Source organism: Gadus macrocephalus, chromosome 4 (assembly GCF_031168955.1).
Source record: "Gadus macrocephalus chromosome 4, ASM3116895v1".
Lineage (NCBI taxonomy): Eukaryota > Metazoa > Chordata > Actinopteri > Gadiformes > Gadidae > Gadus > Gadus macrocephalus.
The window spans coordinates 10759347-10823398 of NC_082385.1; the positions used below are offsets into that span (position 1 = coordinate 10759347).

Below are 64052 nucleotides of genomic sequence, written 5' to 3' on the forward strand. Positions count from 1 at the left end.
GGAAAGTGACCTGGTCCAAGTCCAGGGTGAGGTGGACGACAGTATCCAGGAAGCTAGAAATGCTGAAGAGAAGGCCAAGAAAGCCATCACTGATGTAGGCCTATAATTGTTTGTTAATTATGAGTTATGAGAACTTAATGGAACTCTTGATGAATATATTACTTGTGCTTGTAGGCTGCCATGATGGCTGAGGAGCTGAAGAAAGAGCAGGATACTAGTTCTCACCTTGAGAGGATGAAGAAGAACCTGGAGATCACAGTGAAAGACCTGCAGCATCGCCTGGATGAGGCTGAGAACCTGGCCATGAAGGGTGGCAAGAAGCAGCTGCAGAAACTGGAGGCCAGAGTAAGACAATAATCAGCCAACATTTAAAAATGTATAAGTCCAGTGTAAGGACAAGATTCAGTCATTCACTTTTACTCTCAAGGTTCGTGATCTGGAGTCAGAGGTTGATAACGAACAGAGACGTGGAGCAGAAGCTATCAAAGGTGTCCGCAAATATGAGAGGAGAGTCAAGGAACTCACCTACCAGGTGTGTCCAATTGACATCTCCAAATATGTTTCTACTTTTTTAGCATTTTGATCATATCTAAAGGCCACATGATGTGGATTTTTTCACTTTCAAATGTGCATCAGACTGAGGAGGATAAGAAGAATGGCTGCAGACTTCAGGATCTTGTTGATAAGCTGCAACTGAAGGTGAAGGCTTACAAGAGACAGTCTGAGGAAGCGGTAAGTTACAAGGAATTACAAGGGATACTCAGGTCAACTTTTGCCGCTTTTCCACTGCATGGTACCAGCTTGACACGACTCGACTCAGCTCGCATTTTTTGCGTTTCCACCTCGAAAACATGGTATCTGGTACCTGCAGTGGCGGTTTTAGACACGGGCCACCCGGGCGGTGGCCCGGGGCGGCACTTTTTCAAGCCACGTGGGGGGCGGAACGACCAAGTAAATAAATCAATAATAATCTGGGCTGCGAAGCGGTTTTCTATTATCTATCATATCACTGTGGGGAATTGACGAATTGGTGCCCCCTGCTCCTGCTCGTTGAGAAGGTGCCGTGCACAGACGGAATGAAAGCAGACGGAATAATGAAACCCCCACTGAAGCCCGTAGGTTCACGATACCTTAGATTAGCAAGTGAAAAAATGGTTTGGATTACTGGAAGACAAAATAAGTTGTTTTAAACCAAAACAACATGATATTGGGTTCACTGGCACTTAACCAATGGCAACACTACAAGTACTGGAGTTAATATTTAAGATTAACGCCATGTCATTTTTAATGCCATTCGTCAAGCTATTACCAAATTGAATGCACTGTAATGATATTATCACAATATCAAAAGCTATGGCTTATGGTTAGCGATGGTAGACAGGGAAACTGTTGACTTATTGAGGTACTCTAATGACTTACATGTACGATTTATCAAACTAAATGTGTAGAAATAAATGTATATTATAGAACAGAGTAGTCAATGGTTTAATGAAATGGTGGATGACACCTTGATGGTTATGCCCGAAACTGAACGGTACATACCCATCATGTAGATAGGAACATGATTGGTGCACCGATTCGATTTTTTCTCATATTCAAGATTTGTGAATATAAAATACAAAGACAGCTGCGATGAAGCCCCGCTGGCCTCACGGAGGAACATTTCTGATTCTTGGTATAGCATATTTTACATGAACTTTTTTTTTCTTCTAGAACACACAATGTCCGTTGGTTCTTTTTCTTATTGTGAAAGTTTCAGGAAAACATAAAAGATCTAGATCTTAATAACCACAGGCTGCAAATTACACCAAATTTTGTCAACATGCTCTATGGAAAACGATGAGTCCCTAAAAGATGGCTGACATTTGTTTTTGCGATATTCCATAAATCAATTTCATTCTCAATAATGCTCAAAATCCTGTATAAACAGTTTTTTTTGCTCAAGACCCCTGACTCGGATTCACTCTGAATAACATAACCACACATCTCTTACTGCCCCAAGTGACGTGCCCCCTACGAATCGCTGGAAAAGGTTTGCGATCTGCAGGCAGAGGTTGCTAATGAACAGAGATGTGGAGCAGATGCTGTAAAAGCTGTCCGCAAATATGAGAGGAGAGTCAAAGAACTCACCTACCAGGTGAGTTCTTTGACCTTCATAAGTTTTATTCTTTCTTTCTTTATTATTCTCTACAAACTTTGGGACCTATCTCCTTCCTCAATGTTTCACGTAGAGACTTCTTTTCAGATTTTTTTAATATTTTATTTAATATATTATTATTATTTATCTTTTTTTAACATGGGAGTCAATGATAGGCCTCAGGCACTTCAACTGTTTAAGAAGTAACTGAATCAATTTTCAACCTAACCCTAACCCTAACCCTGAATTTCGATATCATTTAAACTTTCTTCAGAATCACAGTTTTAGTTTCAAACCTTGATATTCTACAGTTGGTCCCATTGAAGCCGTCTGCCCATTCTGACACTTAAATTAGGCTACTTAAGACATCATAACTCGGTCAAATTTCAACCGTTTACCATCGTTCAAACCGTTAAGCAAATCTACACACTTGTATCTTCAATAATAGCCAAATGGCATTTCGATATAATTTAAACTTTATTCCGAATAACAGTTTTAGTTACCTACCGGCTTCGTTTTCAGTTTGTCTCATTGATTTACGTTGACACTGGAGCTTGGCAACCTGGTCTCACAGGAATCCGTGAAATGACCCTGGACGCTTAACTCAAAATCCGTCGAATCCTCACGGAAACCCGCCAATTTCCGTGATATGGCCACAGATTTTGCTCCAATGCAAATTGATGACACTTATATTCCGTGGCACACACACAGATGCCCGTTTCAATGAACGAGTCGACCACGGGCGCTTAACTCAAAATCTGTGGTGGCCTCACGGAATCACTTAGATTGTCCGTGATATGCCAACGGTATTTTCTCCAATGCAAGTTAATGACACTCCTATTCCGTGGCACACACACAGATCCCCGTATCAACCACCGAGTCGACAACGGGCGCTTAATTTATAATCCGTGTTTGCCTCACGGAATCACTTAAATTGTCAGTGATATGCCAACGGAATTTACTCCAATGCAAGTTAATGACGCTCATATTCCGTGGCACACACACACAGATCCCCGTCTCAACGACGAGTCAACCTGGTCCTCACAGGGATCCGTGAAATGACCATAGCCTATATATATGTATGAATGAAAGTCTTATTGACAGTATGGCACTATATCCCTGTTCTCCCCCATGCACCCATCTTGAATTCAATAGACTTTTGAACTTAAATCCCTTCACTTGATTTCAGCCATTTAATGTTTCTTTATGTCTTAATCTATGTGGCTTTATTAAAACATATTTTCGACCTCACTTTGTAGGCCTACTGTCATGGTCTGTGTCGTGTTTTGGTGTATTTCCCTGTGTTTCACTCCTGTGTTGATTACGGCTCCCTCCCCTAATGTGTCTCAGCTGTTCCTCGTTGCGTGTCTTGTGTTTGTTACTTAAGCCCTTGTTCTTCCTTGTTCTTCCTTTTTCTTCCTTTGCATTTTCTAATTTAATTATATATTTATAAAAAGAAAAATGCCTTTTAGTACCCTTAAATGAAATGATAAGATTTAATGTGTGTAATTCTGTTTAAAAGCCCAATAATTGTAGGTAAAGTATATTCGTATTAAACTAGGTTAATGAAATAAAATGCATCTTACTAAATGAGATGCAATAAAAAGATTCCATGGCATAAGGTTATTAAAGTTGATATACTCCAATAACAAGAACCATGCCAAATAAAGGTATGTGGTCACAGTTGCAATGTCAACCTAATTATTTATAGATAGATGCCCCAGCATCTTTCAGTCTGTGAAAAAGAAGATACATTTTAATGCAGCAGGTTTTTAGCATATATGAATAGTATATTAAAATTGTAAAATGGTAAGTGGACAGGAATGATGCCCTTGTGTATCTGTGTGTGTGCAGACTGCAGTTAAGATGATAACAAAAGGGGAGATATGAAAAGTATCACTTTCAGCCCACATTTCCAACACAATATTTAACTGGTATAAATACAATCATGGAAATTGTGTTTTTTAGGAAAGATTATTGCTTTAGAAGGGGAATCGTGCGTCCTTCATTAAGGTTATTAGAATTAAGAGTGAGGTTGACAGGAAGATAGCTGAGAAGGATGAAGAGATGGAGCAGATTAAGAGGAACCGCCAGAGGGTCATTGACTCCATGCAGACCATTCTTGACTCTGAGGTCAGGATAGGAATGATGCCCTGAAAATCAAGAAGAAGATGGAAGGAGGCTTGAATGAGAAAGGTAAATGTACAGTGTAGAATGTTCCACAAAAATGCGTCCTTATCATTTCCTTATATTATTTTATCCAAATGTTTTTTTTTGCTTTTCTCTTTAGGTGAAGGACTGTGCTGAATAATTCCGTTCCATGTGAAACATTGCACATACAAGTCATATAATATGACTCAATTGATAATAGAATTCAATAAACTATACAGCAACTATTCATCTTGTCTTTTGTATTAATTTGTTTGCCCTAACTTTCTTTCCTCACTCCTGTAATCAGAGTATCTCTTCATTAGAGCTGGATCCTTCTATTTAGGTCATTGGATGTGGTAATCAATAAAGTCAAACTGCCAGAGTTGCAATCCTTCTGCTGGGCTTTTCTTTGTTTTTTCATAGGCTTTAGTAGTAAGTTAATTTATTAGTTTAATTATTCTAGGGAGAAGGGGTTGCAAGAGAAAGGGAATGCCTTATCTCAGAAAAGGCTTGTACCAATCAAACCTAGTTCTCCATTAAGCGTAGGCTATAGTCATGTATAGCTCAATAGCAGGCTGAGCCTCAGAGCAAGTCTTCAACACAGTCAATTTCAGTAAATGTAAACAAACATAATTCAAGAAGCTCATGTGTCCTCACTCCACACATTGCTTAGTTTTGTTTAACTCAATAATTTCCATTGACAATTTCAAACTTGAACCTAAAAATATATTTTTAACCCTTTTACTTAATAGTGAAGTATAAAGTAGTGCCTTTGATTTTGAATAAAGTTTTAAATTTACAATGTGTACATTCAAGTAAAATATATTAAAAGTTTGCTGGACAGCACTTGACTTCATCCCTTGTGGTAAGCAAAAGACATTGGGGCTCAAATTCCTAGAAGCAATCTTGCAAAAGTATTCATTAGCTTGTAAATATGTGGATGATAACTCTACAAACATACCAACCAGCATAATTTCCCAATGTACGTTGTGGTACGGCCCCAGGGTTGGCAATGGTACCGCCCCAGGCTAAATCGTGGTATGGCCCCAGGCTTAGTTATGGTATGGCCCAAGGCTTAGTTGTGGTATGGTCCCAAGCTTGGCCCCAACCCACTTCTGCCAAATGGGAAGGCTAAGCTAAAGAGGCCGCAAAACTACAACAAATACCCAATTCATATACATTGTTATTAAAACTGCTGAACAGTATTATCTTTGCTATAAAGCTTCTCTCTCTCCCCTCAAAGAGAGAGAGAGTCATGAATCAGGCTGTATGTATTTACAACTGGTGTGTAGCAGGGCAGGGGGCAAGTGCCTGGAGTTCATTGGCTGCTCACCATGGATTCTGGCCTGCTTTAGAGGGGCACTTACAGATAAGCCAAGCTGACCCATGTTCAGGCATGAGGTGGATGTGCTCTGGGCCAGAGCTGTAGCTCTGTTATGGGTAGCTGTGGTAGACATGCAAACTGTTGGCTTATATATAGGGGGTGGTACCCACTGACGCTACGGACCTATTAGAGCAGTGCCAGTGGGTGGGACTTCATCAGCAGAAACTAACATCCACAGCGTCTGAAGCTAAGCTAACAGAGGCTGTTGATAAAACTGAAGTATTCACTGAGTTCACCAACTAATACTCTTCACTAGAAATGTTGTGTGAAATGATTTTCGAGCAGTCTTGCAGTATCAGCTTGGTAGATGGAACAGCGAGGTGTCCGATAGGCGGAGATCTAGATTAGCGGGAGTGGCAAGCGAAGCTGTGCATCGTGGTGCATGGTGGAGTTGTTGTCTTCAATCCACAAGCGCCAAAAAGTCACTTTCTGCCTTTTCTTGGTCAAGACGGCACCAAATTAGAATTTTATTTTATTATTCGACTACATATAGGACCCAATTTCAATACATATTCATGCCTCCCCCGGTGAAATGCTCCTTTAAACAGGAAGTGTTGGAGATCGATGCGGATCTCTCCAGAAAATAAGGGAATGATGCACGACCATTCAAAAATATGAGTGGGTTTCTAACGATACAAAGCTTAATGGCAATGGGTGAAGTTTTCCTTTAAGATGACGCAATATGACGATTTTTGCATAGAAGTAAATAGGAAGTGTAAGAGGCGAGGATTCTCGTAAGACTAGAAGCACTAGTCCCACCCTCCTATAGGGGGTGGGACCCACTGACGCTACAGACCTGTTAGAGCAGTGCCAGTGGGTGGGACTTCATCAGCAGAAACTAACATCCACAGCGTCTGAAGCTAAGCTAACAGAGGCTGTTGATAAAACTGAATTACAACCCACAAGCGCCAAAAAGTCACTTTCTGCCTTTTCTTGTTCAAGACGGCACCAAATTAGAATTTTATTTATTATTCGACTACATATAGGACCCAATTTCAATACATATTCATGCCTCCACCGGTGAAATGCTCCTTTAAAAGCAGTAACGGTTGGATTAATGCATCATATTTTCTCTTAGCTTATTATTATTTGTATTATTTTACATTAGTTTATTATTACTATTATTATTATCATTATTATTATTATTACTGTGGAGTAAATGGGAAGCAACAATTATAATTAACTTTTTACACATGCCAATAAAGTCTCTTCAATCTTCTTTCTTTCGACAAAGCTTTTGATAAAAGGTTTTGCCAATTGCCCTCAATGTAAATGTTAATGTCATCTCTGCAAGCCAAATAGGAAGCAATGTGTCATTGGTGCATGGTTCATTGAGGTCAAGCACTCAGAAATCAAGCTAACAGATTCAGATTTTATCAAGCTTTATGCCTTTAAACATCACATGATACTCTCTTAAATGTCGTATTATGTTTCAAAGCCCAATAAACGCAAGTAAATGGAATTGTGTTCTGTAACAATTGACTTGGATAGTCCACCGTTTATTATCAATTGAGTAAAAGTTGAGTATCAACATTGTTTTCCATTTAGTGTCTTATGACAATCACTTAACAAGTCACATTTCAATGTCCATTGAGTATAAGTTGAGTATCAACATCGTCTCAGTTAAATTTCTGTTGACTTTCACTTGACATTTCAACATTAAGTAAGCAGACATTCAATAAGGTTATCAAGAACCTTTCAACATACATTTAATGTTATCTGAAAATTAAATGTTTCATTATATAATCAACAACATGTCAAATGAATAGCAACTATCCTTCTTCAGGCATGTTTCAGTTGAACATCATGTTACGTGTCTCATTTGTGTCAGGTGAGATTACATTTTGCTTGCTATCAACTCATATTGGAATTGAGGGTATATTTCTAAACAAAAAACAAGGTCCATGATAAAAATATGAGCTTAAACTTTTATTAGTAAAATAGAACAAAAAAGTACAGCAGAGATAAACAAGGGGCTGTCTATATATATATTTATATACATATGTTTAAATATAATAAATAGGGAGAGTGATACTTTATGGTGTGACTTTATTATACTACTATATGCACAGCCAGTAGTAACCTTGATGATTAGTCGTTGTTGGATACCCCCAGCATCATATGAGTCAGGGAACACCAGGTTCCCACGTGGACAATTAAAAAACAAAGAAAGGTGATCGATAAATCAGCGACTTTCTTAGCTTTACGGAACGCAATGCATGTATTCGTTATATTCTTTGCATCCAAAGGATGAACAGATTTTTGCTATACTCCTGCTCCTTGGTATTTTTCTGGTCAGACTTATGAACCCTATTCCGCGTGGAGTGTGTTTGGCAGCTGCCATAGTGATTTGGTACACATTGCATCAAAGATCATGGTCCTGATTTATTTATTTTTATATTGAAATCAATGTACATTGGCACACACAGACACATACCTACATACAAACAAAGCATTTGTGTTAAAACACTTTATGCATCCTTAAGGATATATAGCCTTTCTTGCACACAGTATATGAGATAGTAAGACAACTAGGTAGATAGATGCTGTGTGGAGCCACTATGCCTTTATATCATAATTCAACTGATGTTTAATTGATACGTAGCTGATTAGTTTATTCTAAGTACAAGATTAGTTAAATATTACAATACGTTGATTAAATAATAATAAAAAACTTAGTAGCAATGGAAACACTGATGGTAGTGCAACCATAGGGTATAAATACATGAAACACTATACCCTCCAGCATCAGGCCTCTATACAATCTTATTCCCTGGCATCATCCACGTCTTTAAAGGCCAACAATGGAATCCTGGCTGCAGTTGCAACTGCCATCAAACATTGTTGCAACTTATTTATAGAGTCGACAGATTTACAGCTTGTGAAACAAAGTAAATGTTCACACACACATTCTATTTGGTATTCTCTTTGAAGAACATTATGAATTGGATTCCAGCAGCGACACTATTCTGATACAACTACATGAACTATATATATTGTTATCATGTATAGCATTCAAGGTATGAGCCAATGGACAAATCATTCCAAAGCAAAATAAAAAAGCCATTTGAAGATCTGCCCTTATATAGTTCTGCCTGGACTTCAGGACCACCTATATATAAGGGGACAGAAGATGAGACAGATAGTCTGCAGGGAAGTTCAGGATATTACATCTGGTGGTAAGTAAGACTGATGCTTCAGCTCCTGTCTAGGGAAGACCATTGTATTAGAGTGGACAATCTTTCATGATTTATTTCATTGAGATTATTTCCCTTTACTTCAATTACTCTTACTTACCTTCTTCTTTACCTTATTTATGTTTTACTTGAAAGATAGTTACTTATATTTAAGTTTAAGAAACCATTAGAGTGTACATTTGCATGGAGTTGTTTTCTGTAAGGTTATGTTTTTTAAAGCTTGAGACTTAATTACCTAACTGCTTTTTTTTAATTGATTTTTAATTATTTCATCATTTTATATATTATTTTTAATTTGGCTATTTGATTACCAGTATAGGTGTTCTTAGATAAATTAAATGTTAATAGAAGAGATAAATCAAGTGCCGTTTCATCTGCAAATTTCAACGCATAATACAGAAATAATAGTTTTAATTTAATTCAGTGAAATTTGATTGCTAGTCATTGTAACTTGTACATGTCGTGGCTCATTAACATCATAAATCACTTTTATTTTAAGGACCAATTCATTATACGGTTGAAGTAAAGAAGACGGTAAGAATAATTAAACATCATCTCCTTACCAAAAATCTCCAAACCTTCTTCAAGCCATGTGTATGTTTCAGTTAAACTAAATTGATTTCTTCTTTTTGCTTTCATAAAACAAGGCTCCAGCATGAGTACGGACGCAGAGATGGCCGCTTATGGCGAGGCTGCTATTTACCTCCGTAAGCCAGAAAGGGAGAGGATTGCGGCCCAGAGCGCGCCATTCGATGCAAAGGCTGCTGCATATGTGACTGATGTTAAGGAACTGTACGTCAAGTGTACCATCACTAAGAGGGAAGGTGGCAAAGTCACCGTCACAGTTTTGGCTACAAAAGAGGTGAGCAGAGGTTGCTCATCAACTGGTGTCAACAGAAAGTTTAAGTCTCAATAGCTGCACTGGTAAGAAAACTAAAAATGGGCTTCCATTTTTTAGGAGAAGACAGTCAAGGAGGACGATGTCACACCAATGAACCCTCCCAAGTACGACAAAATTGAGGACATGGCCATGATGACCCATCTCAATGAAGCCTCTGTGTTGTATAACCTCGCAGAACGTTATTCAGCATGGATGATCTATGTAAGATATTTTGCCTCAATGAAAGTATAAGAAACATTAAGTACTATGCATCGTTAATAGGTAACATTAATGTGAATCTCTTTGATCTCCTTCAGACCTACTCTGGGCTGTTCTGTGCCACTGTAAACCCCTACAAGTGGCTCCCAGTGTACGATCAGACGGTTGTCAATGCCTACAGAGGCAAGAAGCGTATGGAGGCTCCACCCCACATCTTCTCTGTTTCTGACAACGCCTTCCAGTTCATGCTCACTGGTATGTAAATTAAAGTTTCAAATCCCTAATCTTATCTTATTTTTATGAATTAAAACCATGATCATAGTTTTGAATACATTTGTCTCACAGATAGAGAAAACCAGTCAGTCCTGATCACGTAAGTTTGATTCTGTCAACATGATATAAATATGATGCAATGATTCCTACAATGGAAAACATGTCAAAAATGTATGTACTCGTCTTTTCATACCAAGTGGAGAATCCGGTGCTGGAAAGACTGTGAACACCAAGCGTGTCATCCAATACTTTGCTACAATCTCAGTGGGTGGAGCAGAAAAAAAGAAGGATGATGGCGGTGGAAAGATAAAGGTATGTTAAAAAATAAACATTAAATCAATGAATCAATACATAAAGAAATAACATAAGAACATGAAAAATATAAATAAGATTCAATAAAAAGTTATTAACATTTTATATTTGATTATAGGGGTCACTGGAGGACCAGATTATTGCAGCCAATCCCCTGCTGGAGGCCTATGGTAATGCCAAGACTGTGAGAAATGACAACTCCTCCCGTTTTGTAAGTATGATTTGAATTCCTCGCTGAGATGCTCCTTAGTATTTGAGTATTTTTTTGAGGATGTTAAAACAAATTGTTTTGCAAACAGGGCAAATTCATCAGAATTCATTTCCACGCAAACGGTAAACTGTCCAGTGCTGACATTGAGACGTGTAAGTATCTAGTTCTACATGTGGATTAATTAACCAAGATTATTCGTGGTATAGGTTTTTATCAATGAATGGGCCTTATAGATCTGCTGGAGAAGTCAAGAGTGACATTCCAGCTTCCCGATGAGAGAGGCTATCACATCTTCTACCAGATGATGACCAACCACAAACCTGAGATCATTGGTGAGATTTTATAATAGTAAGAGTGTGAAGAATGTACTTAATATTAAGATTAACATTTTTCCTGAATTGCCTTTATCTATTCGAATATGACTTAATATGTACAAATGACATCTGAAGTTCAAATATTTAAAGGGCTAATTTTCTCTCTAGAATAAATCGTTTTTGGTAAAGATTATATCTTCAATTGCATATTGTGGAAATGCATTTGGAAAACATGCATTGCATGTAAGTGCTAAGAAAGATTAATTTGTTGTTTATTCAGAAGTTATCTGTTAGGTAGCAGCATATCAAGCAGAAAAAATACATTTGTTTAATCCCTCAGAAATTACACAAGAAACAATTTAGAAAAATATAAATTGGAAACGATACTGACAAAATCTAAACAGAGAAATTACATATATTTAATCCCTCAGAAATGACCCTCATCACCAGCAACCCCTATGACTTCCCCATGTGCAGTCAGGGTCAGATCACTGTGGCCAGCATTGATGACAAAGAGGAGCTGGATGCTACTGATGTCAGTGGTTGATTGGAAAACTCTTCATGTATTTTCCACATGGCATAAATGTTACGAAATGTGTTCTAAATGTTCATTGTTTTCAACACAGGCTGCTATTGATATTTTGGGCTTCACTAATGAGGACAAGGTGGGCATCTTTAAGTTCACTGGTGCTGTGCTTCACCACGGTAACATGAAGTTCAAGGAGAAGCAGCGTGAGGAGCAGGCTGAGCCAGATGGCAATGAAGGTAATGATGAACTTGTATTCATCAGTGCACTAGAAGGCAAATTGTTGCATATTTGCTTGCATTGCATTGGTAGTCGTTATTATACAGGATAATAATCCATTCATTTTTCATGTTAACTTTGTAGAGGCTGACAAGATTTCCTATCTACTGGGTCTGAATTCTGCTGATATGCTCAAGGCTCTTTGCTACCCAAGAGTGAAGGTCGGAAATGAGTATGTCACCAAGGGACAGACTGTACCTCAGGTAAGAAAAAAGTGATGTGTTGTGGTACAATTTCTTTTAACATGATGTATTGTCTATTATGAGACTAATATTTTTGATGATTTTAAATGAAAATACATTTCAGGTCAAAAACTCAGTGAGTGCCCTGGCCAAGTCTATCTATGAGAGGATGTTCTTGTGGATGGTCATCCGTATCAACACGATGCTGGACACCAAGCAAGCAAGACAATTCTACATTGGCGTGCTGGACATTGCTGGTTTTGAGATATTTAATGTAAGATGCGTAAATACGTGGCAGCATTTCTGATTTAATTAATTTGGACCCAAAACTCTTTAGCATTCAATTGTTGAAACCTCGTAAAAGTCGGTTAATTAAATGTCCCCTACTAGTACAACAGCATGGAGCAGCTGTGCATCAACTTCACCAATGAGAAACTGCAACAGTTCTTCAACCACCACATGTTCGTCCTGGAGCAAGAGGAGTACAAGAAGGAGGGTATCATCTGGGAGTTCATTGACTTCGGCATGGACCTGGCTGCCTGCATTGAGCTTATTGAGAAGGTACAACAGAATATTATAACTATATTTTATTATTCTTTGTGTGTCTTACAAATACTTTTGATAATGTTTCACCAATCCTTTTTCCTCTTAAGCCAATGGGCATCTTCTCCATCCTTGAAGAGGAGTGCATGTTCCCCAAGGCTTCCGACACTACTTTCAAAAACAAGCTGTATGACCAGCATCTTGGCAAGACCAAAGCATTTGAGAAGCCCAAGCCTGCAAAGGGCAAGGCTGAGGCCCACTTCGCCATGGTGCACTATGCTGGTACTGTGGACTACAATGTCACTGGCTGGCTGGACAAGAACAAGGATCCCCTGAATGACTCTGTCGTACAGCTGTATCAGAAATCCTCAAACAAACTTCTGCCTGTTCTGTACCCTCCTGTAGTAGAAGGTACATATTCATAGAGTTTAATCATAGTATATAACTTTTAATACATTATATAATAATGCCTATTTAATTTTAAGCCATTGCCTCTGTTTTAAATATACAAGTGTGGAAAATGAACTGTGACTTGTTACCAAAAATTTAAAACAGAGGTCGGGGGTGCAAAGAAGGGAGGCAAGAAGAAGGGTGGCTCCATGCAGACTGTGTCTTCACAGTTCAGGGTAAGGGTTAACACACAAACAAATGTAAAAAATGAACCTAATTTCATTATTTTTTCTGAATTGGTTCTTTAGCAGTAAATTTGTACATATTTCTTGTTTTATGCTTTGACGTGTCTTTAGGAGAACTTGGGTAAACTTATGACCAACTTAAGAAGCACCCATCCTCACTTTGTGCGTTGCCTGATTCCCAACGAGTCAAAGACTCCAGGTACAGTGAGCAAAGGATATACCATTTCGTCATTAGTCACCCAACTAATATTATTGACTACGTATTTATCAACCATGTCACAGGTCTCATGGAAAACTTCCTGGTTATCCACCAGCTGAGGTGTAACGGTGTACTGGAGGGCATCAGAATCTGCAGAAAGGGCTTCCCCAGCAGAATCCTCTATGCTGACTTCAAGCAGAGGTATTAACTCAAAAGATTTTTCAAGGACAACTTTACAAATGCCTTGAATGCAAAAAACATTTCAATGGTCTGCTTCAGGTACAAAGTACTGAATGCCAGTGTCATTCCTGAGGGCCAGTTTATTGACAACAAGAAGGCTTCTGAGAAACTGCTTGGATCCATTGATGTGCCTCACGATGAGTACAAATTTGGACACACAAAGGTCTGTTTATTGTTGTAAAAAAATATATGTTTATACTTCATTGAAAGTTACTAGCTGACAAAAATATTTTCTTACATTAAGGTGTTCTTCAAAGCTGGCCTTCTGGGTACTCTTGAGGAATTGCGAGATGAGAAGCTTGCAGCTCTGGTCGGAATGATTCAGGCTGCATGCAGAGGTTATGTCATGAGAAAGGAGTTTTTGAAAATGATGGAGAGGAGGTATGTAAGAAGACTTCCTGTCAAAACTCTAAAAGGTTTTTAGCTACTAGGTGCAACCCCAATAATGGTTGGTCATATATGATGGTTGTTTTATTTTATAGGGAAGCAGTCTTCACTATTCAGTACAACATCCGCTCATTCATGAATGTCAAACACTGGCCATGGATGAAGGTGTACTATAAGATCAAGCCTCTTCTGAAGAGTGCTGAAACTGAGAAGGAGCTTGCCAATATGAAGGATAACTATGAAAAGATGAAGACAGACCTGGCAGCTGCCCTGGCCAAGAAGAAGGAACTTGAGCAAAAGATGGTTTCTCTCCTGCAGGAGAAGAATGATCTTTCGCTGCAAGTGGCTTCTGTAAGCAAATATTATTTTTGTATCCCTGTCTGTACACAGTGAGGTAAATGTGATGTTACATGCTCTAAATCTCTAAATATCACACAGGAAGGGGAGAATCTGAATGATGCTGAAGAAAGGTGTGAAGGACTCATCAAGAGTAAGATCCAGCTGGAGGCAAAAGTCAAAGAGACAACTGAGAGGTTGGAGGATGAGGAGGAAATGAATGCTGAGCTGACTGCCAAGAAGAGGAAACTTGAGGATGAATGCTCTGAGCTCAAGAAGGACATTGATGACCTGGAGCTTACCTTGGCCAAAGTGGAGAAGGAGAAACATGCCACTGAGAATAAGGTTTGTAAAGTTGTCAGCTAAATACTACCGCCAACTTTCTCCAAACAGTAATTAATTGAGTACAAAGGAAGTTTATACTTGACTAATTAGCATGGATGACACTTGATTCTCCTTTAGGTGAAGAACCTGACTGAGGAGATGGCCTCTCAGGATGAGAGCGTTGCTAAGCTGACAAAGGAGAAGAAAGCCCTCCAAGAGGCACACCAGCAGACTCTTGATGACCTGCAGGCAGAGGAAGACAAAGTCAACACTCTGACCAAGGCAAAGACCAAGCTTGAACAGCAAGTGGATGATGTGAGTAAAATAGAACCTCATGGAAACTTAGAATTAATATCAGTAATGGAGTTCATGAATATTCAAGCATTATCAATAATTATTTACAATTATTAGAGTAAATATTAAACAATACAAGAGATTGTTCTTAATTATATTAAAATATTTCCATCCAGCTTGAAGGTTCACTGGAGCAAGAGAAGAAGCTCCGTATGGACCTTGAGAGATCCAAGAGAAAGCTTGAGGGTGATCTGAAACTGTCTCAGGAATCTGTCATGGATCTTGAGAATGACAAACAGCAATCTGATGAGAAAATCAAGAAGTGAGACATTTGTTTTTTCTGAACCACAATAGGATGAACTCCATATGCTTTCTCATTAAATTAAATTTAAAATTGTTACATTTTTTTATTATTATTATTTTATTTTAATCATTCACAGGAAGGACTTTGAGACCAGCCAGCTTCTGAGCAAAATTGAGGATGAGCAGTCCCTGGGTGCTCAGCTTCAGAAAAAGATCAAGGAGCTTCAGGTGGGAAAATAATACAAAAGGAATATACATTTTCTGAAATGAATAATTGGTTATTTGGCTCAATATTTTCATTATTTAGGCCCGGATTGAAGAGCTGGAGGAAGAGATTGAGGCTGAGCGTGCTGCTCGTGCCAAGGTTGAGAAGCAGAGAGCTGATCTCTCCAGAGAACTTGAAGAGATCAGTGAGAGGCTTGAGGAGGCTGGTGGAGCCACTTCTGCTCAGATTGAGATGAATAAGAAGCGTGAAGCTGAGTTCCAGAAGCTGCGTCGTGACCTTGAGGAGTCCACCCTGCAGCATGAAGCCACTGCTGCTGCTCTGCGTAAGAAGCAGGCTGACAGTGTAGCAGAGCTGGGAGAGCAGATTGACAACCTCCAGCGTGTCAAGCAGAAGCTTGAGAAGGAGAAGAGTGAGTTCAAAATGGAGATTGATGACCTCTCCAGCAACATGGAAGCTGTTTCCAAAGCCAAGGTAAGTTATTCTTAAATGCCTTCATTGAATTAAGAAGTAATATATTAAATAAATATGTCAATACTAATAAATTAACAGGATTTGAAAATTATAAAATCGTACTCATCAGGGAAATCTGGAGAAGATCTGCCGTACCCTTGAGGACCAACTGAGTGAAATCAAGGCTAAGAGTGATGAGAATGCTCGCCAGATCAATGACATCAGTGCCCAGAGAGCAAGACTGCTGACAGAAAATGGTACATACTTAAGAAGACGGTCATTTGGATTGATCATTAATTCATGTTAATTGAAGGAGTGAGATAGAATTGCATCTATATTTTTGGTTTTGCAGCTTAAGCATGTATTCAATATTTAACGTTCAATCTCCAACTAGGGGAGTTTGGCCGTCAGCTTGAGGAGAAGGAAGCTCTTGTCTCCCAGCTGACCAGAACCAAGCAGGCCTTTACTCAGCAGATTGAGGAGCTGAAGAGGCTAAATGAGGAGGAAGTTAAGGTAAGGTAGAATTATTAATAAAAATTGCAGGGTACAAAGATAAAAAAATATCTTTGATTGACATGTTCTGTTTCACCTTTTGTAGGCCAAGAATGCTCTTGCTCATGGTGTGCAATCAGCCCGCCATGACTGTGACCTTCTGAGGGAGCAGTTTGAGGAGGAGCAGGAGGCCAAGGCTGAGCTGCAGCGTGGAATGTCCAAGGCCAATGGTGAGGTGGCTCAGTGGAGGAGCAAGTATGAAACTGATGCTATCCAGCGCACTGAAGAGCTAGAGGAGTCCAAGTGAGTCACACATTTAAAACATAGTTGTTTTAGTAGACATTATATTTGATGAATGTACACAATTTAAGCCAAGTTATTCATTAACAGGAAAAAGCTGGCCCAGCGCCTTCAGGAGGCTGAGGAACATATTGAGGCTGTGAACTCCAAGTGTGCCTCTCTGGAGAAGACCAAACAGAGACTCCAGGGTGAGGTGGAGGACCTCATGGTTGATGTGGAGAGGGCCAATGGACTGGCTGCCAACCTCGACAAGAAACAGAGGAACTTTGACAAGGTGTGTTGTTATTCATCTAAATACATTTTTCTATTTTCATTCTATGATTCTTCCTCAGGGGCTAAACATGCACCCCTCTATTAATAATAATAAACAGGTATTGGCTGACTGGAAGCAGAAATATGAGGAGGGTCAGGCAGAGCTTGAAGGAAGTCTTAAAGAGGCTCGTTCTCTCAGCACTGAGCTTTTCAAGATGAAGAACTCCTATGAAGAAACTCTAGATCATCTGGAGACCATGAAGCGTGAAAACAAGAACCTCCAACGTGAGTTTTTGTCAATAACATCAGTATCACTATTTTGCTTTTCCGACTAATAACAAATACAAAATTGCTTTGCAGAGGAGATTTGTGATCTGACTGAACAAATTGGTGAGACCGGAAAGAACATACATGAGCTGGAGAAATCCAAGAAGCAGGTGGAGACAGAGAAGACTGAGATCCAGTCAGCCCTTGAGGAAGCTGAGGTGAGGATGATTAAATCAGCAAACAACATCTAAATAAATGTAGATCTAATTTTAATAAATGTGCATAATTTAATTTTATACATTAGGGAACTCTGGAGCATGAGGAATCCAAGATTCTGCGTGTCCAGCTGGAGCTCAACCAGATTAAGGGTGAGGTTGACAGGAAGCTGGCTGAGAAGGATGAGGAGATGGAGCAGATCAAGAGGAACAGCCTGAGGGTCATTGACTCCATGCAGACCACTCTTGATTCTGAGGTCAGGAGCAGGAATGACGCTCTGAGAATTAAGAAGAAGATGGAAGGAGATCTGAATGAGATGGAGATCCAGCTGAGTCATGCCAACCGCCAGGCTGCTGAGGCACAGAAGCAGCTGAGAAATGTTCAGGGACAACTGAAGGTATGACACCAAGGATGAACAGCGCATATAAAATGTAGTGCAAGATATCCTTTTCTGATGTTTTCTGTTCCTGGTAATATAAGGATGCACAACTGCACCTTGATGATGCCATCAGAGCTGCAGAAGACCTGAAGGAGCAGGCCGCCATGGTGGAACGTAGGAACGGTCTCATGGTGGCTGAAATTGAGGAGCTGAGGGCAGCTCTGGAACAGACAGAGAGAGGCCGCAAAGTGGCTGAGCAAGAGCTTGTGGACGCCAGCGAGCGTGTTGGACTGCTGCACTCTCAGGTAACCATACAATATAATCCTATCATTTGAATACAAGAACACAAATATTTTGACTGTAATTGCATTGTAATATGTTTCAGAACACAAGCTTGTTGAACACAAAGAAGAAACTGGAAAGCGACCTGGTCCAAGTCCAGGGTGAGGTGGACGATAGTGTACAGGAAGCCAGGAATGCTGAAGAGAAGGCCAAGAAGGCCATCACTGATGTAGGTTTATTTTTATTTCTTAAATCATCGACAAATCAAAATACCTCTTCATAAAAAAATTCTCTCATTTTTTCTACGTCCAGGCAGCCATGATGGCTGAGGAGCTGAAGAAAGAGCAGGACACTAGCTCTCACTTAGAGAGGATGAAGAAGAACCTTGAGGTCACAGTGAAAGACCTGCAGCATCGCCTGGATGAGGCTGAGAACCTGGCCATGAAGGGTGGCAAGAAGCAACTTCAGAAACTGGAGGCCAGAGTAAGAAATTAATCATCAAGCATTTAAGAATAGATTTAAGTCCAATATAAGGAGATTTATTAATTCACTTTAATTCGAAAGGTTCGTGATCTGGAGGCTGAGGTTGATAATGAACAGAGACGTGGAGCAGATGCTGTAAAAGGCGTCCGCAAATATGAGAGACGGGTCAAGGAACTCACCTACCAGGTATGTCAAACTTACATCTCTAAATATGTTTCTACGGCATTAGCATTTTGATGACATTTTGATATCTAAAGGCCACATGATGTTGATTTTTCAATTTAAAATGTGCATCAGACTGAGGAGGATAAGAAGAATGGTTGCAGACTCCAGGATCTTGTTGATAAGCTGCAGCTGAAGGTGAAGGCTTACAAGAGGCAGTCTGAGGAAGCGGTAAGTAAAAGCTACGTAACAAAATCAAGTTATCAATTTTAGTACCTATTTAAACAAATTATGAATGTTCCTACAGGAGGAGCAGGCCAACTCTTACCTGTCCAAGTGCAGGAAGGTTCAACATGAGCTGGAGGAGGCTGAGGAACGTGCTGACATCGCCGAGACTCAGGTCAACAAGCTGAGGGCCAAGAGCCGTGACTCTGGAAAGGTATTTCGATGGCATAGTACAGTTCAGATTATTGCACAAATATATATCTTAGAATCGACTTTAATGATTTAATTAAAAAAATACTATATCTCTAATTCCTACATTTGTTTGGTTTTTCTCTTAGGGCAAGGAGAGTGCTGAATAATTCCTTTCCATTGGAAATATTGCACATTGTAAAAGTCATACAATATGACACAATTGTGAATAGCATAAAATAAACTATACATCAACCTTCCATCCTGTAATGTGTAGTTATTTGTTTGGCGTTACTTCCTTTGCTCAGTCCTAACAACAGGGTTTATCTTCATTGGATGTAGCCCGAAAGGTTGAACATAAACACTTCATGTAGTGAAGGAAAAAGAGAAGCAATGCTTTGGAATGTGTGTGAAATTTTAAAGTGTAAACATTGGAGAACTTGAGAAACGTACAACTAATGAAAGTTTAGTGTGTAAGTTTAGTATAGATATCTATATAATCTATAGATATATATATACGTATATATATATATATATAGTAAATATATGTACCCCTTTTATCACTGGCCGGCCCTGCCAAGCAAAATTAAATAAGCAAAAGTGTTACAAAGCGAACACTGTGGCGCAACAGGAACCTGAATTCTCAGAGGTGATATGGTGAGCTGGCTGACCCTCGTGTGTATTAGTAGGCTAGTTCCATTATCATAACTGATACAATAAACAGGTTAATACAAATATTATTAATCAATTTTGTAGCGCGGTGCCTCCACTGAGAAAATAATGCACTTACCTAGGGCGAGTGAATAGGGTATCTTCAGAGACTTAAATAAACATGTAGATAATAATTACAAGAGTGGTGATGATTGCAGATATAAAATAATCGCTATACACCTACCCAGCACTCAGGCTTAGCCATATTCAAATTAACTGCCAGAACACCCAAGAATAGATATAATATTTGAACAATGATGAGAGAGAGCGAGAGCGAGGGAGAGAGAGAGGGAGGGAGAGAGGGCGATAATACATGAAATACACACACCCAAACAAAAAGAGCACACTCGAAGTATGGGGCCCGTTGGTGCACGAAGGTGTACCCCGTTCAGCGTTCACGCTAGACTTTTTCTTGGGCGGACAAATGTCTGACACTATTCCAGAATATATCGGACATTTGGAATATCTTCCGGACGTTATTCACTAATAATTAAAAAATCACCAAGAGTTCACATTTAAACGACAAACGACACAAACTAAGTTGCTTCAATAAATGCCATTTATTAAATTCGCCTAGGCAAAAAAAACATAACAGACATTCTCGGCATAAATGGTAAACGGGTAAAAAAAATAAATTTTATAATTTCAATTCTTGCATGCTACTTTCGAGTTGAAATATTTCAACTTTGGGAAACTTTGACGCGAATTTCGCGTGATGACAGCCAATCAGCGTTCAACAGCGTGGCCACTGAGTGACATGTGTATGCATGTGCGGGTGCACTGTGCGTGTTCATGAATGCACGTTCGTGTTTGCCTCCCTGGTGAGCTCGGCCAGGAACCGCTACTGGTTTTCATATGCTACTGATTCATTCATACATAAATGCGAACTTCTTTCTTTTTTTTCTCGGACATGTGGGCCGTTTACATTTTATTATACCGGCCATGCGTGCGTGCAATCGGCCAATGTCCGGCTATAGCCGGCTAACGTGAACGCTGGCCCCGTTTACACGAGGGCGCTTGCGGGTAAAAATGACAAAATATGTTATCGGAAGTGCCTTTCGTTTAGACGGTGACAGGGTTTTTGGGGCTTACAAATGCACAAATCTGAAATCGCCCTCCAGAATGGAAAACTTGAATACGCTCCGCCGTAGCGTTTCCGTCTACCCTGCCAAGACGCAAAACTCTGCTCAGATCTGCTCACGTCGCTTATGCGTTTACGTCACATACATGCCCCAGTACCGGGAAATAAACGAACATGTTGGATTATTTCAATGCGTCGGACAGTCAAGCTGCTCTGACAGCTCTAATAAACTTACAGGAGTCTTTCCACGAAATGTACAGGATATGTACAGATATTATTAATGAACAGAGAAGGATCTGTAATTATGTTTTGGTTTTTCGCGGCGCAGATAAAAGAAGGAAGATTCTACGCATGCGCTCAGACATGGCGGTGTTGTGTGAAAGTGTATCACAGCACAACCCAGTCGCCAAGAAAAAACGTCAGTGGTGTACGTTTCCATGAACACTGGATACGTAGCATTTCAACGTAAAAAATAGCGTGTTATACCTACAATATCCACGTGTGCCGCTGTGGAGGCGGGTTTCGGGGTTTGGGTTTCACGGCTTTCGCGGCAAATTGTGGACACGATTGTTTAGGGGGGGGGGGGGGACTGTTGTTGACCGGGGAGGGGGGGGGGGGGGGGAGAGACACGTTTGTTGAGGGGGGACGACGACACACGATTGTAGGGGGGGGACACACGTTAGTTGAAGGGGGGGGGGACACGTTTGTTGAGGGGGGGGGAGACACGATTGTAGGGGGGGGGGCACGCTCGACAACGAGAGTTGGTTTTTATTGAACGCTCGACAACGAGAGTTGGTTTTTATTGAACGAGACTTCAACACGGAACAGCTGCGCGAAACGATGGTCACGTCACTCTCGGTGACGGTGTCGACAATAATGAACACACGAACAATGTTAATAGAACAACACACAACCACATAACATCCCGAATCCATTAACCCCACTTAATCCTAACAACAAAACAAGTTAACAAAAGCCCCATTTGTCAACTGAGAACCCCAATTCCCAGAATCCCCCGCGGCTCCGGAACACGGCGTAGCTTATATTAATCTTTATTATCTGAATGGGAAATGCAATATTTTAGGACAGATACACCATTAAACGCGTTTCTAATGACATTTCTAGCGAGAAATGTACATTTTCCTTACATAATCTTCAGTCAGTGAATGTGTATGATCTTTATTAATCTTTATTATCTGAATGGGAAATGCAATATTTTAGGACCGATTCACCGTTAAACGTGTTTCTAATAACATTTATAGCGAGAAATATACTTTTTAATTGCATAATCTTCAGTCAGTGATTGTGTCTGATCTTTAGTTTTATAGTTATTAGGAGTTGATCGGCTCGCTCGCATGTTTCAACGACGTCAGGTTGCTTTCGCTAAACTAGCAGCTCACGTGCTTCCTGCGTTTGCGTTATTAAACTGTTACTTTATGTAACTTTTAATGATATCATCTTGTTAGAAACACGTATATCTGAGAGCCAACCCAGTCGCCAAAATCATACCTACGTTGACAGTGTACGTTTCGTGAACACTGGATTACGTCGCATTTCAACATAAAATAGCGTGTTATACACACACACACACGCACGCACATGCACAGACACACACACACAAGCACACACAAGCACACAAACGCACGCACAGACACACAGACACAGACACAGACACACACACACACACACACACACACACACACACACACACACACACACATACACGCACACACGCACACGGTGCATTTCGCTGCTAAAACAACAACAAAAAAATATTCCCTCAAATATTATTACTTTCAAAACGTTGGCCAAAATGGCCAATAATATCATTTTTTTTTGGGATGCTTCTAGGACATTTTGGGTGGATTTTGAACGGTATGTGGGGGGCACGTTTTTTGCAGGACCTGGCAACCCTGCGCTGTTGCCCGAGATCTGGATCCACCCCGGCGTGTTGCCGTCTCCTTTTGACCTTTTGACCCCAGACTTCTGGGGGAATAGCTGAATCAATTCATTAGTCAATCAGAAGCATGTAAATATCTTTCCGGTGGCGTAAGAGGACGAACAAGGTGTCCTTCAACATCTACGCTTCCAGGCGATTGCAACGGTGCCACACATGAGCATATTCGAACATGTTTAATGGTAGTAATTAGCTGTCGAAATTGGAGGCCTTAATCAATACTGAGCAGCTATTGATTTGCTTCCCGATAAAGATTTGTCACAAATGACATGTTATTTAGCATCTACACGTTGAGCTGAGTCCAATGACACCAAGAACGACACTCTAGCTAATGGTAACATGTATTTTACATGGTACACCTAGGTCTAGGACATGATCTCGGTGTAGCAAGAGGCCGAGCTTGATCTCATTGGACTCAGCTTAACGTGTAGATGCTAATTAACATGTAATTTGTCAAAAATCTCCATCGGGAAGCAAATCTATAGCTGGTCATTATTGATAAAGGCCTCCAAAATCGACAGCTAATTACTACCCCGAAACATATTCAAATATGATCATGTGTGGCACTGTTGCAATCGTCTCGAAACGTAGATGTCAAAGGACACCTTGTTTGCTCTGCTGCACCACAGGGAAGATATTTTCATACTTCTAATGGATTGATTCATATTTTAAGGTTCTCGGAGTGAGACTTTAAGTGGCTGCAGCAGAAGTGTTGAGACGAAAGATGATATCAAGAGATTTATAGAATATTCCCATTCACATTATGATTCTTCGTCGTAACATCCGACCAAACATCCTTTACATTCACAGAGCGAAGATTATGAAAGTCCAGGCTCAGCAAGTGCTCCATCTCGTTGCACCTGCACCCAGCGGCTCGCTTGCAAGATTTTGGCCTGAAGTTCTTCCCAGACCTATACCCTAACAGTCCAATATGCATATCTGATAATCAGGCCTCTCTTCAATAATGACAAAATGTAATGAGAGAAATACAGATTCACTTTTTGTTATCTCATAAGCGGCGTGGTGCCGGCTCCTTTTGACCTTTTGACCCCAGACTTCAAAGACGTGGCCACAGGCCAGCGGTGTCTACACACATTAAGCCACAAATGTACACCTCCATCCCGCAAAAAATGGGGCCTAGAAACTAACCTCTGTCTTATGTACATTGACTGTACTGTTGGAGGTCACGCCCCTTTTCCAGCCTTTTCGAGATAGCTAGGGATGCTAAAATGTTGACACACATTTCCCGGGGCCCCGAGAACGACATATGCAAGATTTGTAGTTCTAGCCCATAGAGAAAAAAAGTTTTCCTAAATGGACTGTCATTTGGACAAAGCCCCTTCAGAAGTGTTGCCTGCGAGACCTAATTGTTCAGAATGTGGTGGAAAAACAGTTTTTGCGATAGGAAGGTCCTACCGCCCTGAAATTTTAATACTTTATTCTAGGGCCTAACTGGGACCTCCGCACCGAGACTTGGCCCGGTCAGACCCCGAGGGCAGGCCCCCCCTTCCTGCCCTCGGGGTCCGACCGGGCCAAGTTTTTTTCTCTAAGGGCTAGAACTCCAAATCTCGGGTATGTCGTACACGGGGCCCCGGGAAATCTGTGTAAACATTTTAGCATCCCTAGCTATCTCGAAAAGGTCGGCAAAGGGGCGTGACCTCCAACAGTACAGTAAATGTACATAAGACAGAGGTTAGTTTCTAGTCCCCATTTTTTGTGGGATGGAGGTGTACATTTGTGGCTAAAGGTGTGTAGACACAGCAGGCCTGTGGCCACGTTTTTGAAGTCGGGGGTCAAAAGGTCAAAAGGAGCCGGCACCACGCCGCTTATGAGATAACAAAAAGTTAATGTGTGTTTCTCTCATAACTTTTTGTCATTATTAAAGAGAGGCCTGATTCTCAGATATGCATGTTGGATGGCTAGGGTGTTGGTCTGGGAAGAACTTCAGGCCAAAATCTTGCAAGCGAGCCGCTGGGTGCAGGTGCAACGAGATGGAGCACTTGCTGAGCCTGGACTTTCATAATCTTCGCTCTGTGAATGTAAAGGATCTTTGGTCGGATGTTACGACGAAGAATCATAATGTGAATGGGAATATTCTATAAATCTCTTGATATCATCTTTCGTCTCAACACTTCTGCTGCAGCCACTTAAAATCTAACTCCGAGAACCTTAAAATATGAATCAATCCATTAGAAGTATGAAAATATCTTCCCGGTGGTGCAACAGAGCAAACAAGGTGTCCTTTGACAATTACGTTTCGAGACGATTGCAACAGTGCCACACATATTTGAATATGTTTCGGGGTAGTAATTAGCTGTCGATTTTGGAGGCCTTTATCAATAATGACCAGCTATAGATTTGCTTCCCGATGGAGATTTTTGACAAATTACATGTTAATTAGCATCTACACGTTAAGCTGAGTCCAATGAGATCAAGCTCGGCCTCTTGCTACACCGAGATCATGTCCTAGACCTAGGTGTACCATGTAAAACACATGTTACCATTAGCTAGAGTGTCGTTCTTTGTGTCATTGGACTCAGCTCAACGTGTAGATGCTAAATAACATGTCATTTGTGACAAATCTTTATCGGGAAGCAAATCAATAGCTGCTCAGTATTGATTAAGGCCTCCAATTTCGACAGCTAATTACTACCATTAAACATGTTCGAATATGCTCATGTGTGGCACCGTTGCAATCTCCTGGAAGCGTAGATGTTGAAGGACACCTTGTTCGTCCTCTTACGCCACCGGGAAGATATTTACATGCTTCTGATTGACTAATGAATTGATTCAGCTATTCCCCCAGAAGTCTGGGGTCAAAAGGAGACGGCACCACGCCGGGGTGGATCCAGATCTCGGGCAACAGCGCAGGGTTGCCAGGTCCTGAAAAAAACGTGCCCCCCACATACCGTTCAAAATCCACCCAAAATGTCCTAGAAGCATCCCAAATAAAAAATGATATTATTGGCCATTTTGGCCAACGTTTTGAAAGTAATAATATTTGAGGGAATATTCTTTTGTTGTTGTTTTAGCAGCGAAATGCACCGTGTGCGTGTGTGTGTGTGTGTGTGTGTCTGTGTGTCTGTGCGTGCGTGTGTGTGCTTGTGTGTGTGTCTGTGCGTGTGCGTGCGTGTGTGTGTGTGTATAACACGCTATTTTATGTTGAAATGCGACGTAATCCAGTGTTCACGAAAAGTACACTGTCAACGTATGCTTTTGGCGACTGGGTTGGCTCTCAGATATACGTGTTTCTAACAAGATGATATCATTAAAAGTTACATAAAGTAACAGTTTAATAACACAAACGCGGGAATCACGTGAGCTGCTAGTTTAGCGAAAGCAACCTGACGTCGTTGAAACATGCGAGCGAGCCGATCAAATCCTAATAACTATAAAACTAAAGATCAGACACAATCACTGACAGATTATGCAAGTAAAAAGTATATTTCTCGCTAGAAATGTTATTAGAAACACGTTTAACGGTGAATCGGTCCTAAAATATTGCATTTCCCATTCAGATAATAAAGATTAATAAAGATCATACACATTCACTGACTGAAGATTATGTAAGTAAAATGTACATTTCTCGCTAGAAATGTCATTAGAAACGCGTTTAATGGTGTATCTGTCCTAAAATATTGCATTTCCCATTCAGATAATAAAGATTAATATAAGCTACGCCGTGTTCCGGAGCCGCGGGGGATTCTGGGAATTGGGGTTCTCAGTTGACAAATGGGGCTTTTGTTAACTTGTTTTGTTGTTAGGATTAAGTGGGGTTAATGGGTTCGGGATGTTATGTGGTTGTGTGTTGTTCTATTAACATTGTTCGTGTGTTCATTATTGTCGACCCCGTCACCGAGAGTGACGTGACCATCGTTTCGTGCAAAAAAAAAAAAACCAACTCTCGTTGTCGAGCGTTCAATAAAAACCAACTCTCGTTGTCGAGCGTGCCCCCCCCCTACAAACGTGTCTCCCCCCTCCTCAACAAACGTGTCCCCCCCCCCCCCCCCCTTCAATTAACGTGTCCGTCCCCCCGTCCCCCTTCATGGGTCTGATTCGCCGATTTCCCATGCTGATATCCCCGAAGATTCTCGGGCATCTTCGACAATTTGGCTATAGATTGTCTCATTACACGCTAAATAATATAATTATAGCCTTGTAGTGACCGTAACATAATTCACCTACAGTATTTCGTTATGTGTTGTTCTTTCAATTGTGTTGTTGTTTACTGCATGTCATTTACGTTCTTGGTGGTTCAGGGATCGCGGTCCCTAAGGATTACGTGTCTCATGACGTCACAGACCATGCTGGATTTGTTTACCTTCAGCACGCTTTGTTTTCCGGTTTTCTTTTTTACAAAATAAACGAGTCACACGGCTGTGTGCTCAACGTGCGAAGTTGTGTTCTTAACTTATTGCAATTTCCACAGCCTAATTATATATATAGGTTTTGGCATAAACATAACTAGGGTGCACTGTACTATCTGCGCACACCCTTTCTGAAGCCTCTCTCTCGCTCTCTCTCTCTCTCTCTCTCTCTCTGTCCCTCCCGCTCTCTCTTTCTCTCTCTCTCGTACCGTTTTGTGGAGCTCGTTAATTGTCTTAGAACACTCCCATTCAGAATGCATTGGTTTACATTTCGTTTTGTGTAACACGCAAAAAGTCGGACTATCGTGCTCGGGAACACGCTTCAATAGATTAACGTTTGTGCGCAGGAGCACGCAATTGCGTGATACCGGGTTGGTCTATGGGGTTTCTCATTGCGGATATCTACAATTCAGTTGCGGATATCCACTTTGTGAATTACGGATATCTGCAACTGAATTGTAGATATCTGTAATTCCAGTTTGAGATATCTACAATTTGATTCTGACTAGTCATAATTCCAGTTCAAGATATCTTTAATTCACCTCAATTCAAGATATCTACATGTCCCTTTTCAGATATCTTAAATTAAGTTTTGACTAGGCGAAATGAAGTTGTAGATATCTCTAACTGGAGTTACGACTAGTCAAAATGACGTTGTAGATATCTCTAACAGGAGTTACGACTAGTCAAAATGACGTTGTAGATAAATATTATCAAGTTCTAGATATCTTGAAAGGAATTTTGATTAGAGATATCTACAATTGTAGATATCTTTAACTTTCATTCTGCCTAGGCGAAACTGAATTATAGATATCTTGAATTCGAGTTTTGACTAGGCGAAATGACGTTTCAGATATCTGTAATGACGTTTCAGATATCTGTAATGACGTTTCAGATATCTGTAATGACAAATTATAGGACCGTTTACTTTAAGCGGGAGCGGAGCAGCTCCTCGTTCAATCATCATTCACACAATTCATTGATTACATCGCTCCATATTTCTCGTGATCTTTTCGATCACAGCCAACGCCATGACTGCTCCTTTCTTATTCCATTCGGAAATGAACCCACTTCTTCTTTGATTATGGCGGCAAGGGGAAATTATGTATTTCTGGATATCTAAAACGTAATGCCCAACACTCAAATTACGTTTGAGATATCTTTAACTTTCATTCTGCCGAGGCGAAACTGAATTACAGATATCTGCAATTATCATTTATATGGCAAGCCGAATTGTCATTTATTAACTAAGTTTGACTATCCGGAAATTACATTGCAGATATCTGCAATTCAGTTTCGCCTAGTCAAAACTAACATTTCGGATATCCGCAACTACATTCCTCCTATCCGCAATTGTCATTTCAGATATCCACAAAGACATTCCTCCTAGGCGAAATTACGTCATTTTCGCCATTCATGTCTATGGGGTTTCTCATTGCGGATATCTACAATTCAGTTGCGGATATCCACTTTGTGAATTACGGATATCTGCAACTGAATTGTAGATATCTGTAATTCTAGTTTGAGATATCTACAATTTGATTCTGACTAGTCATAATTCCAGTTCAAGATATCTTTAATTCACCTCAATTCAAGATATCTACATGTCCCTTTTCAGATATCTTAAATTAAGTTTTGACTAGGCGAAATGAAGTTGTAGATATCTCTTACTGGAGTTACGACTAGTCAAAATGACGTTGTAGATATCTCTAACTGGAGTTACGACTAGTCAAAATGACGTTGTAGATATCTATTATCAAGTTATAGATATCTTGAAAGGAATTTTGATTAGAGATATCTACAATTGTAGATATCTTTAACTTTCATTCTGCCTAGGCGAAACTGAATTATAGATATCTTGAATTCGAGTTTTGACTAGGCGAAATGACGTTTCAGATATCTGTAATGACGTTTCAGATATCTGTAATGACAAATTATAGGACCGTTTACTTTAAGCGGGAGCGGTGCAGCTCCTTGTTCAATCATCATTCACACAATTCACTGATTACATCGCTCCATATTTTCTCGTGATCTTTTCGATCACAGCCAACGCCATGACTGCTCCTTTCTTATTCCATTCGGAAATGAACCCACTTCTTCTTTGATTATGGCGGCAAGGGGAAATTACGTATTTCTGGATATCTAAAACGTAATGCCCAACACTCAAATGACGTTTGAGATATCTTTAACTTTCATTCTGCCTGGGCGAAACTGAATTACAGATATCTGCAATTGTCATTTAAGATGTGTGACGAGTTGAATGTCGTTTTCCGTGAAGTCATTGCAGATATCTGTAATTCAGTTTCGCCTAGTCAAAACTGAATTACAGATATCTCTAACAGTCGTTTCGACTAGTCAAAACTACATTACAGATATCTCTAACTGTCGTTTCGACTAGTCACAACTACATTACAGATATCTTGAATAAAGTTGTTGATATCTACAATGTAAATTCCGGATAGTCAAACTTAGTTAATAAATGACAATTCGGCTTGCCATACATTTAAGATGTGTGACGAGTTGAATGTCGTTTTCCGTGAAGTCATTGCAGATATCTGTAATTCAGTTTCGCCTAGTCAAAACTGAATTACAGATATCTCTAACAGTCGTTTCGACTAGTCAAAACTACATTACAGATATCTCTAACTGTCGTTTCGACTAGTCACAACTACATTACAGATATCGGCTTGACAATTCGGCTTGCCATACAGGGATCTGTGCACAAACTCCCTTGCACTACAGATTACGAGCGTCAGTGTCGTACGCGATGGAGGGTGGGTGACATTCCTACAGTCTGTGATGATAGGCTATATTTCTACAAATGACTTACTATTACTAGCGATTAACATGACGAAACAACACAAACTAAGCTAACATTAGACTATAGCCATACCAGATAACGCCATACCAGCTAACCCTAACTATTTCTATTAAACTCTGAACCATTTCGCAACAGGCAACTGTTTGTTGGTGCGTCTTATTGCTTCCCACGTCTGCGTCTGCGTCTGCGTCTGCATCTTTCCCACTCCTGGCTAATAGTTTCAGCTTTTGTACTGTATGTCAGAAATGATCACCCTGTACCACACTGCTGACTTGTTGATGTTTTGTGAGCACTCACGCATTTCTCTAGGTATCTTAAGTTTCCTACTGGAGTCATCAAAACGTTGGACTTTGTTATTGTAAGAAATATTGTGTTGCAAAAACACTTTGTGTCTTACCCTTAGCGTTACCCTAACCTTAACCCCAGTAACATTTCTATATCATAAACTACAAGTTACGCAAACTGGCATGCAAACATCCAGTCCAATATGAAAGAAAAAAGCTAGCTTCATTAAGGAATCAAACCCCTTATCACCGCATTAATGATATGTTCTCTGACCACTAACCCATCAGGTCTTAGTACGTGCGATTCAAGAGTTAACCACTTGACAATCTTTAAACTTCGGTTGCCTAGAAATTGTAAAGACATGTGATGTGTGTACATTGTGTGAGTATCCGTCACTTGCGATGTGTGTGCAGTCCAAAATGAAAGAAACGACCTTGCATCACTAGGGAATCGAACCCCCAATCATCAGTTGGTCGTTGGTAACTGTAAACAAAGAGATCGCATTTTGTTTAACTGCTAACTAACAAACGGGTTTATGCGTTCATTGAACAAAGATTATGGAAATAAAAGACCACTTTTCCATCAGAAAAATCATCAGAACCGTTAATACCAACCCATAGACACTAAAGCCAAAACCTTTCTCACATGCACACCCATCGCGAGTGACGGCTATGCTCACACATGCACACCCATAGCGAGTGACGTAGGACGTAAAGTCCCGCCCAGGTCGAAGTGGCGTCGATTTAGAGAGTCCCGCTGCGCCATAGGCATCTTATAGCATAGACGGAGCATTGGCTGCTGGGACGCGAGAAATACGGCCGCCATCTTGGAGTGGTCAACCGGGAGCAGCAACAGCAGCAGAAACAGGATGCCGGGCTGTTGTTCAGCGTATTCCTGCTCAAATCGGCGGACAATCCACAATCGGAATCGGGGGGATTACTTTTCACAAGTAAGATTTAACATTACCGTACTATTGGTATAATTGGTATTGAATAATAAAACACGCCAAACCATGTGGCCTTTATCATAGCTACACGTATGAAAAAACAAACAAACATGAAAATCAGTGGTATTCAGTGAGGTATGATTAATTAAATGCGCTGAAAGTTCATTGCTCCAGCCAAACGGATTACACTGAGTGGAGCGGATGACCACTCCAAGATGGCAGCCCCACGTCTCGTCAGCGCCAGTAGGCGGTAGCATTCGATGCTCCGTCTATCATATATGATGTCTATGGGCTGCGCCAGAGTTCGTTGCGCGCGACTGTTTAACCCGCCATGACAGAGAATGCGTTCGTGAAGAGTGAGTAATATTGAACCACGTGTATCGACGTAATATAAATGTTATATACATTCCGTAACTCAGTTCCTTATAGTGGCCGTGATTTGTGTGGTTCTGCTACTGTGTTTATCGTTTCACTCACGAATTGGGTAGCTAGTGTATTAGCCTGCACCTCGCGTAGCATGTGTGCGTCACTCTGCCGCACCATGTCGGCCGTTATATTGCACTTTTACATTATTGTGTTAACGTGTGCATGTGGCAGCTATTTATGCCAGTTATGTTTATATAGCATTTATGGGATGTTGTTAGTACTAGAGCCCGGTGTTTTAGTAGGTAAATCTAGTAATAACAATTTGTCTATTTCTTATTCTGTTTTACAGGAAAAACCATTCCTACATCATTCATACATTCCGTCATTCATTTGGTTACTTATTGAAGCCATCATTGATGTCATTCGTCTGCAAGAGATATAAACATCCTGAACTGTTCCCTGTGTATACGTCTACTCTCTGACCGGAGTTACCGTCCTGGATAAAGTGATCCCAGCAAACACACACATACATTCTACAATATTGGTCCTTCGAACCGGAATACTTCACCCACGACGGAGCCATGGACGCACAGAGAACAGCAGCAGCCGAAAGCGGAACACAAGGACGAGGAAGGCCGCGACAACTTCCAGCACACATGCAGGGCAATCAGGTCAGCTTACCACAGTCCCTCATGCCTTATACTGCCTCCCAAAAAGACGACATCGAGAGCGCCAGAGCACAGCAGCTGCGGTCACTCAGCCTGCAGACCGAGTCCGCCGCTACAGGTGACCAGCTATACACCGCGCTCGGGCCCCCTTCCTGTCCCTTTTCGCCAGGAGCAGTCGACGATAAGAGGAGTCAATGGGACATAGCATCGGATGCTAGCAGTCTGCCCAGCCACCAGCACGTGTCTGTGGGGCTCCAATCACCACCCCCCTCCGAACAGAGCTGCTACAGTCGGCGCCTCACAGAGTACAGCTTCGATGCAAGCGGACCAGGTCCTCCTACGCAACAGCACACGCCATATACTGGTCTAGGTGTCCCGTCGAACCAATCACCTTGGTTGGACCCCCAACCAGACAGCCGTGTCATTCAGCAGTAGCCGTTATCCCCCCAGCCGGGACCACCTACCCAGCCTCAAGATAAGCTAACATCATCGCTGTGCACAGCAACCACAGTATTGCGGTCCCAAACAGGTTGTACACTAGGCCAAAGGCAGCAGAGCTACATGTTGACTCAGTCCCTGCCATCAACAATAACTTCTGCACTGCTATTCGGAGCAGTTCCTAGGCCGTCAGTTCCCACTGCGACGAGTATGGTCATGACACAGTCTAACTCCCAGGCGATGCAAGCAGTGGGCCAACAACTGTCAACAGCAGCTGGGTACCAGCCTGCCTTCCATCCAAACCAGCCTGTGTCATCGCCTGTGCAGATCATGTGTGCCAATATGCCAACGGTTGTACAGGCCCAATATCAGCCTACGCCAATGACACTTGCCCAGACAGCATATCAATATGCTCCAGCTATGCCTGCACAGCCTACATATCAACCCCAGACAGCGTATCAATATGCTCCATCTACGCCTGCACAGCCTACATATCAACCCCAGACAGCGTATCAATATGCTCCAGCTACGCCTGCACAGCCTACATATCAACCCCAGACAGCGTATCAATATGCTCCATCTACGCCTGCACAGCCTACATATCAACCCCAGACTGCATATCAATATGTTCAAGCTACGCCTGCACAGCCTACATATCAACCCCAGACTGCAACAGTGCAGTACCCCGCACACCAGTTACCAGCTGCAGCTGCCCTCCAGCCAGTTGGCCAGCACCCAGGAGGCACGCCTCAGCAGTTTACCTGTCAACCACCCACATGGGCAGTGGCGCCCTTACCATACACACCTGCTGTCCCCCAGCAGACAGCGTATCAGCCTCCGCCAGTCATCCCAACTCAGCCAGCCTATCAGCTGGTGCCTCTACCACCGTACCAGCTGAGCCATCATCCACAACCGGTGTACCACCCCCAGCCTACTCCAACAACTTAGCCAGCCTATCAGCTGGTGCCTCCAGCACCGGTCCAGTATGCCCTTCAGCCCCAGCATACACCAACACAGATGCCATTCGCTCTCCAGCCTCCCAGGCAGCCAGTCCCAGTACCAAAACTGCCTAAGTTGGTCAACGACAATGAGAGAGACTTCACTGACCTTAAGATGGCGCTGGACCACCTACTCAGTCCCCACACTGAACTCTCTGAGCATTACAAGTACCGTGTACTTATGGAGCACCTGGTTCTGGATGAAGCCAGGTTGATAGCACAGTCCTGCAGGCATTATGCGCAGCCCTACACCGCCGCCATGCAGGCCTTACAGCGGCAATACGGACAGCCACATCAACTCGCGCAAAGTGAGATTGCCACGATCCTGAACTCTCCTGACCTCAAAGCAGGAGATTCCAAAGCCTTCCAGAGCTTCGGCCTTAGCGTCGACCTGCTAGTGGGAATGCTTACATCGCTGGAAGGGCCCAACGGAATGGAAGTGATGTCGACCGGCCATGTCGATCGGCTCCTGAGTAAGCTCCCTAAGCAATCGAGGGACGGCTTCGTGGAGCATCTACAGGCTCAAGGTCGCCTCAATACAAACAGCCTAAACCCGTACAACCTTCGAGACCTCTCCGACTGGCTCAGGGTGAAGGCTGAAGCTCAAAGACTGTCCGCAAGAATGGCACAGCGCCATCGGACTGAAGGGCCACAGGCCCCCAACAGAGATAGGCAAGTTCCTGTGCCCAGGCCTCGCAACCTCTCAGTTTATCATGGCTCCGACAAGCCTAAATCTGACAGCCGTCAGCTTTCAGACACGTTTAGGTCGGAGGCCAAGAAGCAGAAGTTCGAGAGGATATGTCTCTTCTGCAAGAGTGCCGATCACTACCTATCACAGTGTCCAGACATCGTCAGGCACTCACCGGAAGAGATCGAGAAGTGGATAGCAGATGGCAAGCGTTGTCGTAAGTGTGGTCGCACCAACCATAAGCAAGATGCCTGCACCCTGAAGAAAGCGTGCAGTGAATGTCAGGAGGTTCACCTCAGAGTTCTCCATACCATTACCAAACCTGGTCCCGGTGTCTACCTCATCACGCCAGAGGATCGCGCCTCACTAGCCAACTCCAAGCAAGGAGGAAAGGTGTACCTCAAGGTGGTGCCAATCATCCTTAGCCATGGGAGCAAGTCGCTACACACCTACGCGATCCTTGACGATGGGGCCGAACGCACAATAATACTGCCAGCTGCCGTTCGTCACCTGGAACTCAAAGGCGAAGCCGAATCTCTCGCTCTGCGGGCGATCCGCCAAGATGTGGCTTGCCTCACTGGTGCGTCGGTAAACTTCCATGTCGCCTCCCTGGCACGGCCTTCAGAACAGCACCTGGTTAAGGGTGCCTTCACAGCGGGACGGCTAGCCCTGTCAGAGCAATCTTACCCCGTAACTGCACTTCAGAAGCGCTATCGCCACTTGAGGGGCCTCCAGCTGCATAACTTCAGTAAGGTGTGTCCGCTACTGCTAATCGGTGCAGATTGCACCCACCTGATCACAGCCAAAGAGCCCGTCAGGTTCGGCCCCAGAGGTGGACCCGCAGCTGTACACACAGCGCTCGGCTGGGTGCTCCTGGGTCCAGATGGTCTCGGGTCTCATGCTGCTTCATGCTACTTCACATCTCTCAAGCCAGCGCCAGACGACTACTACCAACATGTTGAACGTCTCTGGCAGCTCGACGTCCTCCCGTTTCGAAGCGAGAAGCTAGCAGTACGGTCCCGTCTGGACCAAGAGGCCGTGAGCATCCTGGAAGCACGCACTGAGAGGGTGAAGGTCATTGACACATTCCGGTACGCCACACCTCTGCTCCGGGCTAAGGACGCGCCACTGCTGAAAGCCGCTGCTGAAGCAGTCATGCCAATGCTCCGCAGCACAGAACGCCGACTGGAAAAAGACCCAGCTAAGGCTAAAGTCTACGAAGCAGAGATCCAAAAGCTCATCGATGGAGGGTGCGTTACCAAGCTCAGCAAAGAAGAGCCGGATAAGTCAGCGAGTCATGGTTTATTCCCCATTACCTCGTTCATCACAATGGCAAGGATCGCCTAGTCTTTGATTAGGCGTCAATGACCACGCAGAGGGAAACGAAGACATCCTGCAGTCCATAGAGCAGTCGTTCTATGTGGACAACTGTCTCCAGAGCCTTTCAACACCCGAGTCTGCCAAGCTCCTCGTGGACAAGATGCGGCAGTGTCTGGCCTCGGGAGGATTCGAGATCCGGCAGTGGGCAAGTAACTTCCCATCTGTCGTCTCCCATCTGCCTTCCACTGCCAGATCAGAGAGCACAGAGCTATGGTTAACTGAGAAGAGCACCGACCCTCAGGAGCCGGCTCTGGGCCTACGGTGGCATTGTCCGACCGATCAACTTGGCTACAAGCCCAAGCCGATGGAGAGCGAGATTCCCACCATGCGCCACGTGACAATATGATCCTCTTGGATTCATCATTCCCTACACAACGCGGGCCAAGGTTCTCGTCCAGAAACTGTGGGCGAAAAAGAGGAGCTGGGACGACCCAAACCTTCCCCCGCCAATGATGCCACAGAGTATACAATGCATGTCTTCTGTGATGCCTCTGAACAGGCATACGGTTCGGTAGTTTACCTCACAACGAAGAGTGACGACACCGTTCATGTCTCATTCGTTATGGCAAGGTCTAGGGTGGCTCCGAAGCGCCAGCAGTCAATGCCACGTCTAGAGCTCTGTGCAGCATTGACAGGAGCCCAGCTGTCCTCCCTCGTTCATCGAGAGCTCACCTTAAGCATCACCCAGACCTTCCTTTGGACTGACTCCACCACCGTCTTAACCTGGTTGACATCCGAGTCCTGCAGGTTCAAGGTCTTCGTTGGAACCAGAGTCTCAGAGATTCATGACCTGACGTCCTTGCACACCTGGCGGTATTTGGACACGGCCAACAACCCAGCCGACGATCTCGGCCGCGGCAAGACTTTGGTTGAGCTGGCGGCGCCAAATCGGTGGATTCAAGGGCCATCGTTCCTCCGTGGTCCACCTAAAAATTGGCCATCGCTTCCCACCTCCACAGAGCCAGAAGATGCTGCTGAGCTCAAGCACAGTATCTTCTGCGGCCTCACACAGATGAGTCTGGCACCTCAAACACCAGACGTCACACAGTTCGTTCGTGGACAGACCTGGTCAACGCCAGCCAGCAGTTATTTGATGGGGCGGCGGCTGACCCATCCCTACCTCAACCGGACCTTCTCGACGCCGAAGCCCTCCTGCTGAAGGCTAGCCAAGCAGACTGCTTCCCAGGAGAGATTAAGTGTCTCAGGGCTGGTAAACCAGTACTGCCCAGCAGTAAGCTCAGTACGCTTACACCGGAGATGGATCCAACAATGGGTCTTATCCGAGTCGGTGGACGCTTTCGTCGTATGGACACTTCCTGTTCTACCGACATCCACCCCGTAGTTCTCGATCCCTGCCATGCGGTAACAAGACTCCTTATCAAGGACGTGGATGCACGACTACTCCACCCAGGACCCGATAGGGTCTTCGCCGAGATCAGGCGCAAGTACTGGGTCCTGCGTGGGAGACAGTTCATCAGAAGCTACTTACCGTCTCTTCAGGTCCGCCAGAAGTGGCACCAACCTACCGATGATCTTCTCCAGGATACTGTCGTGATGATCGTCGATCCTCAGCTGCCGCGTGCTCATTGGCCCGTTGGGAAGGTGGTCAGGCTGAATGCCAGTGCGGATGGATGCATCCGGTCTGCTGAGGTCCAAGTGGGGGACAAGACTTACCTGCGACCAGTAGCACGCCTTGTCCGGCTGCCAGCTGTCCCGGACGCCGATGCTGATCCAGGGACTTCTGTAGCACCTTAGGGAATTTATTTTGTTTACAAAATAGCCATGCTATTCAGGGGGCGGCTGATGTAAATTCCCTATTAGTTTGTAATATCGTATCGTATATATATATATATATATATATATATATATAATGTATATAGCGTTATTTCTATTCAGGCAGTTTGGGCAGCCCAGGTAGCGCCGTAGGGTCCTAGAGTTACGAGTTGTACGGGGCTGCGCCAGAGTTCGTTGTGCGCGACTGTTTAACCCGCCATGACAGAGAATGCGTTCGTGAAGAGTGAGTAATATTGAACCACGTGTATCTACGTAATATAAATGTTATATACATTCCGTAACTCAGTTCCTTATAGTGGCCGTGATTTGTGTGGTTCTGCTACTGTGTTTATTGTTTCACTCACGAATTGGGTAGCTAGTGTATTAGCCTGCACCTCGTGTCGTGTAGCATGTGTGCTTTACTCTGCCGCACCGTGTCGGCCGTTATATTGCACTTTTACATTATTGTGTTAACGTGTGCATGTGGCAGCTATTTATGCCAGTTATGTTTACATAGCATTTATGGGATGTTGTTAGTACTAGAGCCCGGTGTTTTAGTAGGTAAATCTAGTAATAACTATTTGTCTATTTCTTATTCTGTCTTACAGAAAAAACATTCCTACATCATTCATACATCTGTTCATCCATTCCGTCATTCATTTGGTTACTTATTGAAGCCATCATTGATGTCATTCGTCGGCAAGAGATATAAACATCCTGAACTGTTCTCTGTGTATACGTCTACTCTCTGACCGGAGTTACCGTCCTGGATAAAGTTATCCCAGCAAACACACACATACATTCTACAATAATGTTCATTAGTTTATTTATATTAGTTTATTAAATACAAGATTGTTACATAGAACATTGATTATATAATAATAAAAATCATAGACCGCGGAACCGGCCGGGCCGGGGGGGCCGTGGCCCGGGTAACTTTTTGAAATGATTATTAAAAAAATAAATGAATGTTGGCCTGCAAGTTTTTTTTTCAACTCAAAACCTGTCGACAAGATCAAACTTAAACACAACCAATGCTGTAATAATTTAATCAATGGTATTTCTAAACCAATATTGTTCACGTCACACGTCATGCATGAATGTTGCAAAATGTAGACCTATAACTGCGCAGCACTGAAAATCGCGCGAAAGAAGTAGAGCGTTCGTTTTCCACACTTCGTCGACTGAAATCATACCTCCGATCCACAATGACACAAAAAAGACTGAATGACTTGATGAACTGCCATATTCACCGTGACATTCTGGAGGACATCGACATGACAGCCATCGCTAAGGAGTTCGTGCAGGCCAACGACAGACGCAGGCAGGCCTTTGGGAAGTTTTAAGCGTAGGTCAATGGTTTTATTAGCACCGCCGTGTGCACTCTTCTTTGTTCAATGTTTTTATACTGCATTGTACTGATACAAGTGAGTTTATGTTGAGTTAACATCTTACTGTGGTGCTTTTGTTGTGTATTGTTGGCTGATTGAGCATTTTATTCTGCACAGTTATGTGCTGGCATGTTGTGGGCTTAAGTCATGACCATTGATTCATCTATGTAGGCTAGCCTTCTGTGCTGTGTTGACTGTTTTGGCAATTTGCGCACTTCTGTGCTGGCATATTTTGGACTTGGGTTATTAGTGTTGTTGGCTGTTTGGACATTTAAAGTAAAATCATCCTGGCAAAGTGATGTGCATCCGCATTCTCTCTCTCTCTCTCTCTCTCTCTCTCTCTCTCTCTCTCTCTCTCTCTCTCTCTCTCTCTCTCTCTCTCTCTCTCTTTAGTACTGGTACAAGCAAGCCGTTTCAGTTGCGTTACCACCGACCAGGGCCGGATTAACAAATCATAGGCCCCTGGGCACAAATGTCTGAAGGCCCCCCCCCCCCCCCCCCCCTTCCCGAAAAAAATCAGGAAAAAAAAATTCTATATATTTTTTTTATTATTATTATTTTAACACACACACATAATGACACATAAAGTGTAGCCGGCTTGGTCTTACTCCGCCGACTACTGCGTTGTGTTCAGGTGCATAGATATCACAGGACGCTGCAGTTCTTTTAAGACACTTTACTTTTAGTCTCTCAGTGTGTAGATTCCAAACTCTTTTGTTGGCAGGCAAAACATAAACAGACAAAAGAAAAGGACAACTGAAACATATGGGCTACACTACACGACAGAAAAACTAAAACTAGCATAGTAAAAAAGGGAACGCACGAGGTTAGCTATATCTAATCCCAAAACTTACAAAACAGCAAATACATCCCAAAATCAGAATTTTTAATGAATACCCTATTTAATAATACCCTGTATAATACCCTGTTCTGTGCTGGCTGACGTGACTGATGGCATTACGTGCGTGTCCTCGTATACCGTGCATAGCCTTGGCTATGGATAATGTCGGACCTAAAATGTTGGTAAAATGTTGGTGACCCCCTCTTGCGATTGTGGCCCCCCCTTGTTCAAACACGTTCCGCGGTCTATGATAAAAATTGTAGTAGCAATGGAAACACTGATGGCAGTGCAACCAAAGGGTATAAATACATGCAACACTATCCCCTCCAGTATCAGGCCTCTATAAAATCTCTATAAAGGCCTTATGTCATCAACATTTTTACATTCTAACCAGGCCAAAAAAGGCATACTGGCTCCCAGTTGCAACTGCTATCAAACATGAATGTGATGTATTTATAGTCCTCAGATTTTCAGCTTGTGAAGCAAAGTGTTAAATGGGACAACAATTGGACAAACAAAATTGGAAAATGTGCATTCAATATCCCCACATATTATAACATGTACAATTTAAATACATTATAAGTATGATAATATTTGAATCAGGAAACACATTATAACATTAACAATATATTTAATTATATTTGGTCATCTTTGAAGAACATTATGAATTTGATTCCAGCAGCTACACTATTTTGATACAAATATATTAACTATACAATTCAAGGTATGAGCCAATGAACCAATCAAATGCAAAGCAAAATTAAACAGCCATTTGAAGATCTTCCCTTATATAGTTCTTCCAGAACTGCAGGACCACCTATAGGGGAGAGAAGATGAGACAGATAGTCTGCAGGGGAGTTCAGGTTATTACAACTGGTGGTAAGTAAGACTGATGCTCCAGCTGCTTTCTAGGGGAGACCATTGCATTAGAGTGGACAATCTTTCATGCTTGTTTTCATGGAGATTATTTTCCTGTATTTCCATTACTTTTATTTATTTATGTTTTACTTGAAAGATACTTACTTATATTTTAGTATAAGAAACCTTTAGAGTGACATTTGCACGTAGTTGTTTTCGTAAGGTTATGTTTTTTATGCATTAGCCTTATTTACCTAACTCTAACATACATTTATTTTATTTTATTGAGATTATTTAAAATGTGTACTTGATCACAAGCATAGTTTTCAGACAATTAAATGTTAGTAGAAGATATACATCTCTGACATAAGAAAGGAAACACAATTTGCAGGCACGTCTCGTCTGCAAATATCAGCTCATAATACAGATATAATATAAAAAATTTAAGTCAGTAATAATTGAATGATGGACGTTGTGATTTGTACACGTGGTGACTCATTAACACCTAAACCTAACTTTTATTTTAAGGAGCAATTCATTCTACGGTTGAAGGAAAGGAAACAGTAGGGATAATTTAATATCTTCTCATCACCGAACATCTCCAAACCTTCTTGAACAATTTCTGTTCAAATAAATATACATATTTTTTTGTTTTCATGAAATAAGCCTCCATCATGAGTACGGACGCAGAGACGGCCGCTTACGGCAAGGCTGCCATTTACCTCCGTAAACCAGAGAAGGAGAGGATTGAGGCCCAGAGCGCGCCATTTGATGCGAAGGCTGCTGCATATGTGACTGATCCCAAGGAACTGTACGTCAAGTTTACCATCATTAAGAGGGACGGTGGCAAAATCACCGTCAAAGTTTTGGCTACATCAGAGGTTAGTTAGTGCCCTGTTGCACCCCTGCTGGGGTTTTGGCCGTCGACAAGGGACCTCCAGAGTTCACGGTCACTGGCGTTCTTTTCTATCTGCGACCAGGTGCCTCCCAGTCTCTTGGTGTCTGCCTTGAGGTCCCGGCGCCAGGTGTTTTTAGGACGTCCTCTGCTTCTCTTTCCTTGAGGGTTCCAAATCAGAGCCTGTCTGGTGGTGTTTGACACTGGTTTGCGTAATGTGTGCCCGATCCATCTCCATCTTCTCATCTTCTTCGTCCAATTTCGTCTGCTGCTGGGGGTTGTTTTGTTCTTGTCCACAGATCGTTGTTGCTGATCTTGTTCGGCCAGTAGATTTTCAGGATTCTTCTGAGACATTTGTTTATGAAGGTTTGCACTTTATTTATTGTGATCTTATTTATTCTCCATGTCTCTGCCCCATAGAGCAGGACGGATTTTACGTTGGAGTTAAAGGATTCTGATTTTAGTCGTTTCCCGTATCTCTCTAGAGTTCCAGATGTTCTTGAGAAGTAGAAATGAAGTCCTTGCCTTACCTATCCTAGCTTTTACATCTGCATCTGTACCACCCTGACTGCTGATGATACTCCCCAAGTAGGTGAAGGACTCTACCTCTTCTAACATGGTGTCACCAAGGGTGATCGGTTCCGTAGTAGTTGTATTTATCCTTATGTTTTTTGTTTTTCCCTCATGGATGTTAAGTCCTACTTGTGAGGAAGTCTCTATGAGTGTATTGATCTTGTCTTGCATCTGGTGGTAGCTATGTGACAGTAGTGCCAGGTCATCTGCGAAATCTAAGTCATCCAGTTGTGTCCATAATGTCCATCGGATTCCGTTCTTCCTTTGTTCTGTTGTTGTTCTCATGATCCAGTCAATGGCTAGTAAAAACAGGAATGGGGATAGAAGAGAACCCGGTCTGACCCCAGTCAGACCGGTACTTATTGAAGCCATCATTGATGTCATTCGTCGGCAAGAGATATAAACATCCTGAACTGTTCTCTGTGTATACGTCTACTCTCTGACCGGAGTTACCGTCCTGGATAAAGTTATCCCAGCAAACACACACATACATTCTACAATAATGTTCATTAGTTTATTTAGATTAGTTTATTAAATACAAGATTGTTACATAGAACATTGATTATATAATAATAAAAATTGTAGTAGCAATGGAAACACTGATGGCAGTGCAACCAAAGGGTATAAATACATGCAACACTATCCCCTCCAGTATCAGGCCTCTATAAAATCATATTCACTGGCCTTATGTCATCAACATTTTTACATTCTAACCAGGCCAAAAAAGGCATACTGGCTCCCAGTTGCAACTGCTATCAAACATGAATGTGATGTATTTATAGTCCTCAGATTTTCAGCTTGTGAAGCAAAGTGTTAAATTGGACAACAATTGGACAAACAAAATTGGAAAATGTGCATTCAATATCCCCACATATTATAACATGTACAATTTAAATACATTATAAGTATGATAATATTTGAATCAGGAAACACATCATAACATTAACAATATATTTAATTATATTTGGTCATCTTTGAAGAACATTTTGAATTTGATTCCAGCAGCTACACTATTTTGATACAAATATATTAACTGTAAAATTCAAGGTATGAGCCAATGAACCAATCAAATGCAAAGCAAAATTAAACAGCCATTTGAAGATCTTCCCTTATATAGTTCTTCCAGAACTGCAGGACCACCTATAGGGGAGAGAAGATGAGACAGATAGTCTGCAGGGGAGTTCAGGTTATTACAACTGGTGGTAAGTAAGACTGATGCTCCAGCTGCTTTCTAGGGGAGACCATTGCATTAGAGTGGACAATCTTTCATGCTTGTTTTAATGGAGATTATTTTCCTGTATTTCCATTACTTTTATTTATTTATGTTTTACTTGAAAGATGCTTACTTATATTTTAGTATAAGAAACCTTTAGAGTGACATTTGCACGTAGTTGTTTTCGTAAGGTTATGTTTTTTATGCATTAGCCTTATTTACCTAACTCTAACATACATTTATTTTATTTTATTGAGATTATTTAAAATGTGTACTTGATCACAAGCATAGTTTTCAGACAATTAAATGTTAGTAGAAGATATACATCTCTGACATAAGAAAGGAAACACAATTTGCAGGCACGTCTCGTCTGCAAATATCAGCTCATAATACAGATATAATATAAAAAATTTAAGTCAGTAATAATTGAATGATGGACGTTGTGATTTGTACACGTGGTGACTCATTAACACCTAAACCTAACTTTTATTTTAAGGAGCAATTCATTCTACGGTTGAAGGAAAGGAAACAGTAGGGATAATTTAATATCTTCTCATCACCGAACATCTCCAAACCTTCTTGAACAATTTCTGTTCAAATAAATATACATATTTTTTTGTTTTCATGAAATAAGCCTCCATCATGAGTACGGACGCAGAGACGGCCGCTTACGGCAAGGCTGCCATTTACCTCCGTAAACCAGAGAAGGAGAGGATTGAGGCCCAGAGCGCGCCATTTGATGCGAAGGCTGCTGCATATGTGACTGATCCCAAGGAACTGTACGTCAAGTTTACCATCATTAAGAGGGACGGTGGCAAAATCACAGTCAAAGTTTTGGCTACATCAGAGGTTAGTTAGTGCCCTGTAGCACCCCTGCTGGGGTATAGGCCGTCGACAAGGGACCTCCAGAGTTCACGGTCACTGGCGTTCTTTTCTATCTGCGACCAGGTGCCTCCCAGTCTCTTGGTGTCTGCCTTGAGGTCCCGGCGCCAGGTGTTTTTAGGACGTCCTCTGCTTCTCTTTCCTTGAGGGTTCCAAGTCAGAGCCTGTCTGGTGGTGTTTGACACTGGTTTGCGTAATGTGTGCCCGATCCATCTCCATCTTCTCATCTTCTTCGTCCAATTTCGTCTGCTGCTGGGGGTTGTTTTGTTCTTGTCCACAGATCGTTGTTGCTGATCTTGTTCGGCCAGTAGATTTTCAGGATTCTTCTGAGACATTTGTTTATGAAGGTTTGCACTTTATTTATTGTGATCTTATTTATCCTCCATGTCTCTGCCCCATAGAGCAGGACGGATTTTACGTTGGAGTTAAAGGATTCTGATTTTAGTCGTTTCCCGTATCTCTCTAGAGTTCCAGATGTTCTTGAGAAGTAGAAATGAAGTCCTTGCCTTACCTATCCTAGCTTTTACATCTGCATCTGTACCACCCTGACTGCTGATGATACTCCCCAAGTAGGTGAAGGACTCTACCTCTTCTAACATGGTGTCACCAAGGGTGATCGGTTCCGTAGTAGTTGTATTTATCCTTATGTTTTTTGTTTTTCCCTCATGGATGTTAAGTCCTACTTGTGAAGAAGTCTCTATGAGTGTATTGATCTTGTCTTGCATCTGGTGGTAGCTATGTGACAGTAGTGCCAGGTCATCTGCGAAATCTAAGTCATCCAGTTGTGTCCATAATGTCCATCGGATTCCGTTCTTCCTTTGTTCTGTTGTTGTTCTCATGATCCAGTCAATGGCTAGTAAAAACAGGAATGGGGATAGAAGACAACCCGGTCTGACCCCAGTCTTGATCTGGAACTGTTCTGTGAGCTGTCCATCATGTATAACTCTACAGGTCATTCCACAATAGCTGTTTTCAATGATGTTCAATAGCTTAGTGGGCACTCCATGGTGTCTCAATAACTTCCATGCAGTCTCTCTATGTACACTGTCGAATGCCTTCTCGTAGTCGACAAAGTTGACATAGTGTGGGAGTTCCACTCTAGTGACTGCTCTATGATAATGCGAAGAGTGGAAATCTGGTCGACACAGGACCTATTCTTTCTAAATCCTGCTTGCTCGTCCCTCAGTTGGTGGTCAACTGCATCCTTCATTCTGTCCAGGATGACTCTATTTAGCACTTTGCCTGGCACAGAGAGTAGGGTGATCCCTCTATAGTTGTTGCAGTTTCCCAGGTCTCCTTTCTTTGGGAGCTTGTTAATAAGGCCCTCTTTCCAGTCAAATGGTATCTCTTCTTCTTCCCAGATCCTTTTGAAGAGTGGATGCAGCAGGCTCACCGTGATACCAACATCTGCCTTTAGGGCTTCTGCCGGGATATTATCTGGCCCAGTTGCTTTCCCACTCTTCAGCTGCCGCTTTCCTGATTTCCTCTCTGCTGGGTATGTCACAGCTGATGGGGAGTTCGGTCTGTGCTGGTTGGATATCTGGTGGGTTTACTGGTGGGGGTCTATTTAGCAGTTCCTCAAAGTGTTCTGCCCATCTGTGTAGTTGTATTAAAAAAAACAGTTTTGGAATGTAAAGGTTTAAATTAAATAATCCCCTTTGTCAGCCATCAGAATGATTCTGACTCTGCAGTTGTTGTGAAGGGTCGAATAATAGTAATTAAAGACTTATTTCAGAAGACGGTGAAAAAAACCCCTATCTTCCTTTAAATAAAATATTGGCATAATCTAGGGGTTTTATTATCTAGAGTTAATAACAGAAAGATTACAATTAGGGTATTTAGCAGACCCTTTTATCCAAGCGACTTACATCGGTTAATACACACATTGACACACCGACAGCAGAGTCAACCATGCAAGGCGACCGCCAGCTCGTCAGGGTTTGCTCAGGGACACATCAACACTCAGCTTGGAGGAGCTGTGGATCAGAATAGCAACCTTTAGGTTACAAGACAACTGCTCTACCTCCTGAGCTAGATCCACACCAGAGTTAAGCTTTTGAAAGGCATTTAAACTCCACCAACTAATGCGATACCCGTGGATAACATGATCAGCATGGAGCCAAAGCTCTACTGTCCTGTTGGAGTTCAATTTGTCCACATATATTTACAACTGGTGTGTATCAGGGAACGGGGCGAGTGCCTGGTGATTACTGGCAGCTCACTATGGATTCTGGGCTGGTTTAGGGTTCATTGGCACTTACACATTAGCCCAGCTGGCCCATTGTCAGAAATGACTCTGCACTATGCGACAGAGCTGTCGCAGAGCTTATTTATATTTTATATTTTGAAAAAGAAAAATGCCTTTTGAACATCACAAACATGATATGATCCTAGATGTAATACATATTATGTTTAAAAGCCCAATTACCGTAGGTAAAATAAAGTCTTTTTGTTAATTAAACTAGGTTAACAAAACACTTGGTAAGGGAAATGCAATCTAACAACTCCTTGGTATCATGTCATTAAAGTATATATAATCCAAGAACACGAACATAACCATGCCAAAAAAGGATCTGTGGTCACAGTTTCAATTTCAATCTAATTATTTATAGATATTAGATAGATGCCCAAGTTTTATTCAATCTGTGAAGGAAGATAAATGCCCATGCCGCTGGTTTTTAGCAGATATAAATATGAAGTTAAAATTGTAAAATGAGAAATGGTAAAAAGACAGGAATGATGCTCTTGTCTATCAGTGTGTGCGCTGACTGCAGTTAAGATGATAACAAAAGGGGAGATATGAAAAGTATCACTTTCAGCCCACACTTCAAACACAATATTTAACCGCTGTTATGGTTATCATGGAGCAAATTGAAATGCTATATAAATGAGGACAGTACTCCGGACAAAATTAATTAAGAAAAACAATGAAAATAAGTTTTAAAACCTACAACTTTTTTTTACATTAACACACGAGTGATGAACTATTTTAAAATAATTTTCTCATGCACCTTGCTGTTGGGCCGATCAAACCTAATAACCATTATTCCATATTATCATTATTATAATTGATTCATTATGCATGACACACACACATGCAAACACACACAGCAGGTTGGTTGAAAAGCTAAATGATTCCTAGATGGGTAGTAAGACAGGACAGGTTGGACATTTCTGTTGAGCCACAATGTCTTTGTACATCCTTAATGAACTGATTTGTTTATTTATTCTGGGAAAAGATTAGTTACACATCACACTATGTTGATGAAATAATTTAGAAACCTTGATAGCTATTGAAGTAGTGAAGGTATTATGTATTAATAAATGCAACACTATACCTTCCAAGATCAGGCATCTATTCATTTACGATCCCTGGCATTAAGTCATAAAAGATTTGAAATCATTCCAACAAAACGGAAGGTTGGCTAACGCTTGCATTGTGGCAAGCACTGGTAATATACTTGACTGTATTATATTTATAGATTCAACTGATTATTAACTTATTAAACAGAGTAAATGTTCTAAAATTGCATGAAACAAACTAAAATATGAAATACCCCCAGATATTATGAATTGGATCCAGCATACAGACTGTTGAAATGTATTTATGTTGCAGTCAAAATATTACTCATAAATACAAATACAAAAAAAACACCATATTAATTCTTAACATGTATGGCACTCAAGGTATGACTCAATTAACAAAAAGTTAAAAAAGAAAAGCGTTTTGAGGATCTGCCCTTATTTAGTTTCTGCCTGGACTGCAGAACCACCTCTATATAAGAGGCCACAAGATGAGATGGATAAGACTGCAGGGGATTTCAGGTTGTTACAACTGGTGGTAAGTCTGACTGATGCTTCAGCTTGCTTGTCTTTTCCTGGAGGCTCTTTTCATTTATTAAAATGACTACTTTGTTATTTAGGCTACATGCATCCAATTGTTAATATTTTTTATGCAGATAATTTTTTGACCATATTGTTTTTAAGTAACCACTGCATTTGAGTCTTATTTTTTTATATATTTTGAGGATTTCTTTGGATTGATAATTCATGTTTTGAACGACTTGAGACTTTTTTCAGACAATCTCAGACTGCAGTCTAAGAGAGATACTGTCTAGAAGAGACCATTGCATTATAATTTATTTCTGTGTATTTAATTACTCCACCCAGCTACTTTGAATGATACTTATTCAATTTCTTGGTATAGAAACCATTAGTAGAGATTTTTAAGATGGTTTTATGTGAGGTTAGTTTTTTATGCATTATTTACCAACCTCTTATTTTCTCTTATATAATTTGATAGGGATCATATTTTTTTTAAATATTTGATAATTTAATTATTATCTTTGGTGGTATCAGATAGGAAATGTTGCTAGAAGAGAAAAAAATCAACAATTAAGAACAAAAGCACAGATTTTATATTAGATAGTCCATTTTACTCAGGAACAAGTCAGTAAAATGTTAACATTAGACTGACTTTTTCTTGTTAAGGTATCATTTCTTCTGCAGCTGAAGGGAAGAAAACGGTAAGAATAATTCAACATCATCTCATCACCGAAAAAGCTCCAGACCTTCTTGAGGCTATCTGTACTTTTAAATAAAGATAAATCAGTTTTATTTAATTGATAATAAATATGATTTCTTTCATGGAATAAGCCTCCATCATGAGTACGGACGCAGAGATGGCCGCTTATGGCGAGGCTGCCATTTACCTCCGGAAGCCAGAGAGGGAGAGGATTTCGGCCCAGAGCTCGCCATTCGATGCGAAGGCTGCTGCATATGTGACTGATGTTAAGGAACTGTACCTAAAGTGTACCATCACTAAGAGGGAAGGTGGCAAAGTCACCGTCACCGTTTTGACTACAAAGGAGGTAGGCAGTGGTTGATGATGGCAGAAACAAATCAGCTGGTATCAACAAAAAGTGAAAGTCTCAATAGTTGCACTGGTAAGAAAACTAATAATGAGTTTCCATATTTCAGGAGAGGACAGTCAAGGAGGACGATGTCTATCCCATGAATCCTCCCAAGTACGACAAAATTGAGGACATGGCCATGATGACCCATCTCAATGAAGCCTCTGTGTTGTATAACCTCGCAGAGCGTTATTCAGCATGGATGATCTACGTAAGATATTTTGCCTCAATGAAAATATAAGAAACATGAGAAATATGCATCGTTAATAGGTACAATTAATGTGAATCTCTGTGACCTCCTTCAGACCTACTCGGGGCTGTTCTGTGCCACTGTAAACCCCTACAAGTGGCTCCCAGTGTACGATCAGGCCTGTGTCAATGCCTACAGAGGCAAGAAGCGTATGGAGGCTCCACCCCACATCTTCTCTGTCTCTGACAACGCCTTTCAGTTCATGCTTACTGGTTTGTAAATTCAAAGTTTCAAATCCCTAATTTTATCTTGTTTTTATTATTAAATGGCATAATCATGCAAATGAAAATATTTATTTTACAGACAGAGAGAACCAGTCTGTCCTGATCACGTAAGTTTAATCCTGTTAATATAATATAAATATAATACACTGAATCATGCATTGGAAACATGTCAGTATGAATTTACTTTATTTGTCTTTTCACACCCAGTGGAGAATCCGGTGCTGGAAAGACTGTGAACACCAAGCGTGTCATCCAGTATTTTGCTACCATCTCAGTGGGTGGTGCTGGAGATAGTAAGAAGGATGCAGGCGCTGGAAAGATAAAAGTATGTTTAAAAAATAAAACTAAACATTAAATCAATGAATCAATGCATTAAAAAATCACATAAGAACATGAAGAATTCAAATATAATTCAGTAAAAAGGTATTAACATTTTATGCTTGATTATAGGGGTCACTGGAGGACCAGATTATTGCAGCCAATCCCCTGCTGGAGGCCTATGGTAATGCCAAGACTGTGAGAAATGACAACTCCTCCCGTTTTGTAAGTATGAAATGAATTCCTCCCTGAAGATGCTCCCTAGTTTTTGAGTATTTCTTTGAGGATGATTAAAACGAATTATTTTGCAAACAGGGTAAATTCATCAGAATTCATTTCCACGCAAACGGTAAACTATCCAGTGCTGACATTGAGACGTGTAAGTATCTAGTTCTACATGTGGATTCCTTAACCAAGATTATTAGTGGTATAGGTTTTGATTAATGAATGGGCCTTATAGATCTGCTGGAGAAGTCCAGAGTGACATTCCAGCTTCCCGATGAGAGAGGCTATCACATCTTCTTCCAGATGATGACCAACCACAAACCTGAGATCATTGGTGAGATTTTATAATAGTAAGAGTGTGAAGAATGTACTTAATATTAAGATGAAAAGTTGTCCTGAATTGCCTTTATCTATTCGAATATGACGTAATATGTACAAATGACTTCTGAAGTTCAAATATTTAAAGGGCTAGTTTTCTCTCTAGAATAAATCGTTTTTGGTAAAGATTATATCTTCCATTGCATATTGTGGAAATGCATTTGGAAAACATGCATTGCATGTAAGTGCTAAGAAAGATTAATTCGTTTTTTATTCAGAAGTTATCTGTTAGGTAGCAGCATATCAAGCAGAAAAAATGCATTTGTTTAATCCCTCAGAAATTACACATGAAACAATTTAGAAAAATATAGATTGGAAACGATACTGACAAAATCTAAGCAGAGAATTGACATATATTTAATCCCTCAGAAATGACCCTCATCACCAGCAACCCCTACGACTTCCCCATGTGCAGTCAGGGTCACATCACTGTGGCCAGCATTGATGACAAAGAGGAGCTGGATGCTACTGATGTCAGTGGTTGATTGGAAAACACTTCATGTATTTTCCACATGGCATAAATGTTACGAAATGTGTTCTAAATGTTCTTTGTTTTCAACACAGGGTGCTATTGATATTTTGGGCTTCACTAGTGAGGACAAGGTGGGCATCTACAAGTGTACTGGTGCTGTGCTTCACCACGGTAACATGAAGTTCAAGCAGAAGCAGCGTGAGGAGCAGGCTGAGCCAGATGGCAATGAAGGTAACGATTAACATGTATTCATCAGTGCACTAGAAGGTATATTGGTGCATATTTGCTTGTATTACATTTGGAGTAATTATTATACAGAATAATAACACATTCATTTTTCATGTTACCTTTGTAGAGGCCGACAAGATTTGCTATCTACTGGGTCTGAACTCTGCTGATATGCTCAAGGCTCTTTGCTACCCAAGAGTGAAGGTCGGAAATGAGTATGTCACCAAGGGACAGACTGTACCTCAGGTAAGAAAAACACAGTTTGTTAAGGAAATATGGTGCAATTTCTGTTAACATGGTTTGTCTATTATGACGTATAGAATATTTTGATATAATTGTGATGATTTTATGTAAAAATATATTTTCAGGTCAACAACTCAGTGAGTGCCCTGGCCAAGTCTATCTATGAGAGGCTCTTCTTGTGGATGGTCATCCGTATCAACACGATGCTGGACACCAAGCAAGCAAGACAATTCTACATTGGTGTGCTGGACATTGCTGGTTTTGAGATTTTTGATGTAGGTTGTTCAATAAGTGGCAGCATTTCTGAAAGCATGTCCTTCATTCTGAGACGTTAGTCATTACCATTCAATTCTTGAAAACGAGTAATAGTCGGTTTATTAAATGTCCCCTACTAGTACAACAGCATGGAGCAGCTGTGCATCAACTTTACCAATGAGAAACTGCAACAGTTCTTCAACCACACCATGTTCGTCCTGGAGCAAGAGGAGTACAAGAAGGAGGGTATCATCTGGGAGTTCATTGACTTTGGCATGGACTTGGCTGCCTGCATTGAGCTCATTGAGAAGGTACACCTGAATATTATAACTATATATTTTTATTCTATGTGTGGCCATGAAGGTACTTTTCATAATTTGTCATCTGTCATTTTTTCTCTTAAGCCAATGGGCATCTTCTCCATCCTTGAAGAGGAGTGCATGTTCCCCAAGGCCTCAGACGTTACCTTCAAGAACAAGCTGTATGACCAGCATCTTGGCAAGACCAAAGCATTTGAGAAGCCCAAGCCTGCAAAGGGCAAGGCTGAGGCCCACTTCTCCCTGGTGCACTATGCTGGAATAGTGGACTACAACGTCACTGGCTGGCTGGACAAGAACAAGGATCCCCTGAATGACTCTGTTGTTCAGCTGTACCAGAAGTCCTCTAACAAACTCCTGCCTGTCCTGTACCCACCTGTAGTTGAAGGTACGGCTCACATTTTGGACCAGTAGTTTTTCTGTCCGTGATATTATAATAACTATTTATTTCCAGCCATTTAATGTGTTTCTTATATATGGTGGTATATATATATGTATGAAATTAACTAATAACCAATAATTAAAAACAGAGGTTGGCGGTGCAAAGAAAGGAGGCAAGAAGAAGGGTGGCTCCATGCAGACCGTGTCTTCGCAGTTCAGGGTAAGGGTAAACACACAAATAAATGTAAAAACATTCTTCACTTTACTTATTATATGCATATATAATTCTAATTTGTTCTTTCCGAAACAAGTTCTATGCAATTTATATTTTGTTTTATGTCTATAGGAGAATTTGGGCAAACTGATGACCAACTTGAGGAGCACCCATCCTCACTTTGTGCGTTGTCTGATTCCCAATGAGTCAAAGACTCCAGGTACAGTGACTACTAGTATATGTTCATAGTGTCTGCATCAAGTTATACATTTTAGTGAGGTTTTATGGGCATTGCTATACCAAACTAATATAATTCAAAACATGAATTTCACCAAAAAAACAGGACTCATGGAGAACTTCCTGGTTATCCACCAGCTGAGGTGTAACGGTGTACTGGAGGGCATCAGAATCTGCAGAAAAGGCTTCCCCAGCAGAATCCTCTATGCTGACTTCAAGCAGAGGTACTAACTGAAGGAGTTTTCAATGGCAACTTTATAAATCCCTTTTAATATTTGTGTCATTGTTAAAAACATTACAATGATCTTCTTCAGGTACAAAGTACTGAATGCCAGTGTCATTCCTGACGGTCAGTTTATTGACAACAAGAAGGCTTCTGAGAAACTTCTTGGATCCATTGACGTACCTCATGATGAGTACAAATTTGGACACACCAAGGTATGTTTATTGCTGCAAAAACTAGGTTTATACTGGATTTGATGCTGACAAACGTCTCTTGTTACATTAAGGTGTTCTTCAAAGCTGGTCTTCTGGGTACTCTTGAGGAGATGCGAGATGAGAAGCTGGCAGCTCTGGTCAGGATGATTCAGGCTGCAGCCAGAGGTTATGTCATGAGAAAGGAATACGTGAAGATGACGGAGAGGAGGTATGTTTTTAAACATTGTTGTCAAAACACCAATGGGTTTGTAGTACATCCCCGATATGATGGTTTATTTTATTCTATAGGGAAGCCATCTACACTATTCAGTACAACATCCGCTCATTCATGAATGTCAAACACTGGCCATGGATGAAGGTGTACTACAAGATAAAGCCTCTTCTGAAGAGTGCTGAAACCGAGAAGGAGCTTGCCAATATGAAGGAAAACTATGATAAGATGAAGACTGACTTGGCAGCTGCCCTGGCTAAGAAGAAGGAACTTGAGCAGAAGATGGTTTCTCTCCTGCAGGAGAAGAATGATCTTTCACTGCAAATGGCTTCTGTAAGTAAACATTATGTAAAATGTATGTGTGCAAACATTGAGATACATTTGATGTGACATGTTTTACCAATATAAATATCACACAGGAAGGAGACAATCTGAATGATGCTGAGGAGAGGTGTGAAGGACTTATCAAAGCTAAGATCCAGCTGGAGGCCAAAGTCAAGGAGACGACTGAGAGATTGGAGGATGAGGAGGAAATCAATGCTGAGCTGACTGCCAAGAAGAGAAAACTGGAAGATGAATGCTCTGAACTCAAGAAGGACATTGATGACCTGGAGCTTACCTTGGCCAAAGTGGAGAAGGAGAAACATGCCACTGAGAACAAGGTTTGTTAAGATTTAACCACAATACCATCACCATCAACATTGTCCATCCGTTATAGAGTTTAAGGGAAGGTTACATTTTACATATGAGAAATTATGAAACGTGAATTTGTTTTTTTCAGGTGAAGAACCTGACTGAGGAGATGGCCTCTCAGGATGAGAGCGTTGCTAAGCTGACAAAGGAGAAGAAAGCCCTCCAAGAGTCACATCAGCAGACTCTTGATGACTTGCAGGCAGAGGAAGACAAAGTCAACACTCTGACCAAGGCCAAGACCAAGCTTGAACAGCAAGTGGATGATGTGAGAAAAGCTCATGGAAACTTTCAATGAATATTAGTAATGGAGTTGAGTGAATATTCAATATTACATTGGATTGTTCTTAATTATTTTTCAATTATTGACATCCAGCTTGAAGGTTCTCTGGAGCAAGAGAAGAAGCTCCGTATGGACCTTGAGAGATCCAAGAGAAAGCTTGAGGGTGATCTGAAACTGGCTCAGGAAACTGTCATGGATCTTGAGAATGACAAACAGCAGTCTGACGAGAAAATCAAGAAGTAATTAATTTGTTTTTTAACAATAACAATCGGGTTTAGTGCATGTGACTGTTTTGATATAGTTTATAATTTTTCTTATTAATTATTCACAGGAAGGACTTTGAGACCAGCCAGCTTCTGAGCAAAATTGAGGATGAGCAGTCATTGGGTGCTCAGCTTCAGAAAAAGATCAAGGAGCTTCAGGTGGGAAAATTAATCAATTTAATTGTTTTAATATAAACGTTCTGAAATTATGAACTTGGATATTGACCTTAATATTTGTGTATTATTTAGGCCCGTATTGAGGAACTGGAGGAAGAGATTGAGGCTGAGCGTGCTGCTCGTGCCAAGGTTGAGAAGCAGAGAGCTGATCTCTCCAGGGAACTTGAAGAGATCAGTGAGAGGCTTGAGGAAGCTGGTGGAGCCACTTCTGCTCAGATTGAGATGAACAAGAAGCGTGAAGCTGAGTTCCAGAAGCTGCGTCGTGACCTTGAGGAGTCCACCCTGCAGCATGAAGCCACTGCTGCTGCTCTGCGTAAGAAGCAGGCTGACAGTGTAGCAGAGCTGGGAGAGCAGATTGACAACCTCCAGCGTGTCAAGCAGAAGCTTGAGAAGGAGAAGAGCGAGTACAAGATGGAGATTGATGACCTCTCCAGCAACATGGAAGCTGTTTCTAAGGCCAAGGTAAGTTATTCTTCAATGCCTTCATTGTGTTAAGAAATAATGCAAAATAATAAGTACATAAATAACTATTAATCAACATTGATTTCAAATTGATAATCTTTTAATCATCAGGGAAATCTGGAAAAAATTTGCCGTGCCCTTGAGGACCAACTCAGTGAAATCAAGGCTAAGAGTGATGAGAATGCTCGCCAGGTCAATGACATCAGTGCCCAGAGAGCAAGACTGCTCACAGAAAATGGTTGGTATTTATTTTATTCAGGCATTTGTATCATTTGAAATTCTGGGGGTACCATTTTGGGAATGTAATTGAATATACATTTTCCTCCTCGGCAGCCAGTCAGTTTCGTTCTCAGTGGGTGCTGGTCTCTGCCAGGGCTGCGCCTTGTCACCAATCCTGTTTGTGATATACATGGACAGGATATCGAGGCGTTGTCGTGGTGGGGAGGGGTTGCAGTTCGGTGGTCTGAGGATCTCGTCACTGCTTTTTGCAGATGATGTGGTCCTCATTGGATCATCGGCCTGTGACCTTCAGCACTCACTGGATCGGCTGGCGGCCGAGTGTGAAGCGGCTGGGATGAGGATCAGCACCGCTAAATCTGAGGCCATGACTCTTAGCAGGAAACCGGTGGATTGCTTACTCCGGGTAGGAAATGAGTCCTTAGCCCAAGTGAAGGAGTTCAAGTACCTCGGGGTCTGGTTCGCGAGTGAGGGTACTATGGAGCATGAGATTGGCCGGAGAATCGGAGCAGCGGGGGCGGTATTGCGTTCGCTTTACCGCAGCGTTGTAACGAAAAGAGAGCTGAGCCGCAAGGCAAAGCTCTCGATCTACCGGTCGATCTTCGTTCCTATCCTCACCTATGGTCATGAGGGCTGGGTGATGACCGAAAGGACGAGATCACATACAAGCGGCCGAGATGAGTTTTCTCAGAAGGGTGGCTGGCGTCTCCCTTAGGGATAGGGTGAGAAGCTCAGCCATCCGTGAGGAACTCGGATTAGAGCCGCTGCTCCTTTACTTAGAAAGGAGACAGCTGAGGTGGTTCGGGCATCTGGTAAGGATGCCCACTGGGCGCCTTCCTTGGGAGGTGTTTCAGGCACGTCCAGTGGGGAGGAGACCTCGGGGAAGACCCAGGACTAGGTGGAGAGATTATATCTCAACACTGGCCTGGGAACGCCTCGGGATCCCCCCGTCAGAGCTGGTCAATGTGGCCCGGGAAAGGGATGTCTGGGGCCCCCTGCTTGAGCTGCTCCCCCCGCGACCCGACCCCGGATAAGCGGACGAAAATTAGATGAGATGAGATTTTCTCACAAATTCAATATGTATAACTAATTTGACATACCTCCGCCGACTAGGTGAGTTTGGTCGACAGCTTGAGGAGAAGGAAGCTCTTGTCTCCCAGCTGACCAGAGGCAAGCAGGCATTTACTCAGCAGGTTGAGGAGCTGAAGAGGCAAAATGAGGAGGAAGTAAAAGTAAGGATAATTTATTCATAAAGACGGTAGGCTTCAAAGATCATGAAATGTATTGAATTTACGAGATCCCTGTTTCGCCTTTTGTAGGCAAAGAATGCTCTTGCTCATGGTGTGCAATCAGCCCGCCATGACTGTGATCTTCTGAGGGAGCAGTTTGAGGAGGAGCAGGAGGCCAAGGCTGAGCTACAGCGTGGAATGTCCAAGGCCAACGGTGAGGTGGCTCAGTGGAGGAGCAAGTATGAAACTGATGCTATCCAGCGCACTGAGGAGCTTGAGGAGTCCAAGTGAGTAAATCATTCAAAACTTTACCTAAATTGGACATTGTAATTGTTAAACGTACCCAAATCAAGCCATGTTATTCTTTAACAGAAAAAAGCTTGCCCAGCGCCTTCAAGAGGCTGAGGAACAGATTGAGGCTGTGAACTCCAAGTGTGCCTCTCTGGAGAAGACCAAACAGAGACTCCAGGGTGAGGTGGAGGACCTCATGGTTGATGTGGAGAGGGCCAACGGACTGGCAGCCAACCTAGACAAGAAGCAGAGGAACTTTGACAAGGTGTGTTGTAATTAATTGAGATGACATTTTAAATATTTGTATACAATGATTATTCTTCAAGTGCTAAACTTTTCCTACTTTATTAACAATATTGTGCAGGTTTTGGCTGACTGGAAGCAGAAATATGAGGAGGGTCAGGCAGAGCTTGAAGGAAGTCTTAAAGAGGCTCGTTCTCTCAGCACTGAGCTTTTCAAGATGAAGAACTCCTATGAAGAAACTCTAGATCATCTGGAGACCATGAAGCGTGAAAACAAAAACCTTCAACGTGAGTATTTGTTAAATATTAAAGTGCTAGGTTGTGGTAAAATATGTATCAGACTTATGACAAATGCAAAATTGCTCTGCAGAGGAGATTTCTGATTTGACTGAACAAATTGGTGAGACCGGAAAGAGCATCCATGAGCTGGAGAAATCCAAGAAGCAGGTGGAGACAGAGAAGACTGAGATCCAGTCAGCCCTTGAGGAAGCTGAGGTGAGGATTCAATCTGCAAAACAACATAAAAAATCAAATAATTAGTGTCTGCAATTTTGTCAATTTTTATTTTATACCTTAGGGAACCCTGGAGCATGAGGAATCCAAGATTCTGCGTGTCCAACTGGAGCTGAACCAGATTAAGGGTGAGGTTGACAGGAAGCTGGCTGAAAAGGATGAGGAGATGGAGCAGATCAAGAGGAACAGCCAGAGGGTCATTGACTCCATGCAGGCCACTCTTGACTCTGAGGTCAGGAGCAGGAATGATGCCCTGAGAATCAAGAAGAAGATGGAAGGAGACTTGAATGAGATGGAGATCCAGCTGAGTCATGCCAACCGCCAGGCTGCTGAGGCCCAGAAGCAGCTGAGAAATGTTCAAGGACAACTGAAGGTAAAACACAGATTTAATGTACTGCACATGTAGAATATAGTTGCATTTATATCTTGGGGTGAACTATTCAGTTCTGTTTTCATGTGAATATTAGGATGCCCAACTGCATCTTGATGATGCTGTCAGAGCTGCGGAAGACCTGAAGGAGCAGGCTGCCATGGTGGAACGTAGGAACGGTCTCATGGTGGCTGAAATTGAGGAGCTGAGGGCAGCTCTGGAACAGACAGAGAGAGGCCGCAAAGTGGCTGAGCAAGAGCTGGTGGATGCCAGCGAGCGTGTTGGACTGCTGCACTCTCAGGTAAACAAACATTTGAATCCTGTCATACGATTACAAGAACACGTTCATGTTTTAACAGTAATTGAGTAATAATATGTTTCAGAACACAAGCCTGTTGAACTCAAAGAAAAAGCTGGAAAGTGACCTGGTCCAAGTCCAGGGTGAGGTTGACGACAGTGTCCAGGAAGCCAGAAATGCTGAAGAGAAGGCCAAGAAAGCCATCACTGATGTAGGCCTATATTTGTTTGTTAATTGATGTTTTGAGAACTTAATGGAACTCTTGATGAATATATTACTTGTTCTTGTAGGCTGCCATGATGGCTGAGGAGCTGAAAAAAGAGCAGGATACTAGTTCTCACCTTGAGAGGATGAAGAAGAACCTGGAGGTCACAGTGAAAGACCTGCAGCATCGCCTGGATGAAGCTGAGAACCTGGCCATGAAGGGTGGCAAGAAGCAGCTGCAGAAACTGGAGGCCAGAGTAAGACAATAATCAGCCGGCATTTAAAAATGTATTACTCAAGTGTAAGGACAAGGTTGAGTCATTCACTTTTACTCTCAAGGTTCGCGATCTGGAGTCCGAGGTTGATAATGAACAGAGACGTGGAGCAGAAGCTATAAAAGGTGTCCGCAAATATGAGAGGAGAGTCAAGGAACTCACCTACCAGGTATGTCCAATTTACATCTCCAAATATGTTTCTACTGATATAGCATTTTGATCATATCTAAAGGCCACATGATGTGGATTTTTCACTTTCAAATGTGCAATAGACTGAGGAGGATAAGAAGAATGGCTGCAGACTTCAGGATCTTGTTGATAAGCTGCAATTGAAGGTGAAGGCTTACAAGAGACAGTCTGAGGAAGCGGTAAGTTGCAAGGAAAAACAAGGGATAGTTCAACTTTGTTACATTATATTCAAACTGACAAAATATGAATGTTCCTACAGGAGGAGCAGGCCAACTCTTACCTGTCCAAGAGCAGGAAGGTTCAACATGAGCTGGAGGAGGCTGAGGAACGTGCTGATATCGCTGAGACTCAGGTCAACAAGCTTAGGGCAAAGACCCGTGACTCTGGAAAGGTAATTGGACAGTAAAAGTACAGTTCAGATTTTTCAACTATTTTCTATTTAATAATTTCCTAGAATTCTTTACTTTAAAAATGCCTTTTACAAATGTAAACCCTACTTTTCTTTTGATTTTCTCTTTAGGGAAAGGAGACTGCTGAATAATTCCTCATATTTGAAACATCATTCATACAAGTCATAAAATATGGCTAAATTGTGAATAGAATAAACTATAGAACAACTTTCCATCTTGTATTTTGTATTTATTTGTTTGACCTTACTTTCTTTGCATAGCCCTGTAATCAGAGAATATTTTCACTGGATCTGGATCCTTATCAAGAGCTAATTGGATGTGGTCAGACACAAGGTCATTCGGCTGTTGGGAAAGAGATTTTATGCTGATTTTTTTTATTAATGTAATGATTAATTGCTTCAGTCACTGCGTCATATTGCTGGGATTTTCTGTCTTTACACAGGCTTGCAGATGAAAGGGAATGACAGGTCTTCTATTTCCTAGGGTCCAGTGTTCACAAACTGGTTGACAGAGACTGGCAAAAATATATGATTGGATAATTGTTTTATGTGAATGACATTCGTTTTAGTGAGTGAAAAAATGGTTTGGATTACTGGAAGACAAAATAAGTTGTTTTAAACCAAAATAACATGATTTCGGGTTCCCTGGCACTAAACTAATGCCAACTCTAAAATTGCTGGAGTTAAGATTTAAGATTAATGCCATGTCATTTTTAATGCCATTCGTCAAGCTATTACCAAATTGAATGGACTGTAATGAGATCAACATCATCACAATATCAACATGCAACACTTAGGGATGGAGGGAGAGATATTTTGGGTTGTTTAGTTTCAATATTTATGATTCAGTTTTAGCTGAAATGGCTTCTTTGACATCTTCTAAAATTAACCTAAAATTTCTTTTAGTTACATAATTCAGGCATAAGACAAATAGAATGAGTTAAAAGTAAAATAATGCTAATGCAATTTAGCATTAAAAGGACAACTAATGCAATTTTTTCGCATTTTGAAGCGAAATTGCAGGATCCTTGAACGCAAATGGCGCTCGACTAAACTTGAGGTCTTTCATCTTGCATGGCATAATAGTCTGATCACCTATAAGGGTGCGCTGACTATCGCCAGGAACACCTACTTTTCTAGTATCATTAATTTGAATAGAAATAATCCTACGTTTCTTTTTGACACGGTGAGGAGCCTCACTCAGAAACAGAATCAGACCGTAGGCTCCTCGATCTCGGCAGGTGAATTCATGGATTTCTTTGAGAATAAGATTCAATCAATTAGAGAGGAAATTGATGCTTACCGGGCGGCTAATCCTACACATCCTGTGGGGCAGGATGGGGTTCTGCCAAGTAGGATGGTGAACTCTGACGCAACTCTTTTGGAGTTTAAGGCGATTTCCTTGGTGGAACTTGAAAGGGTGATAAAGGCCTCAAGGCCAACAACTTGTATGTTGGATCCGCTCCCTTCTAGGGTTCTTAAGGAACTTTTTCCAACGGTGGGGCCTGTTATCCTCTTGCTTATGAATCTTTCGTTTTCAACAGGAATTGTTCCTTCCAATTTCAAGGCTGCGGTGTTAAAACCGCTACTCAAAAAGCCTGGCCTAGATCCTGAATTAGTCAGGAACTATCGGCCTATATCGAATCTGCCCTTCTTGTCTAAGGTACAGGAAAGGATTGTAGCAAAGCAAATTGTTGACTATTTGAAGAGGAATAATCTCTTTGAACCTTTCCAGTCGGGGTTCAGGAATTTCTACTCAACTGAAACTGCTATTACAAGAGTTGTAAATGACATCCTTCTTGCTTTGGATAAAAATACAAGCACAATGCTTGTGATGTTGGATCTGAGCGCTGCGTTTGATACGATTGACCATAGCACTCTTCTTCACCGTCTTGAACACTATGTTGGTTTCGGGGGTACGGCTCTTGGTTGGCTTGAATCGTACCTCACAGATAGAACCCAATTTGTGCTTCATGAGGGTGCAGAATCGAAGCATTGTAAATTGCGCTTTGGCGTACCACAAGGGTCGGTTCTTGGTCCATTGCTTTTTGCAATTTATATGCTTCCCCTCTGTGACGTTATCCGCGGCTTCGGAATTAGTTTCCATTGCTATGCGGATGACACCCAGCTCTACATTCCTGTAGATTCCGGTGATTCTGCCCAGATTCAAAAGGTTGAGTCCTGTTTGGCTGCTGTGAAGGGCTGGATGTCACAAAACTTCCTACAGCTTAATACTGGGAAGACAGAGCTGATGATTATCGGCTCGAAGCGGGACCGGGAAAAGTTTGAGGATGTCTCTCTGTGGTTGGATGGCTTCGCCATCCCACAGAGTGCATCCGTCAGAAATCTTGGTGTCTTGTTTGACCCTCAACTATGCTTTGATCAGCATATAAGAAGTATAACTAGAATTGCCTTTTTCCATTTGAGAAACATTGCAAGAATCAGATCAATGTTATCTGTAGTGGATGCAGAGACACTGATTCATGCGTTTGTCTCGTCAAGACTGGACTATTGCAATGCACTGTTCTCGGGATTACCGAACTCTACTACAAAGAGTCTACAGCTGGTACACAATGCGGCAGCTAGATTGCTGACCAGAACGAGAAAGTTTGATCATATTACACCTATTCTCGCCTCTTTACATTGGCTACCAATAACTTTCAGATCAGACTTTAAGGTGCTATTGCTAACCTATAAAGCCTTGCATGGACTATCTCCATTGTACCTGAAGGACCTGATCATTCCTTATAGTCCTTCTCGGTCTCTCCGGTCTTCAGGAGCCGGCCTTCTTTCATTGCCGAAGGTTAAAAAGAAATCGGCTGGACAGAGAGCGTTTGCCTATCGAGCCCCCTTTTTATGGAATAGGCTGCCATCAGCGATCAGGGAAGCTGACTCTGTGGAGCTATTCAAAGGGAAGCTCAAATCGCACCTCTACAATCTTGCATTTGGAGTGTGAAAACAACAGATGCGTAGTGAAGACTACTCTGTTTGCTTGTGCTTTTCTTATTACATTATACATTCCCACTATGTACTTTTCCGTTCTAATTCACTATTCTGTCAGTTGTAGCGTGCTGCGGGTGCTGGACTGGATGCCTGGACTCTCCTCATGGATAACGGCCAGAACCCCATCACCATTTTAATATGATGTACATGTATTTACCTGTATGCCAATTGTGGCACCCATTGCACTCCTGACCATCCCTGGAAGAAGGGATCCCCTACACTGCGTTTCTTCTCAAGATTTCTTCCTTGCTGATTCAAGGGAGTTTTTTATTGCCCGTGTGGGGGCATGGGTAAAGGGGGGTGTCACAAATATTTGGCCTGTTAAGCCCTTTGAGACTGTAATGGTGATTAAGGGCTATACAAATACAATTGAATTGAATTGAATTGAATTGAATTTTCTGTACAGTACTTCAGCAAAATCAACCCTAACTGCATATCCTGGTGGTAACCCCACAATCAAAGTGCCACAGGTTTAGCTGCTGCCATACAACTTTCAATTTGGGCTACCAAGTCAATGTAATGAACTCACTTTCGTCAAGGAATTACCGTTAAGCTTTGGGAGAACATAATCCTACACAAATAATTGCACAAGGTTGCTTTGAAATGCAGAGAATGGTAGCAATCATCTTAAAACAGCCTCCCGCCATTAGGCAACACAGTGCTCCCAAATGGGCAGGCGGAGCTTCAATAAATACCTAATTAATACACATTTCGATTAAAGAGTTTAAACTGTATTCTCTTCCGCCTCTCGCTCTCCCCCCAATATTCATTAATCAGACCACATGTATTTACAGCTGTTGTGTAGCATGGCATGAGGGTGAATGCCTAGCATTCATTGGCTACTCACCACGAATTCTAGCCTGCTTAAGTGGTCATGGGCATATGTGGCTTATAATCATCTAGGTAGAGCAGTGCAGGCACTTATTCAGGCATGTGGGAGGCGGCTATCCTCTGGGGAGCAGCTATGGCTCATGGTTAGCGATAGTAGACTAGAAAACGTTTGACTTATTGAGGTACTATAATGACTTAGATGTACGATTCATTCAACTAAATGTGTAGAAATAAATTTATATTAAAGAACAGAGTAGAACAGGGAAGTCTGGGGCCCCCTGCATCTTCATCTGGATAAGCGGATGAAGATGAGATGAGATGAGATGAAGAACAGAGTAGTCAATGGTTTATTGAAATGTTGGATAAGACCTTGATGGAAACGCCGAAACTGAACGGTACAT

The 64052-nt window shown here is 41.8% G+C and overlaps 2 protein-coding genes and 1 pseudogene across 2 annotated transcripts; all 3 read left to right on the forward strand.

The window, feature by feature from the left end:
* The window catches only part of LOC132454859 (myosin heavy chain, fast skeletal muscle-like), a 12133-nt pseudogene extending 10998 nt beyond the window's left edge, over window positions 1-1135 (forward strand).
* A 7645-nt stretch (window positions 1136-8780) lies between these two features.
* On the forward strand, window positions 8781-19509 carry LOC132455069 (myosin heavy chain, fast skeletal muscle-like). The gene is made up of 41 exons (XM_060048778.1): window positions 8781-8851; window positions 9369-9403; window positions 9517-9731; window positions 9828-9971; window positions 10067-10223; window positions 10314-10341; window positions 10439-10553; window positions 10672-10764; window positions 10853-10916; window positions 10998-11096; window positions 11510-11613; window positions 11705-11843; window positions 11968-12086; window positions 12190-12339; window positions 12456-12626; window positions 12719-13019; window positions 13164-13234; window positions 13355-13442; window positions 13526-13643; window positions 13722-13845; window positions 13927-14063; window positions 14165-14420; window positions 14508-14750; window positions 14868-15044; window positions 15200-15345; window positions 15464-15554; window positions 15634-16023; window positions 16133-16259; window positions 16397-16515; window positions 16601-16797; window positions 16885-17068; window positions 17166-17331; window positions 17407-17531; window positions 17618-17926; window positions 18010-18213; window positions 18294-18419; window positions 18503-18673; window positions 18755-18859; window positions 18971-19066; window positions 19143-19274; window positions 19399-19509. Exons 3-41 carry the CDS (start codon window positions 9525-9527, stop codon window positions 19417-19419), a joined length of 5814 nt encoding a protein of 1937 aa, XP_059904761.1. The 5' UTR covers window positions 8781-8851; window positions 9369-9403; window positions 9517-9524; the 3' UTR covers window positions 19420-19509.
* Window positions 19510-48165: 28656 nt separating this feature from the next.
* LOC132455064 (myosin heavy chain, fast skeletal muscle-like) lies at window positions 48166-60030 on the forward strand. The gene is made up of 41 exons (XM_060048772.1): window positions 48166-48222; window positions 48873-48907; window positions 49038-49252; window positions 49362-49505; window positions 49600-49756; window positions 49848-49875; window positions 49976-50093; window positions 50219-50311; window positions 50402-50465; window positions 50547-50645; window positions 51059-51162; window positions 51254-51392; window positions 51517-51635; window positions 51758-51907; window positions 52028-52198; window positions 52292-52592; window positions 52735-52805; window positions 52932-53019; window positions 53143-53260; window positions 53351-53474; window positions 53546-53682; window positions 53763-54018; window positions 54105-54347; window positions 54467-54643; window positions 54752-54897; window positions 54990-55080; window positions 55171-55560; window positions 55672-55798; window positions 56911-57029; window positions 57117-57313; window positions 57399-57582; window positions 57682-57847; window positions 57930-58054; window positions 58137-58445; window positions 58540-58743; window positions 58826-58951; window positions 59031-59201; window positions 59284-59388; window positions 59492-59587; window positions 59668-59799; window positions 59929-60030. The coding sequence occupies exons 3-41, from the start codon at window positions 49046-49048 to the stop codon at window positions 59947-59949; spliced, it is 5817 nt and encodes a 1938-aa protein (XP_059904755.1). The 5' UTR covers window positions 48166-48222; window positions 48873-48907; window positions 49038-49045; the 3' UTR covers window positions 59950-60030.
* Window positions 60031-64052: the final 4022 nt, after the last annotated feature.

What these genes read in the sequence shown, in the direction of transcription:
- LOC132455069 (XM_060048778.1), top strand. Translation starts at nt 9,525, where the DNA reads ATGAGTACGGACGCAGAGATGGCCGCTTATGGCGAGGCTGCTATTTAC. An exon ending in TTGAAAATGATGGAGAGGAG is followed by an intron (nt 14,064 to 14,164) that starts GTATGTAAGAAG and finishes TTTATTTTATAG; the next exon opens with GGAAGCAGTCTTCACTATTC. An exon ending in GAAGAGCTAGAGGAGTCCAA is followed by an intron (nt 16,798 to 16,884) that starts GTGAGTCACACA and finishes ATTCATTAACAG; the next exon opens with GAAAAAGCTGGCCCAGCGCC.
- LOC132455064 (XM_060048772.1), top strand. Translation starts at nt 49,046, where the DNA reads ATGAGTACGGACGCAGAGATGGCCGCTTATGGCGAGGCTGCCATTTAC. An exon ending in ATGACAACTCCTCCCGTTTT is followed by an intron (nt 50,312 to 50,401) that starts GTAAGTATGAAA and finishes TTTTGCAAACAG; the next exon opens with GGTAAATTCATCAGAATTCA. An exon ending in AAAATGAGGAGGAAGTAAAA is followed by an intron (nt 57,030 to 57,116) that starts GTAAGGATAATT and finishes CGCCTTTTGTAG; the next exon opens with GCAAAGAATGCTCTTGCTCA.